This window comes from Papaver somniferum, chromosome 1, assembly GCF_003573695.1.
Source record: "Papaver somniferum cultivar HN1 chromosome 1, ASM357369v1, whole genome shotgun sequence".
NCBI lineage: Eukaryota > Viridiplantae > Streptophyta > Magnoliopsida > Ranunculales > Papaveraceae > Papaver > Papaver somniferum.
Window position 1 is genome coordinate 58,748,582 of NC_039358.1, and position 72,089 is coordinate 58,820,670.

Below are 72,089 nucleotides of genomic sequence, written 5' to 3' on the forward strand. Positions count from 1 at the left end.
CTAATTTCTTCGATGAAGATAAGATCTTACATACCTCAACTGTTTTCTCCGCTAATTTAAGCTTGGCAGCTAGACGATCTGCTCTTTTTTGAAGCTTGTTGACATATCTCATCTTGTGTTTGTACTTGAAACACTTTGAAAGTTCATGACCCTTGAGAGAACAATATGAGCATGTCAAGGCATAAGATGATTCATGCGCCTGTGAAGTGTAAGCTGCTAGGCATAAAGTAGATCCTGAAACATTAAACATAGAGTTTCCAAAATAAGGGTCAATTGATTCTTCCATCTTGATTGGGTTCTCTTATAAAAGATTATCAAGATTGATGTATGTATTGCTACAATTATCAAAATCAATATTTTCACATAGAAAAGCAACACTTGATTTTTGTCTTCATCATAATCATAATTGTCAGACATCTCATCAAGTGTCGCAACAAGACCTTTGTTCCCAGTGTATTTTCCACGATTTGGGAATCCATTTTCAAAATGACCAAAAACCTTACACTTAAAGCACTAAGGCATATCCTCGTCATCAGTTTCATCAGCGTCCCTGTTTTTAGGTTGAATACAATTATGAGGTTTGACTGATGCCTTTGGCTTATCTCTGGAGATCCGTTTACTTCTCTTCAACAGAAGATCCCTAAACTATCTTGTGATCATCGAGACTGATTTTTCAAGATATTCATCTGATGAATCTGTCTCAGAGTGATCATCTTCGGAGATATACACATTTTTACTTTTATCAAGTAATTTTGTGTCTTTTAGTGCTTTGAACGCCACATCCTTGGATTTGGACGAGTGTTCATGATCAAAGATCTTTAGCTTACCAACCAAGGTATTTCTGGAGAGGGTATCAAGGTTATTTCCCTCAATAATGGCATGCTTCTTAGAATCGTATCTAGATGGCAACGATTTGAGAATTATCATCACAATGTCCTTTTCAGGAATAGTCTTACCCAATGCAAAAGATGCATTAACAATTTCAAACACTTTGTGATTAAACTCATCAAATGAATCTTCATCTGCCATACGAAGGTTTTTCCAATTGGAATTTAGGTTGTGAAGCCTGGCTTCCTTTTCACTGGTATTTCCTTCGAATACGGTTTCTAATATATCCCACGCATCTTTAGAACTAGTGCAATTTGACACATGGTGCTGAAGGTTTGGGGTAATGGCATGTATGATGGCATTCAAACCGTCGAAGTTTTGCTTCGCAGCAAGTATCTCAGCAACATCGTATTCGCCAATATTCTTTGGAACAGTAGCGTTACCTATTGCCACAATGGGAGTATCATAGCCATTAATTACATATACCCATGATTAAAAATCATGTGCTTGAAGAAAAGCTCGCATATCAATTTTCCACCATAAGTAGTTTGAGCCATCGAAGACTGGTGGTACGTTAATAGAGATAGCACCTCTGTCCATAGAGTCAGATCGCTACAAACACAGACTTTTGAGGTCTTAAACGTGTTTGCCTACTCTGATACCAATTGAAAAAGCGGGGTCTAACAACCTCACCCAATATTTCGATTAGCAATATGCATGGCCTAACTCCAATATACTTTATAGAGAATCAACTACACAGTCAGACTCAATCTAGATAAAAGTATATCAAAGAGTTGATATTTCAATCTCTCGATTTGATCTTTACTCAAGCAAATGGAAATCTGCGAGTCTTTATCAAATACTAGAGAGATAAACTTGGATGGTACCAAAGACTAATATCCAAGTGTCAATCAATTTAAATCAACAACCAAAGGTTGGATATTCTAATTGATTGATCCTAACGCATAACCTGTGATATCTCAATTATATAACAAAATATAATGCAGAATAGAAATAACACAGACACCGAAAATTTTGTTAACGAGGAAACCGCAAATGCAGAAAACCCCCGAGACCTAGTCCAGATTGAACACCATACTGTATTAAGCCGCAACATACACTAGCCTACTACAAACTAACTTCGGTCTGGACTGCAGTTGAATCCTAATAAATATCACACTGATTCAAGGTACAGTTGCGCTCCTTACGTCTCTGATCCCAGCATGATACTACGCACTTGATACCCTTAGCTTATCTCACCCACAACCAAGAGTTGCTACGACCCAAAGTCGAAGACTTTAATAAACAAATCATTTGTGATAGATAAATCTGTCTCCCACAGATAAACCTAAGAGTTTTGTTCAATCTTTTGATAAAATCAAGGTGAACAGAAACCAATTGATAACCCAAACTTATATTCCCGAAAAACAACCTAGAATTATCAATCACCTCACAATAATCTAAATCGTATGGTAGCGAAACTAGATATTGCGGAATCACAAACGATGAGACGAAGATGTTTGTGATTTCTTTTTATCTTGCCCTATCGGATATATAATCTCAATTCAATTGAAATCGTACGATAGAAAATGGCAAGATCAGATCGCTCAACCACAAGAGAAGTAGTTTCGTCTCATTCACAATCCCAATGAAGTCTTTCAGTCGTTAACCTACAGGGTCTCGAGAAGAAACCTAAGGTTAAAGGAGAATAGACTCTAGCAAAACCAACTAGTATCACACAGGAGGTGTGAGGATTAGTTTTTCCAGTTGCTAGATGTCTCCTTTATATAGTTTTCAAATCAGGGTTTGCAATCCAAGTTACCTTGGTAACAAAGCATTCAATATTCACCGTTAGATGAAAAACCTGATTTAACCAAACTAATATCTTTCAACCGTTAGGTCGAAATTTAGCTTGTCGTACACAAATTAAATGTATTTCATTTAGGTTTGAGTAACCGTACCTAAACGAGTACACTTAGTTGGTGACAAATAGTTAACCAGTGGTTAGCCATATGAGTACTTCAATGGACATAACAAACGGTCAAACTAGATGGGTGAAGGTTCAAATTTGAGCATTTCATTTCAAGTTCAATCGATCAACTCAACTTGAGATGAGCAACTGTATCTTTGCCGATCGGCCAAGTATAGGCCGAGAGTTGGTGCAAGTTGAGATGATGACCGTTTCAAGTTGAGACGGTCGGCCTATCCAAAACCGATAATGACTAGTGCATCCAATGATTCTGATTTCATTCTCTATAAATTCAAATATTTTCAACTCTAAAATCACACCTTTTGCACCCAAAGTTTCTCATAATTTCACTTTCAATCTCAAAATTTCAATTTCAAACTTTCAATCTCTAAATCAGAAGAAAAAAGATTCAAAAACAAATGGGAGGTTCATCACAAACACAAAATTCTGCAACGGAAATAGGTTCATCACCAAAAGTTCGCGGTCAAAATTTTAGTCGGGATGAAGATAAATCTATTTGCAGAGGTTATGTAGCTTCACGATTGATCCTGTCAATGGTGTTCAACAACACCGTAATATGATTTGGGTAAAATTTTAAAACAATTTTGTGAGAAGACTGGGAATCTAGAAAACTGGGTTGTCAGGTCGTTTTAATACAATCGACAAATACATGAACAATCGGGTAGCTTTGTTGATGCAAATCATATCGTTGCAAATTGAGCGGTAATACCGAAGTCGATGTGATAAGTCGCATTTCACTTTGTTTAATATATTTTTAAAACGTGTTATATCTGTTGTCATAACTAATTATAAATGTTCAAACTGCATCAAAAAAAAACTCGAGCGGAATGACAACAAGAAATGCGAGTTTCACGAAGCCTGTTTCCACATCCCCAGAAAAATGAGCCAATATTACCCTGATTCGTTGAGTGGATATCAAGTACCAAAGGAATCATCTTACGTGACTGCAAATGTTTCTCAACAACCTGGGTCTCCTTATTCTTCACCAGAAACAAATTCTAACCCCAACCTATCACTGACAGATCCCAACATGGTAATTCTGATCATAGTAATAATGGAAATGGAGAGAGATATGATGGACCGGGTGTCAAAATAGAAAATAAGAACGGAAAGGAAGCTCAAGATGTCGCACAATCATCAACTTTAGAATTCCCCATTCAATAATTTTTTGAAAAACAAGAAAAAAATGATATTGTTTAAATAGTAGAGCTTAAGAAAATGACTGCAACAATGAAGAAAGGCCAAAAGGCGGTTGAAAAGAATTTATCTAATATGCACATGAGAGGAATCCCGGGAATGTATATGTCAAGAATGAATGCAGCACAACTACGAGTCTGGAAAGATGAATTTGATGAAATTCAAGCAGAGAAGGCACGACTATGCCCGCAGCAATACACATTGATTTTGATAAAGATAACACCTTATATGAGGATAACAATAATTCCATTCTACTAGTTTAGTCATCAATGTTGAGTTCTAGATGCAATAGTTATAATCCTTAGTTTTAAATTCAGTATAATCCTTAGTTTGTTTATTTATTGTTTTTCTTCCATTGTGATACTTAGTTTGAATTTCAATGTTTGTTTAATTTAAATTAAATTACACAAATCAAATTACATTAATATAACTAATTAAAATGATAACTAAAAAAAAAAACTAAATATGTATTGTTAGATATAAGCCTCTCCTTTGAATTCTCTCTTCTACTGCGGGTACTCCACCATCAGGTTGAACATCTATCCCCAAATCTTATTTGGATAACTTGTCTATGTGGTATCCCATCGACTTTCCTTGATTATCGTATATTATGAAAAATGATGCAAGTGAACATGACATTGTTCATTTTTATTGGTTTAAACAAACGATATGATTCACAATTTATATAGAACTTTCTTTTCAAAATACCAAATGCTTGTTCGACATCCTCCCTACATCCCATATGCTTCTGGTTAAAATATTTTCTACCACGGTTCTCCCCATGTTCGGATATCTTAGTAAGTTGACCACGCTGGATAAATTCTATTCTTCAGAAAATAACACATGTTATAGCTATTGTCGTTGGCGGTGAAATTTGAAGTTGAAGTAGTTATATACTTCAGTTCTTCAAAGGTGATTTAAAATATTGATTTCGTTGTCATGCCAACAATCATAAGAAGCCGTCGTTTCCAGAATAAAATTTGGTTTTGAGTAGTGGACCTTTGACTGACCTTTTCCAGTATAAATACATCCATACCACACCCAATGCATGCAATCAAGGCTACCCAACTTGTAATACTTGTCAATTCTATTTTTCCTTCCGTATATAAAATTATACTAGAAAAAAACAAATAAATAGGGAACTGGTCACTTTAATTTTTAATAGGTACCCCGTATCAACTAAAGGTGTTTTTCTTGGTTAACCCTAAACTATATATTTCTTTTACGGTAGTAGGGTTTCGGTAGTGCAGCGATTTGAATAGAGACGAGATAGAAGAAAATCATTAGAGAGAAAAGGAAGAGGAAGACCAGTGAATAGGTGGTAAAGATTTAATTAGTTTTGGTCATTTCTTTCATGATGATTTTGGCTTGTGCTTACGTTTGTATATTTCTTTCTCTATTTGTAGTTGTATTCATCTTTTAGGGCTTAATAAGTGAGGAAACTTCTGCTTAAAGGATCGATCAGGTTGCGTACGAAAATTGAGGCAAGTTTATTCGGTTTCGTAGTCTTGGATAAATGTAGAAATGGATATAAAATAAGTCATGAATGGTTATACATGAATCCATTAATAATCTATGATCTGATCTGTGATTTTTCCGCTTATCTGTTTGAAATTCTACCTAGTCATTGAAATTTTTTATTTGTTTGTCTGATGGGGCGAGTATATGTTTTTCTAGACTGGTGATAATGGTGCGCATGGTAGGAAAAGTACACTCACCCTCTATATTGATCGTTTGGAGTTTTGCTCTTTGATTAAGTGATTTTTGTTAAATGGGTGTTTGTCTGGTTCTATTCATTGTCTAGATATCTAAGTCATACTACCAGTACATGTTAGTTAATTTAGATATTTATTTAAGTGACCCAAACTTAGTTATGAGGCAGCTTACAATTGGATAGGTGAACTGATGAATTATGGGGTGGACGAGTGTTATGTTCTTCAACCTCTTCAACAACAATGTTATGTTCTTCAACCTCTTCAACAACAAAAAGCCTGTTGTTTCCACTACTGCCTTTCTTAGTTTTGGAATTCATTCAATCAAGAAGAAAAGATCAATAAGAAACAAGTTCTTAATAAGATTAATAATATCAATTCATAATTCATCCTTACAGGAAGATTACAATTTATAACACAAACATAATAACTTCCTAAACTAATCTGTAACTGAAACTAGGAAGTTACAACCAAGTTGTGATATCCTAACTGATGTCTGACTCAGACAATTATTCAAATACATAAATGTACATATATAGATATTGTGCAAACTCTAGCACATAGCAACGAGCTAGTAGATTATCATGTATATATATATATATATATATGAATAATCAAGAGGATATATATAGTAGCCCAAGGATTATGTTATGAAGCACGTACTGCAAGTGTATAAGCTGGTGCCTAAGGGGAAGTTTGAAATGGATTGTTAAAGGAGCTTTGTATATGCGTATAAGACGAGCATCGTGAGTACTACAAAAGTCATTTTTCTTTTGCTGGGGTCTAACCAAATGGTGAAGAAACTCATGATCCATTTTTATGGTGTGTTACTGGTTGTTAGATAGAATTCTTTTTTTATTATTAGCTAAGTTCCCCGCAGATTTACCGTGCTTACGGGAATCAACCCACTGACATGAGATGGTTACACTATCTAGATCTTGGTGACTGTATGATGTAGTTGGATAGTTCTTGATGTTAAGATGATAAAAGTCATTTTAATCAAGGTTGGTACTTGGTATGCCTAGAGGCTTTATGTAAGTCCTAAACCCTGTGATTTATGGTCTCATTTCTGAAAAGGAAATTGAGATAGGGGATGCGCCCCCAGGTACATTGGTATACACATACATGTACCTTCTCAGGCGTTTTGTTGCAGATATGTTCTCAATTCAGTTTAGCGTTATTGCGGATATGTCCTGATATAACACCATGGAAGAGGTTTGGCAAGTAAGGTGACTTGATTTACATGTATAGTAATCGTTGAATAGGAAACTCTAGATTTGTAAATATGTGGTGCTTGTTCCATCTGTAACTATTATCTTATTGGTTTTCTTCCGTCGCTTGCTTGTGAGTTATTTATATATATATTTTTATATTTTCCGTGGCTCGGCGATCGAGTGAGCTTGCTTTGGAGTTTAACTCCCGTTGATAAATTTTTTCAGGTGTTGTTAAAGATTCGTGGAGGAGTTTGATCGATTTCAGTATTAGTGGATATTCGGAAGATATCTAATTGAGGGTGGACATCTACACTTCTTCTTTTATTTTAATTTTTCCGTTATGTAGTTGTGAGATAGTGGGGATACTTACTTTGGGTATACTTTATTATAAATTTTCTTTGTTAGTTCGTATGTAAAGGTGGATTATATTATTGAAGTCTAGTACACCGTTTCAATTCTTCAGACATCTTCGTTATGTTGGTTAAGAAATAAAATTCCCTTCTGCATATATAATTGTAACGGAATTGTGTACCTAGTTTTCTGTGGTTATGTACCTTGTTGTAGAAAATTAACGACATACTTTCTTTCTATTTAATCATCGGCCGGGGTTATGTGGAAAGTAGGGTTGTTAACAGCATTTCCGGTTAGCCCCTATCATAGGCATCCACTGGCAAACATGGACCAAAATGGACCAAAATGGTTGACTACAGTTTCACAAAACATACTGAGATTTTCGTATGCTATTGTTTTTTCATACAAATGTACCTATCATAGGCATCCACTGGCAAACCATAATCTAAAATCTTTAGGGATGCCATGATCTTTTGGTTAAGTCTATGTTTTAGTACGTTTTCATTCGTCAAATTGATAATTTGAATTTTAAAGCGACATTGAAAATCTTGACTGGAGTACACATTATCCGTCAATAAAATAATCACACATCATCCATTGGTGTCCATCCTCTCAAAATCTCCATGTATATCTTCTTATCAATACTTTTCTTGGCTCTGGAGCTCGCGGTATTTGTTGGTCATCGTTGTCTCGTCGACTGAATCTTCATCCATTTGATCCAATTGCAGCATAAACTCTTGTTGTTGTTGAAGAAAGAATAGCGCAACTGTGCGTGTTTCCACATTTTCCGAATTAGGATCCATGAGAAAACGAAAATCTTAATTACAAAGATCGGAAACAAGTAATATCTTGAAGAGGTTATTGTGAAAATGAAAAATAGATAGAAATGATGTGTGTTAATTGATGGATGAGGGGAAATTTATAAAAATTGAAGGGAGATCATTATCCTTAGCCGTTGTCGACCAACTCATGGACGACCTACTCTAGTTCAACCGATGAACAACTCAAGTTGAACTTATCATAGGCTCAACTTGGGACGTCCGGGCAAACCATAGCCGATCATCTCCGAGAAACCTTTTCTCCACGGTGAGAAAATGACTTTGCCCATTCACTTGGACCATCAAATAGCCATTTTGGTATGCCTCCACTAGAGCTGGCAAACCAGCCAAAACCCGCGGATAAATCCGACCCGGCCCGTGAGAACCCGTACCCGGCTTGGCTGGTTGTATTAACAAGCCGGGTTAGGGTTGGAGAAACGCCGGCTTGTGTGAGAACGGATAAACCCGGCCCGTCCCGTAAATCCGCGGATATAACCCGTATACCCGTAGTCCATTTAAGCCGCGTGTCCCTATCAGTTTCTAATCTATACGTTACGTGTCTGAGTCTGAGCCCGAGCAATAGCATACATAAAACATAAAAGAAAAAGAGAAGAAACCCTAGCAGTAGCAGCGTTATCTTCTCTGAATCTCTGCTTGATTTCTTTCTTCTTCTCCGTCCGCAGCGGCAATCACCTGACCGAACTGAATCAACTGATATGGTTGATTATAATTTATAAATAAAGCGAAATACCTTTTTCGTTTCCCTTCTCTTATTCTGCATCTGCAACATCTTCAAAGGAAAATCATCATCTCTTACAGACAACTTATAATAATCTACAGGTATCTTCTTCATCTCTTTATCTTTTGGTCTTCATCTTTATTATGTAAACTGATCATTAGAAGAACAATTTTAGAGATTCTGATTTTTTTTAATTTCATCAATTTAATTTTTCGAACGATTTTGCTTTCAATGTTTATATGTATGAATTGAAGATCATTCAACAGAAACATGTTTAAATTACATGGATACTACATTGTCTTCATAGATCTGATGATTTTGGTTTTGACCTTTAGCTTCAACCTGAAATTACTGTCAACTGACTCAACTCCTCTATTTTGTTTAATTTCTTAGGATGTTATTCATATATTTTGATTCATGGTATCCAAAATTATGTTGTTTGTATATTGGTTGTAGAAGAAAATAGGCGGGGGAAACATGGATCCCAACCATAACAACTAATTGTGATTTCTAATCCTAGATTGCTTTCTTCCTTGAATTTTCTGGATTCAAGGTACCATATAATAATATAGGCTAGGTTTATTGCTTCATTGTATTTTTGTGATAATTCTCTTAATCTATGATAGTTCCTGCCAATATGTTCTGTCCTAGTAAGAGGCCCATCTTCATTAAGTGAAATGTTAAGGGGATGTCATGTTATGATTAGAAATTAGAAAGTAAAGTCGAGTCATTGCTCTACGCTCCCATGAACCACTTCTCTGGATAAGATGCTTAGTATAATTTTGATGTGTGACTGGTGTTTTACTAGAATGCATAATTAAGCAACTAAATGGTAAACCATCGTTTAATGAAAGATTGTTGTGCTTATAAATAGTTCTTGTGTATTAGTTTCTGTGATGTAGACATGTTAGTCACAACTGTTTTGCTTCGGACACTATAACTATCCAGACTAGCCCGTGTGTTTGCTTCTGTGCTTGTTAAGCTCAGTCTCTTGGATTGTTTTTGAATTATGTTTTGCCCATCTTGCAGTTCCATGATCTGTTTATGCTGCTGATTACCAAACTTTCACTGCTCAATCAATGACCAAAGTTGATGATTGAGTCATTTTGCAAGGTAAATATTTATGTAAGTAAATTAGTATAGGCTGTGACTGGTGTTTTACTAGAATGCATAATTAAGCAACTAAATGGTAAACCATCGTTTAATGAAAGATTGTTGTGCTTATAAATAGTTCCTGTGTATTAGTTTCTGTGATGTAGACATGTTAGTCACAACTGTTTTGCTTCGGACACTATAACTATCCAGACTAGCCCGTGTGTTTGCTTCTGTGCTTGTTAAGCTCAGTCTCTTGGATTGTTTTTGAATTATGTTTTGCCCATCTTGCAGTTCCAGGATCTGTTTATGCTGCTGATTACCAAACTTTCACTGCTCAATCAATGACCAAAGTTGATGATTGAGTCATTTTGCAAGGTAAATATTTATGTAAGTAAATTAGTATAGCCTTCAGTTCATTATTAAGATTATGTGAATGCTTATGAGGTTAAGAATTATGTCGATATAATGGTGATAGCTTTAGTGTGGCTGTTGGGTTGTTGTATAGTGACTGAGAAGATGTTGATGAATAATTTACTTGTTCTGTGTGTTGTGGATAAGTTAAACTACATTTGGTGATGATGTTGTTGTGGTGAGGTCATAGTTGTGATGGAGCTGAACTGATAGTGCAGGAGTTAGAGGTCCTATAGTGATCCATATTGTTTGTGCTGTGCAATTGAAGCCTTACAGTGATCCATATTATTTGAGCACACCTGAAAAACACTTATCTATATGTCGTAGTATCCAAGTCAATTGCTGATGTTAGTCCATGGACCATGATAGTAACTAGTAAGTAATGTACTGATTTTTGTGTTTTTGTGGCTCCATCCAGATTCCAGGATGTCAAGTGTACAAGAACAAACTCATTATAACGATGTTATGAGTAGTGACGGTGAGGATGATGATGTTGAGATGGTAGATCCTTTGGATGGCTCTACAACTGTTGATTGTGCACCTGCACCAGTTTCAGGTGAAAAGGAACATAAACTTAGATCTGATGTTTGGGAATATTTTGATCTCATTAAATATAAAGATGGATCAAAGAAGGGAGTGTGCAAGGCTTGTAAAGTGGGATATAAATATGATAGCCAGAAAGGTGGAACCTCATCTATGAAAAGGCATAAGTGCCGTGAGCGTCATTCTCAGGACATAGGGCAAATGATTTTATCTGCAAAGAATGGCCAGTTGTCTTCCCGCTTACGCAAAATTGATCAGATGAAGTTTCGGGATCTTATTTCAGAATGACTCATTGCAAGAAATGTCCCATTGGCTTTGGTGGAGTGGAAAGAATTTAGGGACATATGTGCTTATCTAAATGAGGATGCTAAACCAATATCAAGGAATACTGGGAAAGCCGATATCGTCAAAAAACATAATGCACAAAAAGAAGTTATTCGAAACATATTGAAACTTGCTCCAGGTACGATTCAAAATTTCAAAAGTTTCATTTGCTTTCTCTTCTGAAATTTTCTGTTTAACCAATAGCGTGTTGCTGCATATAACATCTTCTCCACACTTGTGTGGTTCTTTACATTCATCAATATCTGTGTAAAATAGATGCAACTACTCATCAGGTGTTTATCACTCGTGCACAAGGAAAAAGTAGACATTTTGTATTGGATCATATCACATCGTAATTAATTATGATAAGATTTGATGATATGTATGTGTAATCCTTACAGGTAAGATGTGTCTAACATCAGACATGTGGACCTCTGTTACGACTACAGGGTATATAAGCTTAACTGTCCACTTTGTTAATCAAAATTGGGAACTAAAGAAGTATCTACTGAATTTTTGTGAACTTCCACCACCTCATACAGGTGAAGCACTTACTTGAGTGTTCAGGTCTTTTAACTGTCCACTTTGTTAATCAAAATTGGGAATTAAAGGAGTTTAACTTTTGTGTTCCACTACCTCATACAGGTGAAAACCTTTCTGCCAAGCTATTTGCAATGATAGAAGATTGGGGAATTGAAGAAAAAGTATCCAACATCACCTTGGATAATGCTGCAAATAACGGAGCTTGTGCTAGAATTATGCAGAGTAGACTTGTTGCAAAGAAGATCCTGTTTAACAAGGGAAAGTACTTTCATGTGCGTTGTTGTGCTCACATCTTAGCTCTTATTGTAAAAGATGGACTTGTGAAGATTGATCCAGTTGTGCTTAAGTTAAGAAAGTCAGTGAAGTCGCTTAAAAAGTCCCAAGTAAGAAAACAAAAATTCTTGGACATTGTTCATACTTTAGGAATGTCTGCAGTAAGAAGGGGTGTTCGTCAAGATGTTAAGACAAGGTGGGTTTCCACTTTTATTTTGTTATACAGTTAAAGAATGGTATTATTGTTTATAATATACTCATTGAATGTTTGTTACTTTTTTTTATACAGATGGAATTCAACTTATCTTATGTTAGACAGTTGTCTTGTGTATAGAAGTGTTTTCGCTCACTTGAAGGAGGTGGATTCAGACTATACAGACTGCCCAACTGACGAAGAATGGGATCAAATTGAAGTGGTCACAAAGTTTCTCAAGACGTTTTATGATCTCACAACTTTGTTTTCTGGTAGTAAGTATCCTACCTCCAATCTATATTTTGAAGGAGTTTGTCAAGTTCAGGTGTTATTAAAAAAAGAAAGCACAAATGAAATTGAATTCATTAGGGACATGGTGAAAGAGATGCAAGAAAAGTTTAACAGTTATTGGGAGAACTTAAGTCCTATATTAGCTATGTCACTTGTGTTAGATCCTAGATTGAAACTGAAGTATCTAAACTTTGCTTATTCCAAGTTGTATCCTGATGTAAGACAATTAGAAAGTAAAGTTGCTGATGTGCGTGAAGATATGAAAAAACTTTATAATGAGTATTACACCTTGTCAAGAGCTTCTGGTAGTGGAACTCAGAATTTTGGTATTCAAACTGGTGCAAATTCTGCCCATCAAGGAAGTGAGTGGATCCAGGTAATTTTGGTATTCAAACTGGTGCAAACTTTATGAAGTTATATTATATGTCCTCCTCATTATAGAAGATAACTGGTCCTTGCACTCACTTATTACTTGTTTCATGCAGGAATATGTTGCAGCACAGGAAAGTGGTGGTGATCTGCAATCTGACTTGTCAGAGTTGGATCAATATCTTAGCGAGAAATATGGATTTGTTAATCAACCGCTCGATATCCTAATGTATTGGAAAGCCCAGGAACAACGATTTCCAGTACTTTCAAGAATGGCAGGGGATATTTTGTCAATTCCTATTTCAACCGTCGCTTCGGAATCTGCATTCAGCATTGGTGGAAGAGTAATTGATCGGTTTCGCAGTTCTTTATTACCTGAAAATGCTGAGGCGTTGATAACAACTCGTGATTGGAAACATGGAGTTGGTAAGTATGCCTAAGTGGCACGCGTAATTCAGTAATACTTCATTTAGTTGAATGTGTAAATTTCATATATAACTTTGATTGTTTTTAATATCCATGTAGGAAAAGAAGATATGGATGAAGACAATGGGATTATTGGAGAAGATGTATTAGGATTTGAACTTGGTGCAGTGGAGGATAGGAGTCGGAGTCGGACAGATGAGAATGGGGAAGTAAGTTCTTATGCGTCTAATTAGTATGCGTACTTCTTCAATATAAAGCGGGGTAATTATGCAAATTCCATGTTTTTTACTTGAATATTTTCTTTTGTTTGATTTATTTTTGCTTGAAATTACAGATTCATATTGAATAGTTGGAGCTACTCAAAGATAGACATGGAAAATGAGATTTTTTTTGGACAGACAGTTATCGCAGTCTCCAAATTTTGTATAAAAAAGATGTTGGAGATGTTTTTTTGGACAGTTATCACTTTTTTTTGATTAACCACAATATACATTTTGTGCAGGAAGTGGTTATTAATATCTTTATTGTTGCACTTGGTGATACAAAGTACAAAGTTACAAACAATGGTATTACTACGGTTTCGAAGGTTTTTTTTTTCTTTTTTGAAGATATCATGAACTGACTGAATCACTGATGAGTACTAAACTACAATGATTAGCATATTGTGTATCTGTGACTTTGTGTTCCTCTCATGATGCAAAACTAGTGTCAAATTGCAATTTTCTTGATTCTTTCATTAAGTTTTTTAATTTCTGTAATCTGTTTCTGTTGATTGAATTGAATGGAAAATGTCAACTGAATTTGATGCCCAGGAAACCAGCTAACCCGTGAACCCGCGGGTTTAACCCGTTACGGGTGCGGGTTGATGAAATGACCACCCGTGAAGAATATCAACCCGCGGGTTTTGACCCGTGTTAACCCGAACCCGTGTAACCCGTAACAAGCCAGCCCCGGCCCGCCCGTTTGCCAGCTCTAGCCTCCACTGTACTTGCTCAAATAGGCAAACATATGCGCACTTCATTTGGCCATCCTATAGTACATGTCTACACCCATGATTGCTGAAGACTGTTACCAATTTGCTAGAGGAGGATACCAATGTATATAGGACAAAACAATCTCAACCGCTGGATTCTGGATTGGTATCCGCCTCTAGGAAAAGCTGTATCAGCCTTTAGCAATAGTGTCTACACCGGCCAAATTTCCTAAATTTAATTTTAAGCATTCATTTGGACTTGCGTTAGGGCTTATGGTTTGGGGGGCGGCCTTTACAAAACCAATGTTTGCAAAAGCAGATTTTTATATTGGGTTTTTATTCTAGTCTCGTGTGAGAGAAAAATGGCTTGAAAGCCTTGAATCGATCATTTCCGCCCGTGAAATCTCCAAAACCCCTAGATTTGTCTGAGTAGTTCTGGTTTCAAAGTTGAAAAGAACTTCATAATCAGGTAATTTTCTTTCATTAGGGTTTTAATTTTTCTGTGGGTAGCTACATTTAGGTCTGTTTGATTCGTTTTCGATTCAGATGTAAAATAACTTCACGCTGCGATTTTTTTTTTTTTGGTATAATTTGAGCATATACAAGTTTGAGATCGTATTATGATTCAGCTGGAACCTGAACAATTAAACATATTAGTTTTCTTGTTGTAGTGTGTACACAATATTTTCATTTTCCATTGATGTTGGGCTGCTGTTCTATAATTATACAGATTTCATAGAACTTTTTCAGACCCGCTTTACATATCAGCCGTATTATGTTTAAATATGATAGAGGAACAGGAGAGTAGAGTATGGGAAGTTTTAACACTAATCAAGACTGTGAGATTGACATAATTGACAAAAAATAGGGATACATATGCAAGTATGATAGAGAAATTATTATGTCAAGGTGATCTCATCGTCATGTAGAATGCCTTACATACTTAGGGTTTCTCCTTAGTTTGTTGATATGAGTGATAAAATTGTACCTGTTGCTACGGATGCTCATGTGAGTATGTTCTATGGTATTACTGCTGGCGGTCTTAAATGTTTAGGCTGGATTTTCTTCTTGATGAACCCTTCTCCATGTTGGAATATGCTAGTTCAAACAACAGACAACCCATCTTTATTATTGTGCTTGTGGAGATATTACAAGGATGTCACTTTCTTTTTGCTGCTGAAAGTATCATGCATGTATATTAGTCCTTGATATCCTAATTAGGACTAAGTCTTTTTGTTCATGCCGTGCAGATCCCTTGGTTTGTTCCAACCAAATTTTGTATCCACTTACCAGTATAGTGTTTATTCACGTCATTGGTCATAAGAGTTTTTACTTTCTTTGCTTGTATGGCACATGTATTAGCTTTTCCATCTCAATCTGTTTGCATTTACTTGAAGGGGGTGTGACCTTTACAAGTGGATAAGGAGTGAGAGGTTTATCTCGATATTTATATTTTAGGTCGTCGCTGTGGCGCTCATGTCGTTTAATTCCTCAGGTGCTCCAAAATTGTTACTTCCATTGCTCTTAGATAGAGAAGATACAACCACACAATAAGCATTTCTTCTAGCTTGGCTGACAGTTTTACCTCCCAATTCTAGAAGTAAATTTTTTTGTGTTTGTTTATAAATCTATAACCCAGCCAATGGGGTGTTTACTGACTCTCGGATATCTACATTTTCTCTAGTCCAGTGATTCTCTTCTCATATTAAGTACTTAGCAACGACTTGTAGCTACGCTTTAGAGACTGTTAGTCTTGTCATCGATATAAGAACTATGAAATTGTAGTCTGCAATGGAGAATATGGATAATTAACAGAATCAAGAATGTAGCTGTAAGAATATCTGCAAATGAGCTAGCTATGTACTACTTGATTCATTGAGTTATTTTGAGAATGATATTAGATGCTTTTGTTGAACAAATTTGATCTGTTCGTTTAGAGGTACAAATGTCGAATAATAGTTATGGACTGTGACCTAATTCTATTTTTCTAGATGCTTTTATTGAATAATTAACGTCTTGAAATTGGGCCTGCTATCTTATGCTCTCTCAGTCTCTTCTATTTCATTCACCTTTCCATATGATATCTGACCCTGGAAACAAACTGTCTGTCTCCTGGCCTATTCCATCGTTTGTAGCCTCCTTCTTCCCTCAATTGCGACACCTTAACACTAATTTTCATTCTCCTTCACGTCCTAACCATACACCATAGCTAAGGCATTTCGCTCGACGGGTTAGGAGGTTATAACTTGGATCTTTTTTATTTCTTGTACTCGCAACTGGTAGCTTTGCCGTGCATGAGCTTGTCTAGGTCAGTGCGTCTTACCCGTGGATTAGTTCTTTACATAGGTGTCTATTGAAGAGTTTTGAAATTGTGGTGGGGATGGAGATTTTTTTTGTTCTGTCTTTGGTATTTATAATTGGTGTCATAGTGATGACCTCTTCTTTGATTTCAGTGTTTTCTTGGTGTATCAATGTAGTAGTTATCCATCCAGCAAATCCAATTTTTTGAGTTTGTGCTTGAAGAAATTTTGATGTTGTATGTAGAACATACAGGCTTGGAGAAGGCACTGTGGAACACCTCTTCTTCAATCTACTTTTGTTCTTTCATTGGACGCCTTCCTCCATTACAACTACTGACGACTTACCCCTTTCGGAGAACATCATCGTCCAATTGGAAAGCGTTTTAACCAACTGCTACTTCATTATCAAGTCGGTGAGATTTATGATTTTAATTGCATCTCTACCTTAGCACTTTGCATACTAAGTGTTCATGATGTGTTTTTATTGGCTGCTTTACTTAGGGAAAAGAACAGTCTAAGCACATATGGGGCGTAAAGGGAATCCTATTGCAGTAAGACTTGATGTGAATCTTAAGTCAGATTCAAGTTGGTTCAGTGATTATTATTATGGGAAATTAGTGTATCAAGATGTCAGTCTGAGATCTTATCTCGGTTCGATACGTCCACCTACGAAAAAGACCTTTGGCTTTCGTCTCGGAAAGTGTGTTATTCAACATTTCCCCAAAGTAACGGTTGTTCATAACTTCCTTCCACATCGACCAAAGACACTAGATCGCAAGTCCACCTCAAAGGGTCAGTGGTGGGCATTTGGGAAGGTCAAATCAATCGAGCACAGTGATACAGAAGGAAACGAAGTAAGGGATGCAGGGAAAAGAGTCAAGTCAGTCGCGGCCAACAACCAGAAAAAAAAGCTGGGTCAGTCAAATCCATTGAGAGAACTTCGTGTCAGCGGGGCCCTAGGACCAAAGGCCGGAAATGACGTAGCCTTCCTGAGGGATGACTCCTTCAAAAAAACGGAGTGCTTCAAGTTTTTTTTCCCAGATAAGTCCAGCTCCTACGGTAATCTACTGCAGAGGGTCCCTGCTGTACGCCCTTCCTTGAATTATTTGGTGATGCATGATTTACTAAATGCAAAGAACAAAATGCATTTTGATCCCGTCATGGCTCTGAATCATTTTGTGGCACGAGGACTGGCTGAACCAGCTACAGTAGAGGGATCAGAAGGAGGGAGATTAGATCAGAGAATACGTTCTCGCATCGCTTTTTTGGTAGAAAACTCGAGCAGCAAGTCCTTGAGCGAGGACAAGTTGACCCACTTCATTCACCAAGCTAATGATCTTCGTTTCGCAGGAACAAGAAAAAACAGTATCTCACTCTTCCCTTTCTTTGGTGCTACCTTTTTTTTCCTAAGGGATGGCGTGTATAAGAAGCATTTGATTGAGGATACTCGGGAACAATTCCTAGGTCAATTAAGAACCAAATGTTGGAACCTCTTGGGTAAAGAGGTGAAATTGATAGACAAAGTCTTAGAACAGGGTGAAGTCGGAGAATTGCTCAAGGGAGTCGAGATGATGACAGAGATCATCCTGAGAAACAGAAGAATTCCGTATGGGTACAACTCTTATTTGAATGAAGTGGAAAAAATGCGATCTTTTGTGTCTGATAGAACTGGGGCTCATACGTTGATTGAGTCGGTGAAGATCAAATCCGTTTATCAGAGTGCTTCTCTGATTGCCCAAGACATAGCTTTTCAAATGATGAACAGAAAAAGAACGTTCCGCTCCATTTTTGGTCAAATAGTAAAGGAAATTCCATTGGTCATGCCAAAAGGGGTAGATGGGATTCGTGTTTGTGTTTCAGGTCGATTAAGAGGTGCGGAAATAGCTAGAAGTGAATGTGGGAAGTATGGAAAGACATCTTGTAATGTATTTAACCAGAAAATTGACTATGCTTTGTCAGAAGTTTCTACTCGTTACGGAATTTTAGGTGTCAAAGTGTGGATCTCATATAGCCAAAGGAAGTAAGAAAAGGGGTCACTCCAAAATGCTGAATAATAAGTGAGAATCAAGAAGGTATGTTTGAAAATCAATAGATGCTTGTTGTTTGTACACTTCTAGTTTCATCTATTTCTTTTAAGCTGTGGTTCGTTCTCTGGCATTGGTTCGTTCAGACTTGGGAATCTTTTCAGTCGAATTATTTTTGTTGCTTAATTATGTTTGAATCCAAATAACAATTAACTAAATTAACCGTCAATTATTTTGTTTGTTAACCCTCAATTATTTTGTTTGTTAACCCAGGATCAGTGGCAGCTAACTGGAACTAAAGCTTTTGGAATGAGGAGCACAGTTAATCAGAATTCACAAGGTCATCAATTTAGTTTTTTTTTTCTTTTTTTTTTTTTGTTGCAGATTGGACTCTCTGGGCATGTCCCTGCTTTGGTGCATAGTGTTAGCTTAGGATACAATGAGAAGATTGCACAGCTCTATAGCCTAGTTTAGCTCCTTTTAAAGTCCGCCCCTGCCTAAAATTGAACTTTATTATCGTCCAACTCATTTAAAACAATAAGAAGGGCACATTGGTCCAGCGAGGGACGAAATAATAATCTATTTTTGACTTCTTCTTTGGGTTTTAGTGAAGTTTGGGTGGTCGCGGTGCTCCTTGTTCCCAGAAATTTTTCCCATTAAAGTTTTGTTCTCTTCTTTATTCTCTGCCATGTGTTTTGTTCTCTTGGTATTTCAGAAAATAGACTTCCCTCGAGATATTTGTAGGGATTTTAATTGTAACTTGTTTGAATAACGGCCAGTGTTGTGGTAGTTACTTGCTGTACTTCTTCTTCTTAAATTTTGATAATATCCTTGGGATTTTGAATTTAATTTTAGTTCCTTAGAGCAACTGCAATGGACGAGTAAACCCAAATTTTTAGTCGAGTGGGCTGGCGTAGTGGGACGGACCATCGATCAAAATTTGATCAAAGAGTAAAATCCAGACCAAATTTGGTCTGCGATCAAGACCAAATCAAAATATAGTCGGGCGTTGATATAATCTCCGCTACACATCGGACGTTGATATAATCTCCGCCATTCATCGGACGTTGATATAATGTCCGCTACACAAGGGGCGTTGATATAATGTACGTCTGAAACGGGGCGTTGATATAATGTACGCCCGATGGGGCGTTGGTAAAGACAACGCGCGAAATGGGGCGTTCATATACTTAACGCCCCACTTTCACAATTTATGAAACTTCCATGGGGCGGGCTTTATACCTCCGCCCCATTTTTTTTTTTGGTTTCTGAATCGTATACTATACCAACGCCCCACTCGCGCGTTATCTTTACCAACGCCCCACTCGGGCGTTATCTTTACCAATGCCTGATCCCAGGCGTAATGTTTATCAACGCGCGACCAAATATAATCTTTTCCCACTACGCCACATGACGGACTAAATCCAAATATGGTCTTTTTTTTTTACTTTTTGGTCTTTGGTTATACTCGCACCACAATGGACGCTCTTAGGCTTTATATGCTGTTCAGTAGGAAAAAAAACATGATTGCCACTGTTATCACGTATTAGTTGACATAAAGATGTGCTCAAACTAAGCAAGTATGTATTACTTGAAGTTTAATTAGTTAGATTCGATATCACTCCATTATGAAACTTAATCACCACACTTGATCTACAACCATTATACTCATCACAAGATTACACTCCAATTATTCTTTTAAGTTCGTGATAACGAAGAAATACAACTCGCAGCTTAATCCCGCACACGATTCATCACGTTTTTGTCGATTTGAAACAATTACAAGAGGGGGAATCGTTGAAAAATAATACCAGAGGAAGATTTCTTTACGTGCATTGATTAACAAGAAAAATAACATCGCGCTCGAGCTAGTTGCACTTAAGATCGTTGACCTGAATGTATGGTGGTGTGCGCAAATATAAATATGCGAAATTAACAAGTATGAACTTGTATCTCGTGATCTGCATTTTTTATTTTTGCTCTTCTTTTTAGCAAATTTCTTAATACTATTATCATATGCATATTCGTCGTCCCTTTTCATCGAAATAATCAAATTAATAAGTACAAATACACATGGATTATTCAACAATGAGAACTCCTTCCGCTTCTTCTCCTTCCTCGGCTTTCGCTGCCAGTACTTCCAATAATGCAATAATAATTCTGCTACTATATTTTAGCTTTCTGGTTACATTATGTTCTGGTTCCGTTCTATACCCGTCCGATATGTCAATAGCCGTTCTCATAAAAGTTGATCCCTCTGGAAATGGAGATTATGTGACTATACAAGAAGCCATCAATTCTGTCCCGTCTGACAATTCGGAATTCGTTTTCATATCGCTTAAACCGGGAAGTTACAGGTACTGTTTGCTGTAGTATATTCTCTGACAGTCCATTACAGTATGTCCTGGCTTCTTTAGTTGCTTGTTGGAAGTGAATCCTATAACAATTCAACTACTGTGCTTAAACAACAGGGAAAAGATCGTTGTACCGGCTGATAAGCCCTTCATCACGCTTAGTGGCATGGACGCGGATACTACAATCATAACATGGGATGATGGAGGAGATATTTATCAGTCTCCAACTTTCACAGTTTTCGCTTCTAATTTTGTGGGAAGATATCTCACAATTCAGGTATGGTGTTGATCTCTCATGTTTGTTAAATATCAGATGGAGGAGTTTTGAATTTCCTCAAAACAACTGAAAATTGAGACCATGGTGGTAAATACAGAACACATTCGGACCGAGCAAGAAAGCGGTTGCACTGAGAGTATCCGGAGATAAAGCGGCATTCTATGGGTGTAGAATTCTTTCTTATCAAGACAGTCTCCTAGACGCCCACGGAATGCATTATTATAGGGATTGTTACATAGAAGGAGGAACTGATTTCATTTGCGGAAACGCAGCTTCTATTTTTGAAGTAAGTAGTTCAAATTCCACCTAACCAGAGAATTCAACGACTTTTCACAATTCATGGTTCTCATTTAATGAATTTGTTAACCCAGAAATGTCATATACATTCACTCTCAAAAGGAACAGGTGCCATAACGGCACAAGGAAGGGCGTTACCAGAAGAGAACACCGGATATGTATTTTTAGGGTGCAGTATAACAGGGGTAGGAACAGCACTGTTAGGTAGACCATGGGGTGCTTACTCTAGGGTCATCTTTGCCTTAACTTACATGCCTGATCATGTCATTTTACCTGTTGGCTGGAATGACTGGGGTGATCCAACCAAACAAAGGTACATACTGGTCTATTTAAGATGCATTTGCATATTGATGTTGTGCTCTTGCTAATTGTGATTTCGTGTTTGTGAGTTTTCAGTACTGTGTATTATGGGCAATACAATTGCTATGGAGGAGGAGCAAATGTGTCAGGAAGAGCGGAATGGTCACATGTGTTATCAGATGAAGAAGCTGCACCTTTCCTGACTAAAACAATGATCGGCGGAAGAGATTGGCTTAGACCTGTCCCAACCAGGTTCCATAAAATGCATAATTCATCTCCTACTACTACCACAACAACAGCTCCACCGCCAGCAGCACCGCCACCACAACCAACAACGAAAGAACCTTCTTCACTGGCATAGAATTGAAATTATCCTGTGAATTTCTTATCCTTGTCAAATACTAGATTCTTTGACAGATTGTGCAATTTAACAATACACAGTTTATATGTTTCACTCGTACATATTCAGAATTCCAAAATATATTGCATCAGCAATTTCTTACTTGTACATATGCGAACAAAAAATCTAAAAATAGCTCAATCAAAATGGCTATAAAGGGCATCACTATTGAGTATATCTTGGCAAATAATCGATGCGAACCCCGTCAACGGTAGTGTTGACTCCGGAACCATTTCTAGGGACCAATGTGACCAAAATGCTATCATCTTCGTCTGCTTCAAGATCTTTTAGTAACTCTGAGATTCCCAGATTAAAATTAGTCTTCCTCTTCCTTTTAATCATTGTATCACCTTCATTCATAATCTTCCGGACACCGTGTTGTAAGCTAACGTAAGTCCCTGCAAATTCTCTAGACTCTGGACCAAGATTGATATCACTAGTCCTTTCACTGCCACTGAACACCACATTAACGTAAACATCAAACTTCACATACATATCCTTCTTCACGTCTATGCCGTAAACCACCAAAACCTCTTCCTCTGCTTCAATCTCTTGCTTGGTTCTACTCTTTCTCGGCCTGTAAACCCTGACTCTGACATTAGTGTGTAAAGTTCGACCCGTAGGCTCGAAGCATGAGCTCTTTTCAGTCACCAACTGCAATACATTGCTCAACTTCTGATCGGCTCTTGTACTAAAATTCTTCATGTTCATCTTCAGTCTGTTACGTGCAATCTTTGGTGACATTGAAGGCTTCGGTTTCGCATTCAACCAAGGTAAGTCGACATCCTGATATCTGTAACCCATGTCAGTTATGTTCAAAATTTGGTGAATGCTTACACGAACGAGCTGCGACTTCTCGTTGTGGAAATAGAAGTAGGCGTTTAACCAGTCAGGATCCACGATATCTTTTTTGTAATTCGCCATTTTTCTCCAGACTTCCCAGAGTCTATCAATGTTAGCATGATGTGCATAAAATGTAGGATCCCTAGCTGCTGAATAGAAAACACCCATGTTTTCATTATAACGGTTGGCGTGCTTTCCTACCCAAGAATGCATTGTGTTGTGCGGCGCAGCTTCAATTGTCCCCCGGCCAAGACATTCACCGGCTTCACCGACTTTGAAAGGGCAGCCCATGAATAGTTCACTTGTTGTAGCACCAGAAACCATTTGGTTATACATGAAAGCAAGGTTACTTGATACTAATTCTTCCCTGCTGAGATTACTTTCAGTCATCTGGTAATTGAGGTCACCTATGGAGTTCGGAGAGATGTGCAAAGGATTGCGCTCTGTGTCGACCAATGCTCCTTCCCAGTACATACTAGGCATTGACATTCCCTCTGGCGCGTCCCACTGCCAGAAAGGCAACGCGAAGTCTTCGTCTCCAATGAGACTCCCAATGATTTTCTCATGGAAGTATATCATCATTCTATGCCAAGGAAAGAAGTACCATGTCTTGTGAATATCAACTTCGATGGAGTTGGAGTATTTCTGGTTGTAAGAGCCTGTGCAGTATAGACAATGCATATTAGCTTGGCGCATCCAGTTTCTCGGGTCAGTGTAAGGTAGAGATTTCATGATCTTCACGGCTTTCTTTAACTTAGCTATGTATTCGTCGTCGACTAGATGAGCAGGTCTGCGAACACGGAGAGTTGACGGAGGTGGTAACACGAAGTCGATTACGTGTTCTTCTGATTCAGGTCTAGGTGGACAGCAATTCACCATCATTTCACCTGGTACTGCATAAGAATCATGACAAGAAGATAAATTCGGACTAATTACTCTGCGGTCGAAATCAAATTCCTCATGGTTCTGTCCACTATTTATCCTGGAATCATATGGCAAATCTCTTCCTCCCAAAAATCCATCAAAAATAATGTTCTTGACCCAGCCAAACGCTTTAGAAATGTATCCGAATTCATTTCCCAGTTCAGCTGTCTCCTTGAAATTCCTGAACAGAAAATTTGTACAGTAACTTAGAGATTTTCAAGATAATTAGTGAAAATTACTGAAGGAGATAACAAATGATGAAACCAAATTTGACATATTTTGGTCTGGTCTGGCTGGGCATTAATGTCCCTGCCTAAACAGTAATTTCTTGAAATATATGCCATACTGTAAATTAAATTGATCAGCTAAAAATCATGATTGATCTAGTACAGAACCCGTGATAGAGAAAGATGACAGCTAGTGGATGGATACTTATGGCGCTACAAAGATAACAGGCACGCAAATTAATCACTGACAAAGATACATCTCTAGCTTAGCTAGTGGATGGAGAAGGCAACATGGATGATAAACAGCAAAAATCTTGGCCTTTGATTTACTTTTTAGTATGGGAGCCACTCAAATTAAATCCTAAGATTTTGGTGGGGTCCACACCTAGCTAATAGCAACAGTCGGTACTCTGATTGCAAGTTGCAACACAGGATTAACTACTATCTAGCTAGTATCTATTACTGTAGTTGCTACCGGTTTCTTTCATTTTCCGGTCAAGAATCCAAACTACGGCAACACCTAACAAATATGACTAATAAAAATGCAGATTACACATGCATTTAGTTATATACGACTTATGAAGAACAAATATTAACCATGGACAGATAAGATTAGTTATCAGAAATAAAGAGAGCGGACATACATACCCAAAAACCCGATTGTTGAGTTGTTCTTGGTGGTGGTGATGCTGGAGGTATTTTATATCTTGGTTTTGATCGTTCACATGGAAAATCATCAGAGTAAGAGAAACCGCAGCAACAAAACTTAGCATCATCAGTAGGAGAACACCTTTAGTACTGCCCATCCATTTCACCGTATTTCCTTCCATGGTCATTCCTGCAGCTGCTGGTTCGATCTGATTGACCGAACCTGATATAATCTTAACAAATGATTGGTAGTTAAAAGAAAACACCGAGTACGTTGTTTATTAAAAGACTGGATCTTAGATGGAGCGGCAGAGAAGAAGAGATTAAAAGGAACTTTGTAATGAGAACTAATGGTGTATCTGAGCTACTTTTATATAGTACCTACGAGAGACATGTATACCATACGTTCGTTTTACATACACTTTTTGGTTCGTGAGTACGTGGCATACAGTTCTACCTACGTACACTTCTTTTGGTCTGTGAGGACGTGGTAGGTAGTACTCCAGTCACATGCTGATATGCACTTGAAATTGACCATTTAGACTGGTGAGTATCTACCAAATAACATTGAGATACTCCTACACTAAATTTAGAAAGAAAACAATACCAAGTGCTAATAGTTAGTTACTAATTATAACGATGTAGGCATCAAATTAAGTAACAAATAGTTAACATAAAGCTTATTACTACTAGTGTCGTACCAAAGAAGAAAAAGTAATTAGCTTAAAGACGGCCAAAATTCCAGACCCACATATATATATATATATATATGGTCATTAGTTTCCAATGAAACACATCCTGGCTGCACTTTTGTTGTGTGCATACGTAGTTGTCTACAACACCACAACCTTTACCTAACCGCACTCAAGGAATCGGAGCGACCACATATGTATGTATTAATGTATAAGAACCAATTCTTTATTTTTACGAGGATCGATCTTATCGTTTAATCCTGCATTTAATTCGTTCTTTCTGTTTTGTTTTTCCTTTGGGGATTCACATAAATATTTTATTCAAAGGAGGGTTGATTAGATTGAAGATTGCACATAATGAACGGCATTTGCAAGAAGTAGAGAAATATAAATTAATAAATAAATAAAAAACAGTAAATAAACAGAGAAGATAAATTCAGACATCAAAATAGTGAAAATCTCACTGGAAAAATTATCTCCTGATATTTGACATATATTTCAAAAACAGGCAGGGAGGAGAAATAAGCAATAGAGATATAGATACATCCAATTCCGCTTAAGGCAAGAGTTATGAGAATGGGAATTCTCATTCATAGCCACAAGAATGAGCCGCACGTGCTATAATCTATCAATCAATTTTGGCCGTGGATTTTACTTCTATTTGTGTAGAAACTCTTAACCTAAAAGGGTAAACCCAATTTGGATCGTGCTGTCGTGCGGCAAAGCTTTATAAGCTAGCACACGCTAGCCCTGCTAATAACTGTTTATTTTAGACCGTTGATGATAAAGTGAGAACTATCAAATGAATTTATTTGTAAATAACCCCTCTACTCAATTTTACAGATCAAAAACATCCGTTATAAATTTAATATTTCATTTATAAGGGTCTTTCTCTTTCACCAGTTTTCAAACTTCGATCCATGCTAAAATCTAATGAAAAGTTCGACTCCGACTTAGCTATTGTTAATGATCATCGACAAAACTCATTTGTATCATCATCTTCCTCATAATTTTCATGGACAAACTCATCGGTATCATCGTCCAAAATTAATCGATATCCATCGCAATAACATCAACATCACCACCACCTCAAATCAATCAATCACCACCAATCAGAAAACTCAAATTTTGTAATCAACAACAAATGTGTTGCTTCCTGTCTTTATAATCAGTTAAACAACAAATTTAAACTAATGCTCAATCATGGTACCTAATTTTCATCATCCACAGTTGTTAGAATAAAAATCTTCTAACTTTGAATATAACAAAAACCCTATATTTGAATTTCGAAAATTCAGATTGCACACTAAAAAAAATCAAAATCTAATTCAAACCCAAATATTCATTTTAATCAATTAACAAAAGCCCCAACTTATAAAACTTGTATCATCACACCTAATCTTCGATCTGTAATTTTTAACTTCCACCGCCAGATTGCATTCACTCTGACTTTGATTTTTCAAATACTTCCATCTCATAGTTCAATAGTTGAGTGATTTTTTGATCTTTGGATATAGATTATCAATCCAACTACAAAATCAATGGTTAATAACATCAAAAATAAATCAATCTAGAGAGTTCAAACTATCATTTTCTGCACAAACTGGTCTATTACGCAATAAACTTGATCCTTGTTAAACAACGGTAAAAGAGTTTTTGTGTTTGTCAAAAATATTGAAAGCTGAAAACAAATAAAGTTGTTTTGGTTTTGCCAAACAAAAATGAAGGACGAGTTAACAATTAAAATTGTTTGTCAACTGTATGTTTATCATCAATGGCTAAGAATGATTGTGTATTATCATCCAACGGAGTTGATCCCGCTAGCTTATATAGCTTTCCCGCGAGGCAGTGCCGGATAGCATTAGCCACCCAATTTTATGTACTCTTTTTTCTTCTCTCTGTTGCACGCCTCCACCACCTTCTCCCCCTCTTCTCTTTTTTCATCTCTTCCTCTGCTTTGGTTGTGATCTTTCTTTCTCCTTAAATCCATAAGATAACAATTCCTCTCCTTCCCATCTTTATCTTTGTTGAGGCGTCACTATGTGGAAATAGAACCATAGTTATTTTTTTTTTCTTTTTGTGCATTGTTTGATGAATCTAAGAATTTTTACTTTGATTGATTAATCATAGATTTAATTAGTTGAAAAATTCGACGATCTGATTTGATCAACAAATATGAATGGCAGATTTAATTAGAAGAACAAATATGAATGTCATATTCAGTCATGGAAAATTAATCTTAAAGATACTCAAATTACGATAATACCCCGAATACATTTAGCTAATGTGTGTAAAATAAAAATGAAGCGAGGGTAAAATTGGAAATCACTTTTTCAGCTTCACCCGCTACACTAAGGCTAGTTGGTTTTATATAATACTACGCATCCCGGCACGCGCTTTGCACGCGCTTCTCCTTTGCCCGCTTGCTTATTTGTTTTTCTTCCACTTTTACCTTTTAACCTCACTAAATTCAGATAGTATTTTTTAATAGAGTTATAACATTAAGGGCAACATTGGAATATAAAAAGTTCCAGCTTCTCACGTGCTTTCCTACTGCTCTCTCATGGGACCATCGCACACCCGCTCTCTCTACTTTTCTCTCTTGATTTGATTTTTTTATTTTTATTTTTTTACCCTCACTTAATTTAGATGGTATTTTTGACAAAGCGATACCAAGGGCAAACTCGGATTTTTAAAAAGTGCAGCTTCAAGTACTGTTCATGAACAGTACTAAGGGGAGTTGCCTTTATAACGATAGATTAATCTATCAAAAAATCATTTATAAGCATTACTACTTTTGCAAATCAAATATTTTCGTTAAAACCGCAGCAGCATAGAATTGCGTGTTTACCAGGGAATGGTGTGGACTCACTCGAGTACCTTATTTCTCTTGTTTTTTTCCTTTGAAAGATGGATATTCACTATCCAAGTCCTTACAGACTGTCGGGCACAAGTACGTTTATAGTTGTCCGCTGATTGGACTTTCATCTCCTTTGAAGACCGTTCAATTTCTATCCAACCTGCTAGAGTCGACGTCGACGTACATAGTTTCATAAATCAGAACCAACAAGTTTTTGTACCCAAGTTTGACGATCGCACTCCAACTCCATGATTATTAATGGTTTTTGAAATGGACATATGACCCAACTCCGTGTCAAATTCTTTTCCATGGTACCTAGATTTTGTGCTCGTGCTATGTATCCGAAAATCGCTTTGCTTTGCCTTGCCCAAGCATGTAGTCCCGATGCATGCTTAGAATTTTTAAATTTTTTATTTGGTTTAGCGAATTTGAAGTTTTTGGTTTGATTTAACGAAATTTTTAAATTTTTCATTTGGTTTAGCGAATTTTAAGTTTTTGGTTTGGTTTAACGAAGCCTCGCCCGTCCTGATACATGTTAAGAATTTTTTATTTGGTGTGAATCGGCTTTGTCTCGCCCTGTCACTTAGGATTTGGTGTTGTACATTTTTGATTTGGTATGACTTGGCTTCGGCTCGCCCTCGCTCCGATGCACGAAATCATATGATTTTTGATTTTGTGTTCAAATAATTTTAAGAATACATCAAATTTTCTCCCATAAAGGATGATTTTAGTTTCAAATTTACATACAATCTTTCAAGCAAAAAGATGAGCTCTTAATAAAACAAAGACGCTAAAGTGACGGACATGGTGAGACCTTCAGCAAAGTCTTTAATAGCAAGACCACCTTCATTTGACGAAAGGAGTCGACTTCGGTTCTTCCCTTTTTTTCCCACCCCATTTTCCTTGTCAGCTTCCTCACCCCCAGTGGCAGGTTTGGCCGTGGTTATAATACTGGCAAAGTAAGGCTGCTCCTCTACCCAGTTGGAACAACAATATCATTTATGGGACTTGTTGTTGATGCATGGGAACTTCCCAGCGGTTCGAAGTCGTCCAAGGAAAATTGGAGTAGCACTGGCCTGCCAATTGTATAAATATGCTATATTTTTTTTCTTCTCTTTTCCAGGTCCTAATCAATTTCGGATTGGTTAAATCTTAAAAAGTTTATTCCCCGCAAGAAATAGAAGATTTTCTACTGGAGATGTATTGATTGATACCTGGGGTCCTCGGTTACTTCATGGAGGTTTACAATTTCTTCTCTCTTTCCCCATTGAAGCAGTAACTTCGAGAGCAACAAGCCATAAGCATCCACAATAAGCACTAATGCCATGAACTGTCCTAGCATCGCAAGTTTTCCATCACTCTCAATAAGATCATCACCGTCCTTGTCAAACTGTTCCATGTAAACGTACTTGAACTTAGCTATGGAGTCTTTTAGTTATGACAACTGCTGGTATAAGAGTATCCTTCATAGCAATGTGACAATTACTATAAAACATACATCTTGACATAAATATGTCCAGAAACTGAAAACCAAAGCAGTAGCTGAATATAACACCCCACCATACCGTGCTGCTTCTGAGACGATAAATTTTTCTTTTCAATAATCATCAAATTAAGAAAACCAACGGATTCCACCCAAGAAGTTTAAAAGTTTGCTAATTCATTACTAATTCAATCTTCTATTCAAGTGTAAGATCATAAACATAATATATTTTGCCAGCATAAACTTGAGGAATGCATCTTTTACGTCAGAGTTTTAAAGCATTAATGCATATTTTCATACATGGTAATATCATAGGGTGCTCGAAGATACCAAAAATCGAATGATTCTAGCAGCCTACAAAATACAAACATGGCTGGCTACTTGCACCTACAAAATGCATCGCAGTCTACAACGTTAGATTATCTGCAAATGATTTGCTGAAAGACCCTTTATAAAGTAAGACTTAAACTGCATACAAAAAGGAGAGGAAAGAGGGACAATTAGAGTGTTGCAAATAATTTTTTTTTATGCTATTATAAAAATGAAAAATCATATAAGCATATGAGATCACGTTCAATCCAACAACAAAAAATATGGTGTGTTGGTTCTGATTAAATACATCACTTTCAATCCAGTGAATATGCACTAAACACAACATTCCTACATTATAACTTTCCAAATGTCTAGAATGTTAAAACATGCCTCACAAAGACTCAGATCCCTAAGTCAAGATCACAATTTCTCAATGTAGAAAACTTGAACAACACCATAGATAACATAAATAACATAGCACATAAGGTACATATAACATAAAGTAGAAGAAACTGGACAATTATCAAAACGGAGTTCTAATGGTCAAGAGTTACCTCTTTATAAAGCGCTGAACTGATCCCAGCAGAGTGCTGATCAAGGCGAGGGATAACATAACCTCCATTGGGAAGAACCAAACTTGTTTTTTTTGCTAACTACAAAAATATTACTATACCTGCACTATTCCTATCACATGCCTTGACGTCATATTCCATCTTTTTTCACAATTGCAAATTAGAACCCACACTGGCCACACTACATAACCAAAATGTGCTGGTCATGGAGCCCCTGATACATAAACAAAGTATTTTTGTTAAAAGTGTTCAATAGGATTAAAACTATTGATTTGTAAACAAAGAAGAGTGTATGCATTACCTTATAGGTTATCCGAACCATTCCCTTTTTTCGCAGTATAGGTGACATCAAAAACGCAGATTTTGACAGGCACAATAGTTTCTTCCCAGTCTACCCACTTCACTGTAATCTGTATATCTAAGATAGGCGCCTCTTTTGATACTTTTGAAGCCTCCTCTTACCCTGCATTGGATCTCGTCGTAGCAACACTTCAAGCCTCCGGTGTAACCCAGCCTAAACGGTGTACCATACTCATCCAAATTGATCTTCCATGCCTCGTGTATAATAGCGTGTAGCCGTGAACGTTAATAACCATCTCTCTTCATACCAATCTGGGATTTCTGCAGAATTTCCAACCTCTGTGCCGTAAGGATCTGGCATTTGCGTGGTGGTTCATGTTTTTCAAACCCAAATCCAAAGTACTGGCCAAGGTTCTTGCAATACCTAGCACAACACAATTATATGAATTTTTATAGCAAAGTACAAATTTTATAAAACTGAAACCTGACCTGAAATACCAAGAACACAAAAGCAAATTAACTTCTGTGATATTACTTCTTACTTGCCTTGACATCTCTGCACCACTGAAACAGCTCCTAACCCAAACTCTTACAGCACCTGTGTGTTGTTCCTTCCCTGACACTTTGTGGGACTCATCAGCATCCGTGGAAACTTGGAGCAATCAACCGGTACAGCTGAACTTTAAGTTGTGCATGCAGAACTACTCACTCAGGCATTTTGACAAACACCTGGTATGTATTATCACTAATCTGAACAACAGATCTTATTATCTTAATGCGAACAACAGACCCTAATCTGAACAGAAATAAAATTAAGATTAGGGTTTGGAATCAAATTGGATTTAGGGTTTAAAACCAAAGAATATGAAAATACCTTTGAAGAAATCAATCTCTCTTTTATGCATTCATCCATTGGAAAGGTTGGGTTACTGTGGGCACTGATTATGGATTGATCGTGTTGATTCGGAGGTGATGAATAATTTTCTTCTCCAGCTCTTTTAGTTTTTCACTCGGAGGCAGAGAAGAATGATCGGTTTGTGCGAAATCAATCTCTCTTTTTTCCCGTAGGAAAACGTAGATGACAATTTTAGTTTTCACGAAAGGATTGTCGACCTAGTTAACGTCTAGTTAAGTATTCGGTGTAAACCAAGTGTAAGTTATTAGTTAAGTGTATATCCACATATAAGTGTTGTATATCCACGTTTTTGCTAATGGTGTTAATAACAGGTAGTTAAATATAGGATGTAAACGGAGTGTAATTCGAATTTTAACACTCCGACCAATAGAGTTCCACCACTTGTCCTCTTCAAAATTGCTCTAGTTCAAAGCTTTTATCTCATTTAATTTGATAGGAGTGTAACACTTAATATATGACTTAGTGTTTTAAAGAAGGGGAGATTTCCATAACGGTCGAGGCCCCAAATTTCACTGTCCAAATTCAATAGCAGTAGGGAAAAATAATTTGATCTAATCAAATTCAGTACAATGTTTAAAGTAAGATCGTGCTTATCGGTATCCAAAAATTGACAAGAACATAAAAATTATTTGAGAAATTAATTTGGCTAAAGCGTGTTGCTCATCTCATGTACTCCATCCGAACCCCATCAATGGTGATATGCAAACCAGTCCCGCCTCTTGGCAACAACGACACCCAAATGACCTCATCATCATCTCCTTCCAAATCTTCCAACAACTCCGAGATGCCTAACTTGATACTCGTCTTCTTTTCTACTGCTATATCTCCTTGGTTCATCACCACCTTTACCTCCTGGACTCTGGACCAATTGTTGTCTCATCAACGGCATTTACGTAGACGTCGAATTTGGCGTACATATCCTCCTTGACGTCAATCCCGTAAACAACTAGAACCTCTTCTTCTATTTTCTTCTCTTTTTTTGTTCCACTGGTTTTAGGCCTATAAACTTGAACTCTTACAATAGTGTCTAGTACTCGACCCTTCGGCCCGAAATCAGATATTAGACTGTGAGAGGGTTTGAGTGATAGTAGTCCTCCTCTATGACCATCATTGTCCCCCATTTTCAGCATATGCCGTGCAACTTTTTGTGGGATGGAAGGTTTAGGCCGTGCGTTGATCCAAGGATTTTCGACACAGTCATAGGTGTACCCAAGTTTCGTAATGTTGAGAACATCACGGAAGTTACAAGTTGTGATTTCTCATTATAGAAGAAGAAGTGGGTGTCTAACCAATCGGGGTCATCAACATCAACGGGCGAATTTTCTTTTGCTCTAAGTTCCTTCCAGACATCCCAAAGACGGTCAATATTAGAGTGGTGCGCATAGAATATGGGATCTCTTGCAGCTCCATAAAATGCTCCCATGTCTTCTCCTTCTTCGTACAACCCGCTGCAAATCCAACTGTGCAACGTATTGTGAGGTGCAGTCTCTAAAGTTCCAGGACCGTTGCATAAACCATTCACGCCAGCTCTATACCGGCAACCCATGAAGAGTTCCATTTTTTTTTGCACCAGACACCATTTGGTGGTACATGAAAGCAACATTGGCTTTGATCTGCTCCTCGGGGCCTAACCCGCTATCAACTTCATTGTAGTCGTTGTCGGTCACACGCTGGGAAAAATGAGAAGTATCACGTTCTTTGTCGAAGACCGGGCCGTTCATATACGTATCTGGCATAACCATTCCCTCCTGTGAGTCCCAGTTCCAAAATGGCAACGCAAAAGTGTCATCTCCTATTAGACTTCCCAGGATCCTTTCGTGGAAATATAACATCATCCGATGCCATGGAAAGAACATCCATGATTTATGGATTTTGAGGATTAAATTGGAGTTTTTCTGATTGTAAGCTCCGGTACAATAAAGGCAATGAATATCAGCTTGCCGCATGAAACTACGAGGGTCATCATAAGGAAGTGATTTCATGATGGCCAAGGCTTTTTGCTACTTGGCAGTATATTCATCGTCAACGAGGTGAGCTGGACGGCGAACACGAATTGTTTCTGACGGATCCGGGAATTCAAAATCAATGATGGGTTCTTCAGAGTTTTGTTTAGGAGGGCAACAATAAACTGGTTTATTAGCATCTGAGAAGGATCGGTGACAACTTGTCAGGTTGGGACTCAGAACAGCACGGCTTGGCTTGTTTTCCGAGGGGACACTACTGCCGCTGTTAGCACTAGAAGCCCAAATTTCATCTACCATGTTAAGGATTATTTTCTTTAGCTTCCTGAAATTACATTAATACAATAGTTAGTTAAACACACGCGGCCAACTGTTACGCGATCTTCCATGCATGAAAAATAGAAGATCAATTAGGATGAAGGCAGACTTACCATATTAGGGAATGTTCTACTATTTCATTTGTGCTGATGCCCCTTGTCATCAAACTTGAAAAAGACATTAAAATAAGGAAATTTTGATAAAGTAATCCCGTTTTTTTATATCCATAAAATAAATTTCCCCGTTTTTTTTCAAATTTATTAAAATGCCCTTAAAATTAGTTTTTCCATCTGGATCCACAAAAGTGGTCAACTCTCGTTTACTAGGTCTAAAAAAATGACGGAAATTACTTAATTACCCTACCATGTATAACACAAAATCCCTAATGCCAGCCGTGTCTCCCTTCATTCATTCTTCTTCATTCTACTCGTTCTTCTTCACTGTCTCTTTTTATTTCGTCATCTTCTTCGAATCTCATACAACAACAACTCGTTTTCCAGAGTTAGGATTTGATTTTGGTTTGTAGATAAAGATGATAAATTGATGGTGTGACTGTTGGTTTGAATTTATCGTTGCACATCAACATGATAAATTTTAGTTTTGTTTTTGTTAACATAGATGTTTGATGATTAATGGATCAAATTGGTACGATTGCTTTGAATTTTTGTCAATTTGAGATGATGGGTTTGTTTTATTTCATCTTATATGTGATTCTATGAACCCGAATTGATAAAATAAGGATTGTGAATGTTAATATGGGGATTAGGGTTCTTAGAAATTAGGGGTTCTATAATTGAAGTTTCGATAAAATATCAATATGTTTCGATAATTCATGTCTAATGATTCTTCGATTTAATTGAAGTTTGACTCCCAAATTTCTAAAGACAGGTTCTTCATTAGATTTAGGGTTCTAAGGATTTGGGGAAGAACATGAGTGAGGTCAATAGGGTAAGTGACAGAGTTTTTGTTGGGATTTTTAGTTATATTTTGAATTAGGATTTCAGTTTTGGGTTTGTAAATACTGTATTTGTTGGGTTTCTGGATGTGGCGTTTTGATCCATCATTTCTTCCATGAGCGTGAAACTGATGAATATGAAGTTGAATCCGAGTCATTAGCCGAGTCAAAGCGCCAGCACTCATAAGATCAGACCAACTCTAATGAGGGGTTCATCGGACCTTTTGCATATGCCACATAAGCATTAACGTTCTGTAACAGCAGTTTACCGTTTTTTGTATAAAACGGTCAAGACAAGGGCACTTTAACAAATTTCTAAAAAACGGGGGCATTTTTTTAGTGTAAAATAAAATATAAGGGTACTTTATCAAAAATACCTTAAAACAATGAACAACATCAAGAAAATCACGACCGTGTAGGCCGTTCGCTTCGTTTGAGTCATGATTTACGTAACTATCAATCTCTATACCCGCAGTAAATGCATTCACACTGATCACGGCACAAATGATTGATATAACAGATTGTGATTGATTAATTAATCCATCCCTCCACGTCATCTCTTTATATATATATAGAGGACTCTGGTAGTTGATGATAGTTTCCTGCTTTAAATTACTTGGTCCATACATGCACGTAGGTACGAAAAATCCAGAATTGAATGTTTCCATGGATGAATAGGTAACTTGACTTATTTTTACTCTCAAATGTTCCAGGAGTACTGTAGGTGTAGGTAATCCACAGGGCTAGGTGGCAAGATCTTAAGCTATAATACACCAAAGAGGAAAGAGCGGCGAAGCACATGATAGAACCAAATAGCGCAAAGAGCGAGATGTCACGTGGGTCGGACGTGATGGCCCTATAGTTGCCGGATGGGACGTGACCCTTATCCTCTGATAAGTCGGACGGACGATCAGAAATCACTCGGTCAGACAAAGGGAGCTGGTCAAACAATGAGACGATAAGAAAGAAGGGTGACATCGTGTCAACCAGACGATCAGGACTCGACCTCGGGTGAAGAACTATCAAAGACCAAGACTCTATCGGCCATACCAGAAAGATGGGCGAGCGCCAACACAGACCCGATAGGGAACATCTAAACTGATGTAATGTGACCAACATTGCAATTCTGTTGTATGTCGACCTTGGCCTATAAATACAAGGGATGGTCGAGAGAGAGTGACAGGAAAAAAGAGAAGATAGGAACAAGTCATCATACTTGAATTGTGAGAGCTTCACCACTTGAGAGGGAGAGAACAACTTGTAATCAAAGAAGAGCAATAATAACATTCATCCTTTCACCCCGTGGACGTAGTTAATCATACCGAACCACGTATATCCTTGTGTCTACATTTGTTGTGTATCTTCACTTTGTGTTAAATCATCTTCTACTTCGTCGGATGTGGTGTGTGGTTTTATGCCGCTACATTCTGGCGCTGACTAAGGGGACGTCTAAGTTCTCCGGATACCTTGGTTGTGTGTGCCAACAGAGACGATCCAAAAGCTCCTAAGAACACCTTATGTGTTAGTTGATGCTATGGAATGAACTCTGTTTGGTGAGGTCTGTTTATGTTTGTTTAGTTTTGAAGTTTGTTGATATGGTTGAGTTTTCATTGTTGAAGTCGTGCCGTTAGCAAGTATTTTCAGTTGGGTTGATAGGGAATCCTTCAAGAGCTCCCAAATAACGATGTAGCGTGTGGTCGAGGCCAGGGAAGGATCCTGATAACATATCGACTAGCCATGCTCGGAGGCGAGTCTGTTTTCATGTTTCAATCTTCGTTTTCGTATTAGTTTTCGCACTTATCTCCGTATTTCAATCTTAGTTTTCGTCATACGAGTTCAACAACGGAATACCTCTAAAACTCCCAAATAACATCTTCGATGTGTGGTTGAAGTTGCTTGAGGTTCCATGTTGGCTTGTGAAATTTCCAAAACAATAGCACGGCGAGATTATCAGTCGCCGGCGAAAGAACCCAAGGAATTCAGAGAAGACATCCCTGTGTAGTTCCAAGGAAGTTCATAAGTTTTTTTCCAAATTTCAATGTGGTGTGATGACCTCATAAAAGGTACGAATTTGGATCTTTTACTAGCAAAGAACTAGGAGTTAACGACTTGGAGTCTAGGGAATGTAGAAAAAATTGTAGTTAATGCAGAGTCGTGGTACTGAAAGCGACGTCGTGCAACCTTGAAAGCAACGTAGCATGATACCCGTCTAAAAGAAACACTTAGAGTCAAAACAGGGAAGACTGGCGAGGTCAGCATGATAGAGTAGAGGGAATCGTACTTTTGAAACTTAGTTTTGGTGTCAGTCACCTTTTTCCTTTAAAATCGTACGTACTAGAGAAACTTTTCAAAAACAGGTCAAAGTAAGGTGTTTTCTGTTTCTGCTGACGTAGGTAGGAACGACTCTCAGACTTACAACATACTGTGTCCAATGGATAGCACGTCAGGGATGGGGAGAACTCTGAGGAACCGCACGATCACCAGCAGTAGCATGCAAGGAGGAGTAACGGGGCCGAGGCAGGGGAGTGACGGGCATCCATCACCAGAGGAATCACGAGCTGCTGCAAGGGGTATGCCAACTGTGGACGAGGAGATCGATCTGGGACGAGACGATGACCCATCGCCTCTGGAGCGAATCGCCTCGCCCCCAAGAAGGGATGATCAAATAGATGGACTTACCGCGTCAGACACGGAAGATGATGAGGAAGCATTAATCCTGCATGCTCAGAGACGAAACATCAGACGACAAGTTGAGTATCAAGAAGCCCTCGGCCGAGAGCAAGAACGACTAAGGAGAGTACAACTAGGACGAGAAACAACTATCAGAATCGATCCGGCGACATCGACTGTGAACGACTAAGCCCCCACAGTACCAGACTAAGCCCCCACAGTACCACCTCCACCACCTGTGATGACGGCACCACCCCCTGCCCATTTAGGTCATCCAAATGGTCACTCTAGCGATGAGAGTACAGATCCAACACTACTCGCAATTCTAGAAAGCCAAAGAAGGCAAGAGGCGGCTTTAAGGGATCTTCAGCGGAGGAACCTAGCTCTAGAGTTCGAGAACTATCAGCTGCGGAACTTAAGGTCGAGGTCGAGAGGATCTTCTATCCGAGGGACATCAGGACACCAAGTACGAATCGGACAGGTACCACCTGCAGTAGGACCAAGCAATTCCGGTCGATCAGGACCACCCCCAACACCACCTATCGGAAGATACGGTCCACCCGAGGATTCATCGACAGACGACGAAAGGCACGAGAGGAAGAATCAACAGAGAAACACAAGGTCCGACAATGCGACTGAAACCAAGCTAAGAGAGTTAGAGGAAAAGATAAGGAAGTTTTCAGGAACCAGCGAAGAAGATAAGCTCTCCGAGTTCATAAGCGAGGCCGAGAGGACCCCTTTCACCCAAGAGCTAGAACTAAGGGCCTTCCCACCTAAGTGCACGCTCCCCACCTTCCCATCAAGGTTCGACGACACGGGAGACGCAGTTGATCATTTGAAGATGTACACAATGTCCCTAATACAATGGAAAAACCATGAGGTGGTAATGTGCAAGTTCTTCCCTGCAAGCTTGGAAGGAGAGGCAAGGAAATGGTTCTACAAACTCGCACCAGGAACAGTCGACAGTTATGAGACTCTAGTCGAAGCCTTCCTTGAAACATACATGCACAACAGCAGACCTCGTCCCAGGGTCTACAGGTTATTCACCTTGGCCCGACGGTTCAGAGAACCTCTCAGATCATTGACCGATAGATGAAGAAATTTGTGTACAGAAATTGGGAAAGTACCAGTCGACCAGCAGATATTCGGGTTCGAAAATGCACTTGGGAGGTCGGATCCCATCTGGATAGCCATGTTCACTGAAAAACCACAAATATTGAAAGAAATGAGGAAAATGCAAGAACATTTCATCGCCCTAGAAGAAATTCAGGAAGAGTCAAGGGATAGGGGAGTGCAAGAGGCTAGTGCGGCGCCCGAGTCGACATCAGACGATGTTCAAAGGCGGCCCGAAAAGAGACCGAGCCCACCTACGCGAGGAAGTGGGAAGAAGGAATTGGTGGCTAAAGGAAAGAGGCCGAGGCACGAGGCGAGAACATACACCCCTTTGAATGCTCCACTAGAAGAAATCTTCAAAGAGGTCGAAAAAAGGAGTGACATCATATACCCAGCTTCAAGAGGGATACAGTTCGAGGAGACCAAGGATCACCCAGAATATTGCCATTATCATCAATATCGAGGCCACTCTACAAATAACTGTCGAGAAGTGAAAGACATCGTGCAACACCTTATTAGAGATGGCTATCTGAGACAGTTCGTCCGACACCCAGCCCAGACGACCGCAGCGCCCGATGCACCCGTTCATCAGGTCTGGATCGACAGATCCACGCAGTTTGTCAACACAATTTTCCATTCCGCCACTCAAGCATACAATCTGAATCCTGGAATTATGTCAAGGATCCACAAGAGAGATCATAATGGGAAGGAAATTTTCAGTGTAGCAAAAGCTTTGCCGATGGAACCCTGGATGATGCGACCCATCTTTTTCTCGGCTCAGGATGTCCCGATGAACGGCCAATCTCACAGTGATCCCTTGGTTATCACCCTGCTGATTGAGGAATGGGGGGGGGGGGGGGGGGGGGGGGGGTAAGAAGGATACTAGTAGATAGTGGGAGCTCAGTCGAAGTACTCTTCTACGATACGTTCAAAAGGATGGAGTTTTCAGATGATATACTCGTCCCATCGACATATCATATCTACGGTTTTAATGGGACCGTAACCATCCCGAAGGGCGAAGTAACTCTAAGGGTATCATATGGAGGTGGTTACCTAGATACTTTAACCACATTATGCATGGTTGATGTCGCCTCGCCCTATGAAGCTATAATCAGAAGACCATGGATCTCGGGAATCAAAGGAGTGGCATCGGCCTATCATCAAAGGCTACGATTCCCAACGTACAAGGGGGTAGCTGAGGTCGTAGGAGATCCACAGGCATCCCGATAGTGTATGCAAGTCGATGCCCAGATAAATGAGGAGCGGCGAGCACGACAAAGGGGAGAGAAAAAAAAAGGCTAAAGAAGCCAAAGTCGCAGAAGAACTGGAAAGAGTTATTTCGCAGGCGGTCATGACTTACAAAGCACAAGGAAACGAGCCTTCATAGAAATTAAAGGAGACGGCGCCGGTGAAGGAATCAAAACCAAACTTCTCGGCCGTGGAACCTACTCGGGAGATTAATTTTGGAATTGTAGAAGAACCAAGGGTGGTAAGGATCGGGTCCTTACTATCGGACGAACAAGTAAATCAGCTCGTGGCGGTGCTAAAGGAAAACATGGACACATTTGCATGGAACATGCACGATATGGAGGGTATAGATCCGAAGGTATGATGTCACCATTTAAGGATCGACCTAAGCTTCAAGCCAGTCCGACAAAAGATGAGGCGAATCGCACCAGAATTACACACGGCCGTCAAGAAGGAATTAAAGAAGTTACAAGAATCGGGGATAATCAGGAAATCGCACTACCCACAGTGGATATCCAACATGGTCGTGGTACCAAAGAAAAAAGGAGGATTCAGAATCTGCATTGACTTCAGCGACCTGAACAAAGCCTGTCCGAAGGACAACTTCCCTCTCCCAAGCATCGATCAACTGGTGGAATCTATAATGGGGCACGAGGAGATAACATTGATGGATGGATACGCGGGGTATAATCAGATCCCGTTGTCCCCCGAGGATCAAGAGCACACCTCCTTCTTCACACCGAAGGGCCTATACTGCTACACCAAGATGTCGTTTGGTCTGAAGAATGCGGGCGCCACATACCAAAGTTTGATCGGCGACAAGTTTGAAGAACAGATACACAACACCATCGAGGTCTATATAGACGATATGCTAGTAAAAAGTCGCCTAGCCAAGAATCACATTCGGGACCTGCAAGAAGTTTTCCGGACGGTGAGAGAATATAAAATGAAAGTTAACCCGACCAAGTGCGATATTTGGGTCACACCGGGCAAATTTTGGGGATATATCATCACTCCAAAAGGGATAGAGGCAAATCCCGAGAAAGTCAGAGCTATACTCGAGATGCCGTCACCTGCTACAATAAAAGACGTCCAAAAGCTGAACGGAAGTATAGCATCATTGGGGAGATTTGTGTCTCGGTCGTCGGACAAATGCAAGAACTTCTTTAGCACTCTCAAAAAGGGAGATAAATTCAAATGTACGGACGCTTGTGAGGAGGCGTTCCAGAATATTAAGCTACATCTCGCAAGCCTACCAGTATTACGAAGACCCGAGCCATCGGAGGTCCTCACGCTATATCTCGGCGCAACTTCATATGCTATCAGTGCAGTCTTAGTTCAAAATGAAGGGAGCGAGGAAAAGCCTGTTTACTTCATCAACAAAACATTAAGTCCGGCCGAGAAAAATTATACAAGGATGGAACAAATGATTATAGCTCTAGCTTTCGCCACCCTGAAGCTAAGGACGTATTTCCAAGCCCATCGGATCCGCGTGCTCACAAAATCACCTATTGAGGCGGTACTAGACAATGCAGGCCGATCTGGAAGGATCTCCAAATGGCGGGCGCAAATTAAACAGTTCAATGTTTTCTACGAAATGAGGACAACAGTGAAGGCACAAGTAGTGGCATATTTCTTGGAAGATTTTCCACTAAGCGACAAAGATGAGGTCGAGGACATACCCGGAATGGAAGAAGATCGAGAAGACCCGTCCGACTTACTCGAAGCAAGTAGCCCATCATGTTGGGAAGTATTCGTCGATGGAGCGTCGAACAAATATGGATCGGGACTTGGGATAGTCTTTACCACACCAAAGGGACTAAAAATGGTCCATTTGTTTAGATTGGAATTTAAGGCGACAAACAACGTCACCGAGTACGAAGCTGCGATTCACGCCCTGAGATTAATCGTCGAGATGGGCCTACAAGATGTAAGACTAACTAGCGACTCGCAGTTGGTGATCCGACAAATCACAGGAAAATACGCCATCCACGACCCGATTATTCAGAAGTACTGGGAGCTCTCCCAATTCTATATCGACCAGATCCCCAGCATCAAATTTCGCCACATATACAGAAAAGATAATCGACAATCGGACGCATTGACATATATTGCATCCCAGCTCACAGACCCAAGTGTGGAGGGTATTCGTGTCATGAGACTCCTCGCCCCATCTATACAAGAGACACCCGAGGTGCACGTCGACGTGGCTATCAACACGGCCGAAAGATATCCGGACGGAGATTGGAGAAAGACGATTCATTCGTACTTGGAGACAGACGATTTACCCAAGGGGAGACCCTAGATCAACAAAGTGAAAAGCAAATCGGCCGCTTACGAGCTAAGAGACGAAATCCTATACAGGAAATAATACCTGGGACCACTCTTAAGATGCTTAAGTAAGGAAAAAGGCTAGACAATCTTGAATGAACTACACTATGGAGCAGCCGGAAATCACAGCTGGGGACGAAGTCTGTCAGCGAGAGTGAAAACGATGGGATACTTCTGGCCGTATATGAACGATGATGCAAAACAAATGGCACAAGCTTGCGAAGAATGCCAGCGGTTTGGTAAGAAGATACATGCACCTTCAGTAACTCTAAACTCGGTAGTAAGACCCTAACCCTTCGCAAAGTGGGGGATCAATATCGTGGGACCATTACATGTGGGATCCGGGCAGAGAAAATACTTAATAGTAGAGACAGATTACTTCACTAAATGGGTGGAGGCAGCACCACTGAGACATATCCGTGACAAGGACGTCTTCAGGTTCATTTGGGAGCACATCATATGTCGTTTCGAAGTACCGGCGGCCATCGTCTCGGATAATGGAAAACAGCTCCAGGGAGAAAACATCGACCTACTATTTAACACCTACAACATCAGAAAAAACAAGGCTACCCCCATATACCCTCAAGGTAATGGGCAGGCCGAGATCACAAACAAAACTGTCTCCGACAATATGAAGAAAAAATTAGATGGAGAATACGGTAATTGGTGCGAAGAACTCTACAATGTTTTATGGGCCTATCGAACCACTCGAAGGGAAGCAACATGGCTATCACCTTTCATGCTGACCTATGGAACCTAAGCGATACTACCAACTGAAGCAATGATACCCACCACAAGAACTGAAGCCTGGAGGCGAAACATATCGGCAGATCTAATATTGGCCAAGCTCGATGACTTGGAGGAAACAAGGGAGAGGGCATTGCAAAAAATGGAGAATTAGCAAAAGAGATTACAACGAGAATACAACAAACGAGTTCGACCAAGAGAGTTTCAACCGGAGCAATTAGTGTTGAAATATCTAGCCGATTGGGAACGTGACAAAAAGGGCGGTAAACTAGCGGCAAGGTAGGGAGGACCATACACAATCGTGTCTAAAGATGGCGAGGGAGCTTATCGATTACTCAAACCAGACGGCAAAACCGAGTTAAAACCGTGGAATGCTCAACATTTGAAACTCTATTACCCATGAGGGGTTCGAGGGAAACAGGTAAACATACTTGTCATTCATTTCTTTAAAACCGCGAGGGGTAGGAAATATGACATGAGAGACCAATGGTCATTCGTACTCGGGGCAAATCCAGTGAGGAAATGCCAAGGTGACTTACACTCGAATGGTCATTCGTACTCGGGGCAAAGCCAGTGATGAAGTGCCGAGGTGACTTACACTCGAATGGTCATTCATACTCGGGGAAAAGCCAGTGTGGAAGTGACGAGGTGACTTACAGTCGACTGGCTATTCAATACTCGGGGCAGTGGCAGTGTGCAAGTGTCGAGGTAGCCTAAGGGTACTGGTGGTTGGAAGCCATATACCAAAGGTTGTTAAGATAAGATTTCTTCTTAGCTAGGTAACCTACTTACATCTGAAAGGTTACCCCCATCGCATGTGGCTGATAGGCACATTTTTATGTCTTATATAATCTCAATTGTATATACTATTAGTGCTTGATTTTATATTTATTATGGCTTTTTATGTCCCTGTAGGTATTTTTGGAGAAATAAGCTTTTGCGGCGAAATTGGCTAAAAAAATGGATTTTGCGCTCGTGGGAGAAAATCACTATACAGACTCTCAATTTGGATAAGGGGTACTCAATTACTAAGGGGAAGCCACTTGCTATTTACACCCTGAGACACCCAAGTGCTAAAGGCACCCAACAGTTGGTTAGGGGGACTCCACCTTCTTCACGTTTTAAAGAGAAAGATGGCGGGAAATCAAGCTGGTTTGCTGCGGTGAATACTGGACGAGTTCTGTTGGATTCTCTTCATGGATACGAGTTGGATTGGGACTGTTGAGATAAAACAGGGTTGAGAGGTGTTTACAAATCGTAAGAAAAAGGAAGTTAACCTATTTTTCTCAACTAAACAGCGTACATAGAATATCATGGGTATGATATATATTAGGCAGTTACGTGAAGCTAGGGATATATTGACGGCTAAGATTCAACCTTCCGAGTTCGGATATGTTTCGGATACTTTCAGCAATTACAAAGACGCGTAGAGAAGTGAAGAAAAGGAAAGTTACGTCACTTTGAGCTAAAACAGGGAAGGAATAATACTCGGCTGTTGTTTTTCGGGAATTACGTGGAGTAGATGATGAAGAATATCTCCATGAAGATTCAGATATGTTAATTAGAAGAGTTTGAAAGGAAACAGAGGCATGCAAAAGGAAACATGGAGAATAAAATCTCCGGTGACTTGCAGAGAAGAAAAGGGAGTTATTACAAATATATTCTCGGGATTTACATGTCCTGTTGTGTATATAAGGTGCTTGGGTATCACAGTAGAGCGTGTCGAGAGTTTGGGGTCGATTGGGAGACCACAGGGAGGTTGCAGAGGCGAAGAGAAGAACTGCAGGAAAGTTTCCTAATGCTGTTGAAGAAGAAGGAGAAGACGAAGAACAGACGTCCCAGGACCGTCGTTCTTCAGCAGTGTCAACAGCAGCAGCTAGGTATCGTTGTTTTACAGCAGTACACTTCTATCGTTGATTTCTGGACGCCTTTTGTGGGTCGTAGATTCACTGTTTTATACTTTTTCACTCTTTTAATCAAATTTTGAGCATCAATTATGTATTTTGAGAACATGATTAATATGACGAGTTAAACCCCAAGCACTGGGACGACGGAGGAGGCCGTGTTTCATCCATGTGGTAATTTAAATTAATTCTTTATTTACTTTTTGCACCAATTTTAATTGAATTAAGATTTTAATTAATTATTTGTGATTTTATTTGATGGAGCATGCTTAGTCTTAGGGATTCTTGATGCGCCATGATCATAAAATACAAGTAATATTTTATAGAATCTACTTTGGTAAAGAATAGAGTTAATATTTATTTTGTTTTGAACTACAATCGCCTAGAATTAAATTCTGAACCACTTGAAAATGAAAAATGGCCGAATCTTTAGTCTCAGTTTCTCACACCAGTGTTAATATTTTTATTGTATATATTTATCTTTTTAATTAAGTTGAAAAAATTATCCTTCACAAGTCCGAGAGTTTGAACCTCAATACTACAACCCACGAAAAATCTTTAATCATTTTGGCGCCGCGGACGCGGATTTTTGTTTAGGTAGAATTTTTTTTAGATTTATTTTTCTTTGTTCTTTTTTACGTTCTTTGGGTATTTGTCCATGTGCTACAGGTTTTGAGGCTTGGATCGAAAAGAAACAAAAAGAAGAAGTTGTCAAGAATTTTGGCGATTTCATAAAGACTAGGAGCTAGAGCGTAAAGCAAAAAGAACGGAAAGAAGACGAAGGACTTTTTTTTATTATTATTTTTTAGATATTTTATTATTATTATTATTTTATTTTATTTTAAAACTGTAATTAAGGTTTTTTTATTTTTGTAATCTTTTATTTTTGGACATTTTTTTCCGGATATTGAACATTGGACATTGTTTTTAAACCCTACGGAAGGGTCATATTAAAAAATAAATAAATTAAATACAAACTGTTTGCAGGGAAGGACGACGATTACAATATCGTCTCGGCCCCTCGGGTTCGCACATAACATAGGAGTCGTGGCCCGAGTCGACTACAACGGTTCATCGCTCGTCTGGTACGAGAGGTAAGTTCAACCGAAACACCCGCGAATCTCTTGCAAGCGGGTTACTGTATTCCTTAAGGTGATTCATTGATTGAGGACGAATTTGGACTGTTTTTAAATTCCTAGTAAAGGGCAAGGCCTGGCCAATACAAGATAAGGGTTCGGATTTCATCACCGCTCCCTTCTTGCCCGCCTTAGGTAAACGAAACCTAACGCGAACCCAAGCTTAAAATTTGATTAGAACGAGACCGATAGGGTAACGAGCTTGGTAGGAAAATCTTTCGAAAAATATTGGTTACTCTTTTAGCATACTTCGAAGTTCATGATGGTTTCTGTGAGTTGAATGCGTGATTGCGCCGCCTTGTGATAGCGATGAGGCCTTGGGTATCAAAGCTCCACTGAGCTTCCCTCTCCTCAATTCAACTTACTTTGACTCGGATTGATTCCAGAGGGGTTTGCTTAAATTGTAACGAATTCCCTTTCGAAGGATTAGAAGATGGTCTAGAAAGTATCTAAGTGGAGCCATCATGCTTTTTGTTTGCTAGATTCTATAGGTTTGATTTGGTCGAGTCAGCCTTGTTTGTGATTGTATAAATTTCCCTTGTAATTAAGAATGTCGAACTAGTATGACAGAAGTCAATACAATGAGTATCGATCTGAATTTGAATATGGACATCATCATTTTTATGACCATGGTGGGAATAGTAGTTGGGAACGCCAACCTTTTCAAGGTTATGGTTCATACCATGGTGAGCCCAATTACTATCCACACGCGAATTGGTCTTACGAGAAAGAAAATCAGGAACACTGTAGTACTGGTTACTCGTTTTTGGAAACTAGTCCATCTCTAGAAGAGACCCAACAACGATTGAAAGGACGTATAAACGTTTAGTTGCAATGAATAGTTCAAAAGAAGAGTGTACACAATATTCTGAGATGATAAACGAGAGTAGTGAACGTATAAGTGTTATGCTCAGTGAAATTCAGGCACGTCTAGAGGCAGAAAATGAACAGTTAGCTAATGCTGCTCGAAATGATCTAAATTTCCAAAATAGTGTTTCTAATTCTACCCTTGATATCAATAGTGAATATTTTCCTTATTTAGAGGACGAGGTTAGAATAAAAGACACTACTTATTTAGATAAGGTTCAATCATCTTTGTACTATTATGATGATGAGGATAGTAGTAATGAAGAATCTGAAATATGTAGGCATAGTGATCAGGAATCTATTAATCCAATTGAGCTTTATAATGATTATATTATTTCTAGTTCAAATCCAAATAATTTTTATGATCATTCACCTATTCAAAAGGACGAGGATTTGATTAGGGATACCACCGTTTTAGACGATGTAGTTTTTCCTTTTGATTACGAAGCCGATATTGGTTTAGAGGAACGGGTTTATTCCGAAAATGTTGTTTTAGAGTCTAGCGACTTAGAAACAATAGTATTAGATGAAGAAGATATACCCGTAGAGATGAGTAAAGATGCACTACCTGATAATAAATTAGAAGAATCAATTGACCATTTTCAAGAATCTAATGATCCAGAAATTAGGGAGATTGTAACTAGTCTATCTAGAGACACTGAAAACTCTAAGTTTGGGGGTGATTATCACCTTCCTAGTGCCTTACCTTTAACTCTCAGAAAGTCCCTTCACTTAGGACTTGATATCTCTGCCTCGACAATTTTACAAGATTACCTTCATACTCGTTTTCCCGAACCTAATGATGTCCAGGAAGAAGTTCAGTCGTTAGAAACCCATCCTATGGTCGATGTGGTTTGCCCAGGCTATGATACCCAGATTGACTTTGTTTTCCCACCAAATAGTTTTCTTCCAAATGTGGGAACGTTTATATTCCAAATGTGTCGAATATTAAGTTGTGAGACTAAACCTAAATGCTTTAGGAAATTAGAATCGACACATTTGCTTATGAGTGACCACTACTCTCATTGTGGTCAATTTTGTAAGTCAATCTTATTGACTTAGAGGATCCTCAGTTATTTAGGTTATTATTGTGCGCTTCTAAGATCATATTTGAGTTTTTCCAGACTCTAGGACCTAATGATTCGGATCCCACCTATGAAGAAACGCAACCAATGAAAATATTTTATTTAGACCCTTTCTTAGAACCTGAACCTGAACCACAATTAGATATAAATTTCTTAATCAGGAAACTAAGTAAGGGCATGTTAGTCTTGTTCACTTTCTTGGTTCATTGCAGTTTCCTTTGGTCAGCTCTTTTTGGTTTTGAAGACCCACAGTTATTTTGACTGTTACTTTATGGTTCGAGTTGACTAATCCTTTCCTAAGTCTGGCTGAAGACTTTAAACTTAGCACTTCTTGGGAGGTATCCCATGCTCATGCAACACGGTAATATCTTTCCTTAACTCTTTCGCTTCAAATGGTAACAGTTTCTCCTTGTTCATGCTTTTAGTTTCATCTTTAGAACATTGAGGACAATGTTAGATTTAAGTTTGGGGGTATGGGAGAAACTTTTTAGTTGCAATAAATAAACTCCAGAGCTTATAAATTTATGCCTATTTAGGATTGCACTAACTAATCTAAGTGGATGGAAGCATTTTGATCGTAGGAGTTGAGGAACCAATCTGAATATATGGAAACATCTAAAAAGTCTATTCATAAAAGCACAGAGCTCAGGTGTTAGAAATAACATGATAGTTTCACCATATTTCGTTGAGTCCTTTTCACTTCTATTTTTATTTTTTCATTTTAAACTATGTTTCTCTAAGTGATTAGGTGGGGTACACGATTCAAGTTGTTACCACTGCTAGGGTGAATTAGAGTGATTGAGTTACTATATAAAAAAAAAAAAAAGTTGAGACCGGACTAATTAGACCAATCGGAATAAATATTAACACTTGGATAGCAATATGTGTGTGTTCTCCCTGTCTCCGTCGCCTAAACAAGCGTGGAATGCAGGACCCGTGGGAACTATCGTGTAATATGCTGACAAGAAGCATGCGGTTGGATCCAAAAGATCTATTCATGCCGCTAAAAAAAAAGAGAAAAATTCGAGAAAAAAGGTTATTATTCTATGTAGTCAACCACTGGTTCCCTTGTATATGCCAGTTTGTTGATCTAGATTTAGGTTATCGGCCGTTGGTTCCCTTGTGTATGCCAGCAGTGTCGATATTAGTCAGACCGGTATCTCAGTCAATTAGGATAGGTTCATTTTAGCAGTGGCCTTCAGACAGATATGTGAAACATCGATCATTTGGTCAACATCAACACCATCTATGTTTTTCTATATCCATATCTTAATCTTTCCATGTGATTAGTTTGACTCCGAATATGATGTCCATAGTGCAACTATCTGAGTAGAGCTCTGTCACTTTATATGAATTTTAGTATGCTTGAGTGCAAACTCGTGTACAACAATTGGAATTTCGCATCAGGGTACTTCCTCCTGTAGTCAATAAGTATGCCAACCAAGGAGATTCTTTAGTTCCTTCCAAGGTTCTGCGTAGATAGATAGGGTCTGGAGTATTAAGGTTTTGTGGGTATATCTCTAGTAAGCCCTCCGGAGACAACACTCCGCCACTAGGGACACCTAGGGGTTTAAAGGCTTATTGCATACGCTAAATGCAATCGACGATGCATGCGACAGTGAGTTAGGATTTTATTTTCTATTTGATTTGCTCGAGGACTAGCAAATAATAAGTTTGGGGGTATTTGATAGGCACATTTTTGTGTCTTATATAATCTCAATTGTATATATTATTACTGCTCGATTTTATATTTAGTATGGCTTTTTATGTCCCTGTAGGTATTTTTGGAGAAATAAGCTTTTGCGGCGAAATTGGCTAAAAAAATGGTTTTTGCGCTCGTGGGAGAAAATCACTATACGGACTCTCAATTTGGATAAGGGGTACTCAATTACTAAGGGGCAGCCACTTGCTATTTACACCCTGAGACATCCAAGTGCTAAAGGCACCCAGCAGTTGGTTAGGGGGACTCCACCTTCTTCACGTTTTAAAGAGAAAGATGGCGGGAAATCAAGCTGGTTTGCTGCGGTGAATACTGGTCGAGTTCTGTTGGATTCTCTTCATGGATACGAGTTGGATTGGACCTGTTGAGATAAAACAGGGTTGATAGGTGTTTACAAATCGTAAGAAAAAGGAAGTTAACATATTTTCCTCAACTAAACAGCGTACATAGAATATCATGGGTATGATCTATATTAGGCAGTTACGTGAAGCTAGGGATATATTGACGGCTAAGATTCAGCCTTCCGAGTTCGGATATGTTTCGGATACTTTCAGCAATTACAAAGATGCGTAGAGAAGTGAAGAAAAGCAAAGTTACGTCACTTTGAGCTAAAACAGGGAAGGAATAATACTCGGCTGTTGTTTTTCGAGAATTACGTGGAGTAGATGATGAAGAATATCTCCATGAAGATTCAGATATGTTAATTAGAAGAGTTTGAACGGAAACAGAGGCGTGCAAAAGGAAACATGGAGAATAAAATATCCGGTGACTTGCAGAGAAGAAAAGGGAGTTATTACAAAGATATTCTCGGGATTTACGTGTCCTGTTGTGTATATAAGGTGCTTGGGTATCACAGTAGAGCGTGTCGAGAGTTTGGGGTCGATTGGGAGACCACAGGGAGGCTGCAGAGGCGAAGAGAAGAACCACAGGAAAGTTTCCTAATGCTGTTGAAGAAGAAGACGAAGAACAGACGTCCCAGGACCGTCGTTCTTTGATAGACGCATTTATGTGTCTATTTTGTTCTCAATGTTCTGTATTGTTAGACTCGATTAAGTACTTATTGTGTTATTTTGTGTTTTTGTAGATGTTTTTAGAGAAATAAGCCTTTGCGGCGAAATGAGCTCGAAAAGTAGTGTTTTACACCCCAGGACAATGTACCGGAGGCACCTCAGAAATGCACCGGAAGCGTCCCATAAATGTACCGGAGGAACCCAGAAAAATTACTATTTCCACCCCAAAATTACTATTTCCACCCCAATTGCTAAAGGGACACCCGTACAGGATTAGGGGGAGGACACTTTTCTTCTCATAATTCAAATTTCATTTTTGGCGGGAAAATATATTCTCTCCCTGGCAGATTTTCAAATTGATTTTCGATGGATTTGTGGAGAGACTAAATGGCTGGAATTAATTGGGTCATATCTATTGAGTATAACAAGATTATTCTGAGCGTTGGAATGAGTTAAATTTGGCTAGAATCCGCTAACTTTCAATCGAGAGTTAAACAGGGAAGATACGCTCGAGTTCTCTGTGAGAGGAATTTTTGGGAAGTTTTGTGGACTAAATGGGGAAGATATCTGATCTTCTTAAGTGTTTATGCAACTATGGAAGTATTACATCTCATATGCGCAGGCAGAGGGGATGGAGAAGATCATATCTCGGCTGACATTGAAGAAAATGGAAAAAAATATTTTCCGAGTAATGGAGAATTATATGGAGTGAGTGAGCGTGATTCGATGGGTCTGTTGGCTATAAATAGGTTGCTAGGGTTGAGCAGAGGGGGTGTCGAGAGTTTAGGGAAGTTTTGGAGGCTACAGAATGAAGAACTCACGAGTTGCCGAGCTGCCATTTTTCTGCTGCTGCTGCTGATGAAGAACACCAAGAACACGAAGAACGGACCTTCACCAGCAGTCGTTTATCGTGGGTCGTAGGTGTGGGTCTTAGAGCTACAGTAACAATAGCACTTCTTCTGTGTCGTTCATTTTGGACGCTTTCTGTGGGTCGCACATTCACTGTTTCATTATTTCATCTCCATTTTCATCCTTGTAAACACCCTTTGAGCAATAAATAAATATTTTGAGCGTGTTTTTATCATGATGAGCTAAACCCAACACTGAGACGACGGAGGAGGTCGAATTTCATCCATGTGGTAATTTCATTAATTTTTTTATTTACTTTTTGCACAAATTTTAATTGAATTAAGATTTTAAATTAATTACTTGTGATTTCATTTGATGGAGTATGCTTAGTCCTAGGGATTTTTGATATGCCATGCTTAAGAAATACAAGTAATATTTTATAAAATCTATCTTGCCAATAAACTAGTGTTAATATTTGTTTTGTTTTTGAACTATAATTGCTAGAATTAATTTCTGAACCATTTGAAGAAAAAAACGGCCGAATCTTTAGTCCCAGTACTCTTGCCCATATTATTAATATTTTTTGTATATATTTTTATTTTTAAATCTTTACAAGTCCGAGCAACGAACTTTTACTACCACTTTCAACACTAAAACAAAATGGAGCCGCCGACGCGGACTTGTATATAGATTTTATTTTTTTTTAGTTTTTTTTTATTTATTATTTGTTCCTTACTTTGTCTTTTTTTTCTTTGATTTACAGGTTCGAAGTGGAGCACTAAGGACTTGGAGAGGAAAAAGCTTAAAGCGAAAAGAGAAGAAAAAAGGACAATTTTAGGATTTAATTTTTAATTTTTAATATTTTTAGAGTGTGTGAGGAAAACTGTAATTTTTTTTTTATTTTGGACTTTGGACTTTAAACAATTGGACTTTATTTTTTTTTTAACCCTACGGAAGGGTATTATTAAACAAAAAAAAAATAATTATATAAACTGTGTGCAGGGAAGGACGACGATTACTATATCGTCTCGGCCCCTCGGGTTCGTACATGACATAGGAGTCGTGGCCCGAGTCGACTTCAACGGTTCATCCTCCGTCTGGTACGGGAGGTAAGTCCATCTAAACACTCGCGAATCTCCTGTAAGCGAGTTACTGTATTCCTTAAGGTGATCATTGATTGAGGACGAATTTGGACTGTCTTTATTTTCCTAGTAAAGGGCAAGGCCTGGCCTAAACAAGATAAGGGTTCGGATTTCATCATCGCCCCCTTCTTTCCCGCTTTAGGAAAACAAAACCTAACGCGAACCCAAGCTTTAAAATCTGATTAGAAAAAGACCTATAGGGTATCGAGATTGTTAGGAAAATTTTTCGAAGGATATTGGTTATTCTTTTAGAATACTTCGAAGTTCATGACGGTTTCTGTGAGTTGAATGCGTGACTGCGCCGCCTTGTGATAGCGGTGAGGCCTTGGGTATCAAAGCTCCACTAAGCTTCCCTCGCCTCAATTCAACTTACTTTGACTCGGATTGATTCCAGAGGGGTTTGCTTAAATTGTAACGAATTCCCCTTCGAGAGATAGAAGCAAGTCTAGAAACAATCTAAGTGGAGCCATCATGCTTGTTGTTTGCTAGATTTTATAGGTTTGATTTGGTCGAGTCAGCCTTGTTTGTGATTGTGTAGAATTCCCTTGCAATTAAGAATGTCGAACTGGTATGATAGAAGCCAATACAATGATTATCGACCTGAATTTGAATATGGACATCATCCTTTTTATGACCATGTTGGGAATAGTGGTTGAGAACGCCATCCTTTGGAAGGATATGGGTCATACCCTGGTGAGCCCAATTACTATCCACACATGCATCAATCTTACGAGCAAGAAGATTATAGTACTAGTTCTTCGTCTCTAGAGGATACAATCAAACTATTGAAAAGTAGTCCTTTTTATGATCCCTCTGTTCCTATTCCTCCTTTAGAAGTGTCCCTCAGGGAGTTAACTGAGTCGACACGTAAGTTAGCTGAGATGAATAGTGTAATTATAGACGAAAGAACTACAATAATGAGTGAACTTTATATAGAGGAATCCCTCAAGCTGATGGCTCAGACGAACGAAAGACTTGCTCGAAATAATCTTAATTTCCAAAATAGTGTTTCTAATTTTACCCTTGATGTAAATAGTGAATATTTGCCTAATTTAGAGGACGAGGTTAGAATAAAAGACACTACTTATTTAGATAAGGTTCAATCATTTTCGTACTATGATGATGAGGATAGTAGTAATGAAGAATCCGAAATATGTAGGCATAGTGATCAGGAGTCTAGTAATCCAATTGAGATGTATAGTGATTATATTATTTCTAGTTCAAATCCAAATAATTTTTATGATTATTCACCTATTCAAAAGGACGAGGATTTGATTAGGGATACCACCGTTTTAGACGATGTAGTTTTTCCTTTTGATTACGAAGCCAATAGTGGTTTAGAGGAACGGGTTCATTTCGAAAATATTGTTTTAGAGTCTAGCGACTTAGAAACAATAGTCTTGGAAGAAGAAGATAGACCCGTAGAGATGAGTAAAGATGCACTACCTGATAATAACTTAGAAGAATCTCTTGAATATTTTAAGGACTCTGAAGATACGGAAATTCAAGAAATAATTAGAGGTCTATCTAGAGACACTGAAAACTCTAAGTTTGGGGGTGATTATCACTTCCCTAGTGCGTTACCTTTAACTCTCAGAAAGTCCCTACACTTAGGACTTGATATTTGTGCCTCGACCATTTTACAAGATTACCTTCATACTCGTTTTCCCGAGCCTAATGATGTCCATGAAGGAGTTCAGTCGTTAGAAACCCATCCTATGGTTGATGTGGTTTTCCCAGGCTATGATCCCCAGATTGACTTTGTTTTCCCACCAAATAGTTTTCTTCCAACTGTGGGAACGTTTATATTCCAAATGTGTCGAATATTAAGTTCTGGGACTAGACCTAAATGCTTTAGCAAATTAGAATCGACAAATTTTCTTAAGAATGACCACTACTCTCACTGTGGTCAATTATGTAAGTTAAACCTGATTGACTTAGAGGATCCTCAGTTATTTAGGTTATTATTATTTTGTGATTCTAAGTTCTTATTTGAGTTTTTCCAGACTCTAGGACCTAATAATTTGGATCCAACCTATGAGGAAATGCATCTGAGGAAAATATTTTATTTAGATCCTTTCATAGAACCTGAACCTGAACCGCAATTAGCGATAGTTTTCAGGAAACTAGGTAAGGGCATGCTATTCTTGTCCATTTTCTTGGTTCACCGCAGTTTCCTATGGTCAGCTCTATTTGGTTTTGAAGACCCACAGTTATTTCGACTGTTACTTTATGGTTCGAGTTGACCAATCCTTTTCTAAGTCTGGCTGAAGACTTTAAACTTAGCACTTCTTGGGAGGTATCCCATGCTCATGCAACACGGTAATATCTTTCCTTAACTCTTTCGCTTCAAATGGTAACAGTTTCTCCTTGTTCATGCTTTTAGTTTCATCTTTAGAACATTGAGGACAATGTTAGATTTAAGTTTGGAGGTATGGGAGAAACTTTTTAGTTGCAATAAATAAACTCCAGAGCCTAGAAATTTATGCGTATTGAGGTAGGCACTAACTAGTCTAAGTGGATGGAAACATGTTGGTTGTAGGAGTTGAGGAACCAATCTGATTAGATGGAAATATCTAGAAGAGTCTATTCATAAAAGCACAGAGCTCAGGTGTTAGAAATAACATGATAGTTTCACCATATCTCGTTGAGTCCTTTTCACTTATGTTTTTATTTTTTCTTTTTAAATATGTTTCTAAGTGATTTGGTGGGTCTCACGATTCAAGTTGTTACCAATGCTAGGGTGAATTAGAGTGATTGAGATACCATGAAAAAAAAAGTTAAAAAAAAAAAAAGAGTTGAAAAAAAAATAATTTTTTTGAGACCAGACCATTTGACCAAAAGGAATAAATTCAATAAAGTCGACCATTGGTACCCTTGTATATGCCAGTTGTGTTGACCTAGAGTTAGGTTATCGACCACTGGTACCCTTGTATATGCCAGTGTGTTGATATTAGTCAGAATAGTATCTCAATCCATTAGGATAGGTTCATTTTGGCGGAGGCCTTCAGACAGATATGGGAAACGCCGTTCACTTAGTAAACATCAAAACCATCTATGTTTTTCTATATCCATCTTCTTGATCTATCCATATGATTAGTTTGACTCCGAATATGATGTCCATAGTGCAACTATCTGAGTAGAGCTCTGTCACTTATATATGAATTTTAGTATGCTTGAGTGCAAACTCGTGTACATCAATTGGAATTTCGCATCAGGGTACTTCCTCTTGTAGTCAATAAGTATGCCAACCAAGGAGATTCTTTAGTGCCTTCCAAGGTTCGTTGTAGATAGTTAGGGTCTGGAGTAAAGGTTTTGTGGGTACACCTCTGGTAAACCCTCAGGAGACAACACTCCGCCACTAGGGCCACCTAGGGGTTCAAATGATTTTCCTTTCTAGAATAAATTTGCTCGAGGACTAGCAAATAATAAGTTTGTGGGTATTTGATAGACGCATTTATGTGTCTATTTTGTTCTCAATGTTTTGTATTGTTAGACTCAATTAAGTACTTATTGTGTTATTTTGTGTTTTTGTAGATGTTTTTAGAGAAATAAGCCTTTGCGGCGAAATGTGCTCGAAAAGTAGTGTTTTACACCCCAGGATAATGTACCGGAGGCACCTCAGAAATGCACCGGAAGCGTCCCAGAAATGTACCGGAGGAACCCAGAAAAATTACTATTTCCACCCCAATTGCTAAAGGGACACCTGTACAGGATTAGGGGGAGGACAATTTTCTTCTCATAATTCAAATTTAATTTTTGGCGGGAAAATATATTCTCTCCCTGGAATATTTTCAAATTGATTTTCGATGGATTTGTGGAGAGACTAAATGGCTGGAATTAATTGGGTCATATCTATTGAGTATAACAAGATTATTCTGAGCGTTGGAATGAGTTAAATTTGGCTAGAATCCGCTAAATTTCAATCGAGAGTTAAACAGGGAAGATACACTCGAGTTCTCTGTGAGAGGAATTTTTGGGAAGTTTTGTGGACTAAATGGGGAAGATATCTGATCTTCTTAAGTGTTTATGCAACTATGGAAGTATTACAGCTCATATGCGCAGGCAGAGGGGATGGAGAAGATCATATCTCGGCTGACAGTGAAGAAAATGGAAAAAAATATTTTCCGAGTAATGGAGAATTATATGGAGTGAATGAGCGAGATTCGATGGGTCTGTTGGCTATAAATAGGTTGCTGGGGTTGAGCAGAGGGGGTGTCGAGAGTTTGGGGAAATTTTGGAGGCTACAAAATGAAGAACTCACGAGTTGCAGAGCTGCCATTTTTCTGCTGCTGCTGCTGATGAAGAAGAACACCAAGAACACGAAGAACAGACCTGCACCAGCAGTCGTTTATCGTAGGTCGTAGGTGTGGGTCTTAGAGCTACAGTAACAATAGCACTTCTTCTGTGTCGTTCATTTTGGACGCTTTCTGTGGGTCGCACATTTACTGTTTTATTATTTCATCTCCATTTTCATCCTTGTAAACACCCTTTGAGCAATAAATAAATATTTTGAGCGTGTTTTTATCATGATGAGCTAAACCCAACACTGAGACGACGGAGGAGGTCGAATTTCATCCATGTGGTAATTTCATTAATTCTTTTATTTACTTTTTGCACAAATTTTAATTGAATTAAGATTTTAAATTAATTACTTGTGATTTCATTTGATGGAGTATGCTTAGTCCTAGGGATTTTTGATATGCCATGCTTAAGAAATACAAGTAATATTTTATAAAATCTATCTTGGCAATAAACTAGAGTTAATATTTGTTTTGTTTTTAACTATAATTGCTAGAATTAATTTCTGAACCATTTGAAGAAAAAAAAACGGCCGAATCTTTAGTCCCAGTACTCTTGCCCATATTGTTAATATTTTTTGTATGTATTTTTATTTTTAAATCTTTACAAGTCCGAGCAATGAACTTTTACTACCACTTTCAACACTATAACATTCTTCAACAGTGTCAACAGCAGCAGCTAAGTATCGTTGTTTTACAGCAGTACACTTCTATTATTGATTTCTGGACGCCTTTTGTGGGTCGTAGATTCACTGTTTTATACTTTTTCACTGTTTTAATCAAATTTTGAGCATCAATTAGAACATGATTAATATGACGAGTTAAACCCCAAGCACTGGGACGACGGAGGAGGCCGTGTTTCATCCATGTGGTAATTTAAATTAATTCTTTATTTACTTTTTGCACCAATTTTAATTGAATTAAGATTTTAATTAATTATTTGTGATTTTATTTGATGGAGCATGCTTAGTCTTAGGGATTCTTGATGCGCCATGCTCATAAAATACAAGTAATATTATATAGAATATACTTTGGCAAAGAATAGAGTTAATATTTATTTTGTTTTGAACTATAATCGCCTAGAATTAAATTCTGAACCACTTGAAAATGAAAAATGGCCGAATCTTTAGTCTCAGTTTCTCGCACCAGTGTTAATATTTTTATTGTATATATTTATCTTTTTTATTAAGTTGAAAAAATTATCCTTCACAAGTCCGAGAGTTTGAACCTCATTACTACAACCTACGAAAAATCTTTAATCAGTGGCCGTGACCACTTTCCTGAGTTGGTTGGTCGATAATCACTCGGGATTCTCGGGCCTAGAACTAGGACGACTAAAACCCTTCCACTGAATCTAAAAGATAGTGATGAGATACCTCGGCTGGGACATGGCATCGGGACCGATGACCCTCCTTGTTGAGTGTGTTCGACAGAAAAGGCACTAATACTAATGCATGTGACATCAAATGCAGATACGGAGCACAAACAACAAGATAGAAACCATAAAATTAAACAACGTCAACACAATGATAAAGGAGGAAATTGTCAAGGAAAAGAAAAAAGAAAAACAAGCTTGGCGACGCAGCACCCCATTCAAAGAAGTTGTTCAAAGAATCATGGGTCAAGTGTTCAAACGAATTACAACCCGCGACAAAGGGAAAATTAGTGGTGCAGCACTACAAAAGACATGATCAAATCCTGGGTGGAACAACAACGGCTCCCCCTTTATCTGAGCAACCTCGCGGCGCTTTTGCGCCATGTACTCGTTCACACCGGCCTTGATCGCCTCAGCAAGCTCGCTCTGATGAGCATTTCTCTCGTCCACAATCTGCTGAGAAAGATGCTCGGACCTCGCCTCGGCGGCATGGAGCTTAACCTTCACCTCACCTTCGGCCTTCTTCCACTGCTCCACCTCCTGCCCGAGATTTTGCACATCTCGCTTCAGATCCTTGACACGACCCTACTTGGATGCGACAAAACATTATAAACATATTAAATACGGAACATAACAGAATACGGAGTAATAACTAGGTCTTAAGGTCGCCCCAACATGCACTTCAAAGACCTGACAGAATTGGCAATACAGATTCTAACGACTCCACGGACTCGGCCAACTCGTCCTCGGCCTTAGAAATCTTCAAGGTTAACTCATTATAGTATTGTTCATTGAACTCATTCGAAGGGAAATATTTCTTGTGATCACTCCACTCGGCCCTCTGACGGTTATAGTACACTTGTAGCATCGATAACTTGGCTTGGGTCCACTCTAGGTCACTAGACAGCTTATCGAAACCCTTGGTCCTTTCAAGAATATCTCGGTTGGATTGCTCGGCCACAGCTTTTTCCCTCAAAATTCGTTGCCGATCTTCATGAAGATCTCGATTTTGAAGCCTAAGGGAACCATTTTGACTCTCCAGATTATCGGCTAGTAACGTTTTATCACCAGCAAGTCTTTGAAAGATTCCCAAGCAGGCCCGTAAGTTATCTATCTCTTCGGGGACATACTCAAACAGGCGATACCTGTCCAATTCCTCTTGAAGTTGCTGGATCTCGGCCTCCCGTCGGCCTATCTTCCCATCTTATTGGAAATTCGTTATCGAAGATTCTCCACAAGATTTTTCTCAATATCACACTTTCTCTTCATAAGCCTATACTCCGAAGAAGCGTCTAGATCTATACTAGATATTTCGGCTAGAAGAATAATAACTGACTCATGACATCGGTACGAAGAACTCAATCAACACAACTATTGCAAACAATATACCTTGCGCATCGGCGAGTTCGATCTCCAGATCGCGAGATCGTTCCTTCTCCTGCTGAAGAGCAACCTCCAATTTCCTTATCTCCTGTCGACGGAGAGCAGCCTCCAACCTAGACCGATTCAACGCCTACAAATTCCATCCCAAGACGAGATTAGTGGGGCCCGATAACATCCAAAGGAAAAGTGCAAACAAATCACTTACCAAATTATCAAAGACCGACGCGATATCACGATACAGGGGCACGACAGCAATCATCTGCTCATCAGTATAGGAGCCGAACTCCTCAGAGTGCAATGCGCCAAGTGAATCACAAATAGGGCCCGATATGGTAAAGGACGTCTGAACACCAAAGGGAGACTCAACATCCTTCTGGGCAACTTTTGGAGTGATGTTTGGGTCGGACCCTGATCACCAGACTGCATGACAAGAGTCACAACAACAGTCTCCACATAAACCTCCGCTTCCTTCTGGCCACCAGCATCCTCATCAAACAGCTGATCGTCCCCGAATATATCGTCCTCATCATCTTAATCGGGGATATCGATCACAACATCCGAGCTTTTCAACACCACGCCATTTGCCGCCACCTTCCCCCTAGAAGGATTACGCCTTGGAACCAAACTTTCACTACCACGAGTATCGGACCCTCCAACATCTTCATCCCCGCGTCGAGGAAATTTCTGCACAAGGTTCAGCGTCAGAACATGTGAAGGCAAAAAACAAGGGCAAGTACATGTACTTAGAATAAAAGTTATATGTTTGTTACCTTCCCCTGATCCTCCTCGACCCTTGTCCCAGCACTCCTCTTCTTGGAAATAGAAGCCGATTTGGTAGACTCTCCCTGAGGCTTAACCTACGACAAGAAAGTAATCAGTACCCCAAGCCGATATAGCAGGAATCAAAGAAATTGGAAATAAAGCAACATACCTTATCATCGTTAATCACCCAGAAAGGATAAGGCTCTGCAGGAAATTGAGGAGGAGGAAAGATACCATGCAAAATTTGGCCGCGAAAAAGAAGTGGAACTCGGTCCCAGTATGGGTCATTGGTGTGGCGAGCACGCTTGTTGGAACCTTTACCAAAGGGATCAACATCTAGCATCAATCTATCAACACTCTCGGGCATAGATTTCTGACAGTGAGGGCTAGCAGAAAAACCAGCAAGGTCGCCATTGATAGTTGTGCCGCTCCGGTAGTTCATGATAAAATTGGCAGAAGTGTAATCGGGAGCGTCTCCAGGCTTATAGGTCGACCAATCGGCCGTAGATCCGCGACACTCGCCTCGATCTCTCCACTCATTCATTAGACGGAAAGTGTTGCCATTCCACTGAGTCAAGGCCCGATACGGACGAAGCTGCGACAATACCTCATAGTAGAAAGGGCTGACAGGGTTGTATAGAGGAAAGCGAAGTCCAAGTTCCAACTGCCCACGAGTGACGATGACCGCCTCGGACGACTGCTCATGCTTATCGACATCGGTCTTCTTCAACACACCCGTTTGGCCCGAGACTATGGTCATTTCATAGCTTTGAAGACCGAATTCTTCCTTCAACTGTTCAATAAACTCATCGTCAGACAAGTCTTTGGAGGCTCTTTTATCAGCCCTACATGAAAAAGAGGGAGAATCATCAGGAAAAAGGGAATTTATAGCACGATAATCGTGATGAGAAGGACTCTCAAGCCAAAATAAGGAATCAAGAGAAACAACATCGCCCTTGGAGAAGGTATCACTCATGCACCTTTTTTTAGTCACTGACAGAGAAGAAGTAGCCATGGCAGAAAGCGAACGGAGAGATATGAATTTTGATGGAGAGAGAAGTAAAAAGAAGAACCAACCACGACTGTCGCAAACCTCACCAACAGAAACAGCGAAGATGAAGACTGAGAAGATAAAAGGGTGACTGGAGTTAATGGCGTCGGCAAGGAAGGAAGGTGAAGAAGAAGAAAGAACAACGCTTGGTTTCTCTGAAAATGGCGAATATAGGAAAGAGAACATAAAGGGAGATATTTATAGGATGAAGTGTCTTGACCGACATCAGCGGTTACAAGTCATAATGGGATGTTTAGTGGGGAACTGCATGGAGGAATTCTCGGCATGCTCAAGGACGTGGGAAGATGGAACGATTTTCTTTCCCTCGTGCCAAGCACACGAGCGAAAGAAGGGGCATAAATGTAGGTGTAGATAATCCACAGGGCTAGATGGCAAGATCTTAAGCTATGATACGTACACCGAAGAGGAAAGAGCGGCGAAGCACATGGTAGAACCAAATAGCGCAAAGAGCGAGGTGTCACGTTGGTCGGACGTGATGGCCCTATAGTTGCCGGATGGGACGTGACCCTTATCCTCTGACAAGTCGCACGGATGATCAGAAAGCACTCGGTCAGACAAAGGGAGTTGGTCAAACAATGGGACGATAATAAAGAAGGGCGACATCGTGTCAACCAGACGATCAGGACTCGGCCTCGGGTGAAGAACTATCAAAGACCAAGACTCTATCGGCCATACCAGAAAGATGGGCGAGCGCCACCACATGCCCGATAGGGAACATCTAAACTGATGTAATGTGACCAGCATTGTAATTCTGTTGTATGTCGACCTTGGCCTATAAATACAAGGGTTGGTCGAGAGAGAGTGACGGGAAAAAAGAGGAGAGAGGAACAAGTCATCATACTTGAGTTGTGAGAGCTTCACCACTTGAGAGAGAGAGAATAACTTGTAATCAAAGAAGAGTAATAATAACATTCATCCTTTCACCTCGTGAACGTAGGTAATCATACTGAGCCACATATATCCTTGTGTCTACATTTGTTGTGTATCTTCACTTTGTGTTAAATCATCTTCTACTTCGTTGGATGTGGTGTGTGGTTTTATGCCACTACAAGTACAAACATACAATTGCAATAAGCAACAACGATTGTCTTCTCTAGTTGGGTGGCGACGGATTGACTTAAATGAAAGTCAAAAAGTGTTCTCCAGATAATCTTCTAGTTCATTTTTATCAGTGAATGCATGAATCTATATTTAATTGAAGGTTATTATTGGGGCGTCACACTCCTTTAGAGGGGCTTCACTTGGATTCTTAGTATCTAAAAAAGTGGTTATGGGATATCCTTCACTTAGGTACAAAATGTCTAGAATACCCTTTAACTAAAATAAAAACATAAAAACTTAATCTTTTCTAATCTAATCCTAAAAAAAAAAACTGATCCTCTTCCTTCCTTCATCTTTCTTCTCTTCCTCTCCTCCACTGTTAGTGCTACGTCTAGGTTCGCCAACCGTAATATTGGTTTATGAAGAACTAACGTCCAAGTTGGATAAATTCCAACCGTATAAATAGTTTGCATGTTGGTTTACGTTCGAGTTCCCTTAGTTCCAACAGTAGAATTGAACTTACGTATAGGTATATCTTATAGGCTAACCTAGACGTAATTGTTATTGTATTTTTTGAGAGTTTCGCTCATATTGGATTACGTTTAGGTTTTGTGAATTGATTTTCCAGACGTAATTGTGTACGTCTAGGTTCGTGGCTTATTTTTTCTAGACATAATTATCTACGTCTGGGTTTTTGAAGAAAATCTAACCCAAACGTTTTAGATTACGGTTGGAAATCCAAAAATCTAACCTAGACGAAAAACGGGTAATAAATACCCATGGAAAACATATTTACGGTTGGGTTGGGGAACCCAGACGTAATTCAATTTTTGTCTTATTGGAAACCAGGTAAAATTGAATTACGGATGGAAACGAAGCCCAACCCAGACGCAATTTGCCATGAAAGTAAAAATCTGAAATTTTTTATGTACTTAAGCTAGTTTTGAGCGAAATTGAACCCATGGGAGATAGTTTAGAGGTGTACGTGTTGATTTTCAACCATTGGTTCTTCACTTTGTTGATTTATTTCTTCAATTGGTGGAGATTCATCATCACTTCGTGTTAAACCCTCCCTACCATCTAACAAAATTCATCTTCTTAATTTAATTATTATCTAATTAAATTAAAATTAACTATATAAGGGTTGTTTGGTCATTACAAAATTATTTGAGATAAGGGGTTTTTAAAATTACTTGTGGGTGACCCATTTTTATCTTATTAGGTGACGTCCCTCTAATGAAATGTGACGCCGCGATAATAGCCTTCATTTAATTACGTAATCTCAAATTCCATTAATTCTAACATTTTCTTGGTGCAAAAAGTTGACCATTATTGTAAGAAAAAAGATATTCTTTACCTACTTAAGGAAAGTCTCGTTAGTAGGTTAAGGATGCATCATTTTGCAGGATTAATCAGGCCATTATTCGTTTGACTTTCGTTGACTCAAGAATGAATTCCCCATTCATGCCATATGTAGTAGCTAGGAACAAATTCATTTAGCGGGGCAAAAATGGAGGAGAACCGCTCATCTAAGGTACTCAATCCGAATCCCATCAACGGAGATATTCACAGCAGAGTCACCTTGGGGCACCAAGGACACCCAAATACTCTCATCGCCATCTGCCTCTAAGTCTTCTAACAGCTCCGAAATCCCCGATTGCTCTTCATGTGATCCACAGCTACATCGTCCTCGTTCATCATCACCTTAAGACCTTTGCGCATGTGAACAAAAGTTCCTGCAAATTCCCTTGTTGTTGGACTGATAATATTCTCATCAACCGCGTTTATGTACACGTCAAATTTAGCATAAACATCAGTCTTGACATCAATCCCATACACAACTAGAACTTCTTCTTCGTATTCTATCTCATTCTTCGTTCTATTGGTTCTAGGCCTATGAACCTGAACTCCAATGACAGTATCCAGAATTCGACCAGTGCGGCCAAAGTCGGATGTTGTCAATAGTAACCCACCATTATCATGATTTCTCATTTTCAACATCTGTTTTGCCATATGTGGAGGAACAGCCGGCTTAGGTCGTGCATTAATATGACTCCAAGGATTTATAACCTCTTCAAAGGTGCACCTTAGCTTCGTAATGTCAAGATGTGACTTTTCGCTGTGGAAGGAGAATTCGGTGTCTAACCAATCAGGGTCCTCAACCTCAGGACTAGTGTTTTTAGAGTTAAGTTTCCTCCATACCTCCCAAAGGCGGTCGATGTTAGTGTGATGTGAATAGAAAATGGGATCGCGAGCAGCTGTGTATAATGCTCCCATGTCCTCCCTTTCATGTCGTAAGTTGCTACCCGTCCAATAATGTAATGTGTTGTGAGGTGCAGTCTCTAAAGTCCCCCCGGCCTTGCAATGCCCAAATCTGCCGGCTTTTAAAGGGCAACCCATGAAGAGCTCTGGCTTTTTCGCCGCGGAAATCATTTGAGTGTACATGAAACCAACATTGTATGCTTTCTGCTCCTCATGTCCTAACCCTCTTTCCTTCTCGTCATAGTTAAGATCGACCACTTGAAGAGGAAGGTGAGAGATGTCACGTTCTGTATCAGCTAATGACCCATTGAGGAACATGTCAGGAACGTGCATTCCCACCGGTGAGTCCCAATTCCAAAATGGCAGAGCAAATGTGTCGTCTCCAATAAGGTCTCCAAGTATTCTTTCATGGAAGTATATCATCATGCGGTGCCACGGAAAGAACATCCACGACATGTGAACATTCATAAGGGTATTTGAGTGTTGTTGATTATAAGCTCTTGTGCAAAATGTGCAATGAATATTAGCTTGGCGCATGAAGTTACGTGGATCGTCCTAAGGAAGTGATTTCATGATGTCTATAGCTTTGTTGTACTTGGCAACAAAATCTATGTCTTGGCTCATGACATGTGCAGGTCGTCGAACACGAATTGGTTGAGTTGACGGATCAGGGAACTGAAAATCAATGATGGGCTCTTCAGACAGGCGTTTAGGAGGGCAGCACTTGACGCGTTGTGTTTCTCCGTATACGATGGATGACAAGATGTTAGGTTGGGACTCAACACAACATGACTAGGCTTTAGAGAACGGCGGGGTTGATTCGGATCGTTCTTTTCTTTCACGAACAGGAGTGAAGAAGAAAATAAGAAGACCACCGTGAATACCAAAAGAGCAGTGCACACCCATTTTTTGGGTTCCTTCATGATTTTTACCAGTTTACTTGATGATAAAAAAAAAAGAGGCAAACACCTCTCTGTTGAATGTTTGAATGTATGAAGAAGACGGACAATAAGTAAAAGAAAGTGATAAAGTGTTTTCCAGATAATTTTCTGGTTCTTTTTCACCATTTTTGTATTGAATACATGAATCTGTATTTAATTTCGTAATTAAGAGGAAATCATAGCTCAAAAAGAATCTTAAATTAAATTCTAGCATTTTTGCCTTAAAAGTTGCAAAGTATCCAGTTGTTGCGGCATCATCTTTGCAGAACATCATTCATTTCACAAAGAGAATCTGACACTTGAACAAAATGTGAAGTTTCCTCTCATGTGGCCAATTCAGCCAGAAAAAGAAAGAAGGTCTATCCTCAAATACCTCTCCGAAGAATGACACATTTCTTTGCTAGGGTGTCAGCCGAGATATTGATCTCTCTATACCCATGCCTGAACTTGATGAACTGTAATTGAGCAAGCACCACCTAAGAAAAGGATTTACAACAGACTGAGAATCAGACAGCACCAAACCATGACATGTCTATTAGCCACTGCTCATTCAAAAGCCTTGATGACTGCTATCACTTCAGCAACGAAGTTAGGCGCAATGCCTAGACCACACCACTTTCACCAAAAAATGAAATCGCCAGATAAATTTCTGACCAGAAAAGCAAATGGATTCCCCCTTGGAGATCCAATACAGCAAACCAATATCACATCAGAATCTGGTAGAAGAAAATGGCATTCCACATGCTTATAGTTTAAATTCTGCTGTAATCAATGTTGAAAAAAATTCAATATGTCCGATTCTGAACAGCTATTCCAACAACATTTGAATTACTTCATATGAGTTTACAGTTGCATATGTGTAGTATCTATCTATTGCATCTGGTTTATTAGTAACTATGCAGGTACTAATTTGATGTGTTTGATGAGACGAGACACAAAACTAGCAAGACAAAAATAGATGGAGCAAATTAATTTAGCCGGACAAAAATGAAAAAGAACCGATCATCTAAGGTACTCAATCCGAATCCCATCAATGGAGATACTCATACCGGTGTTACCTTTTGGCACCAAGGATACCCAAATACTATCATCTTCATCTGCCTCTAAGTCTTCTAACAGCTCAGATATCCCTAACTTAATATGGCTCTTCTTGTCAACAGCTATATCGTCCTTGTTCATGACCACATTAACACCTCTGCGCATATTAACAAAAGTTCCTGCAAATTCACTTGTTGTAGGACTGATTATATTCTCATCAACTGCGTTTATGTACACGTCAAACTTAGCATAAACATCATTCTTGACATCAATCCCATACACAACTAGAATTTCTTCTTCGTATTCAATCTCTATTTTCGTTCTATGGGTTCTAGGCCTTTGAACTTGAACTCTTATGATGGTGTCCAGAATTCGACCCATGGAGCCAAAGTCAGATGTTGTCAGGAGTAAACCACCACTATGATTATTGCTGTTTCTCATTCTCAACATCTGCCGTGCCATATGAGGAGGAACAGAAGGCTTTGGTCGTGCATTAATCCAAGGATTTTCAACCCAATCAAAGGTGTACCTTAGTTTAGTAACATCAAGAACATCTCTGGTTTTGACCCTAACAAGTTGTGACTTTTCATTGTGGAAGAAGAAATGAGTGTCTAACCAATCAGAGTCTTCAGGAACATTGTTTGAGGATCTAAGCTCCCTCCAGACCTCCCAAAGGCGGTCGATGTTAGAATGATGTGAATAGAAGATTGGATCACGAGCAGCAGAGTAAAATGCTCCCATATTCTCCCTTTCAGGATTTAAGTTGCTGCCCGTCCAATAATGTAATGTGTTGTGAGGTGCATCCTCTACTGTCCCTGGGGCGTTGCAATACCCATCTCCACCGGCTTTATACGGAAAACCCATGAAGAGCTCTGGCTTTTTTGCAGCGGAAATCATTTGAGTGTACATGAAACCAACATTGTATGCTTTCTGCTCCTCGTGTCCTAACCCTCTTTCCTGCTCGTCAAAGTTAACATCGACCACTTGAGGAGGAAGGTGAGAGCTGTCACGTTCTGTATCAACAAATGACCCATTGAGGAACATGTCAGGGACGTGCATTCCCTCTGGTGAGTCCCAATTCCAAAATGGCAGTGCAAAAGTATCGTCTCCTATAAGGCTTCCAAGAATTCTTTCATGAAAGTATATCATCATACGGTGCCATGGAAAGAACATCCAAGATCTATGGATTTTCATAAGGGAATTTGAATGTTGTTGGTTATAAGCTCCTGTGCAAAATATGCAATGAATATCAGCTTGGCGCCTGAAACTACGAGGATCATCATAAGGAAGTGATTTCATGATGGCTATAGCTTTGTTGTACTTGGCAACAAAATCTTTGTCTTTGTCCATGACATGTGCAGGTCTTCGTACACGAATTGGTTGAGTTGACGGGTCAGGGAACTGAAAATCTATGATGGGCTCTTCAGACTCATGTTTAGGAGGACAACAGTAGACAGGTTTATTGTCGTCCGAGAATGATGGATGACAAGTTGTTAGGTTGGGACTCAACACAACATGACTACGCTTCTTATCCTCGGTATTTACTACAACGTGGCTATTCCCATGAAACCAGCTTTCATCTATTACGCCTAAGATCATGCTTTTCATATCCCTGTAATAAATACATCCAGACAAACACAAAAATACATTGGTCATCTAATTAACATAGGTTCAATGATGAATGAAAAATTGAGTTCATTACTTCACAGATCAAAATTTTAGGCATTTCATGAAGAGGGATTGTTGTTAAACTAATTGACTATGTTCATCCTCTTTATTTTTCTCTTTTGATCAGCCTGGACTCTAGAGCTGGATTGATAGCTGCTCAAGAAACCCCTCATTAGCCTTGACAGGGGTCAAAAAGTGTTGACTAATGGGGATAAACCCAAACCCTCGAAGTTAATTACTAAAATCACACTGAACAGATGAAAGATTCTATGAACAACTCTCATTTTCACATTATGAAGAAGAAATTTCTAACTAAGTGCAACGAAATGCATCTCCATTACTAGATTTTAGACATGAAACGCCGGACAAAAACAGGGAGATCTCCAACGAAGTCATAAAATTCATGGCAGACATTTTCTAATTTCTTATTAAAATGCTTATAAAGAAATGGTTCTGGTTTTAGTTATTTAGTTTCTACTGAATATATGAAGCTAGAGGAGAATGACTTACCAAATTAGAGAATGCTGGGCTTGATCCGATTCCTTGTTTTCTTTCATGAATAAAGTTGAAGAAGATAATAAGAAGACCACCATGAAAACCAAAAGAGCAGTGCAGACACATTTTCCGGCTTCCTTCATGATTTACCTGTTTCCACTCTTGAATGTTTGAATTTGTATAAAAAAACAACAATGGTAGGTTGACCGTGAGAATCACAGCGTGAGAGAGGGAAAAAGTAGTGGGCCCCACCTTAAAACCCCCTTGCAAATCCCCACCCCACTCAGGTAGGCCTGCACAGAACCGAACCGTAACCGCAAACCGAACCGATAACAATACAAACCGAACCGTAACCGCACCGAATTGATAATCCAACGGTCGGTTTCGGTTTTAATTTTAATAACCGTCAGATCTTCGGTTCGGCCAACGATTCTACCAATAACCGCAACCTAACCGGACCGATTAACCGATTAATGTAGGTCGTTGATTTATTTCTATTCTAATCAATCCTACCCGTCTAAATTCAAGTAATCCTAGAGTATAAATAGTAGAAACCCTAAACTATTAAGTTGCAGCTTCTTCATTTCTTCTTCATTTCCTCTCCCTCTCCGAGACTTCTCTCCTGTCGCCTCCACCACCACCAGTAGCATATACCTCCTCCACCTCCATCAAGATTCAAGACTGAAGAGCACCACCACTTCTATGATCTATTAAGTAATAAGTGTTTTCTCTTTGATTGATTTTTTTTTCTAGGGTTTTTTTATTTTTAGGGTTTTTTTTAATTCTCGAAATAGTTTGATTTCTGTTTATCAGTCGATTTCTGTTGTCAATCGATTACTGTTTATCAATCGATTTAGGGTTATAATTATATTTTTTGTTTTTTTTGTTATTATGTTCTCAGACCTTGAAGAGCAGGACCAGCAGCTGGAGTTCTTCATTAAAGCTAGAGAGTATTGTCAGCTGAAACAGATAACTACTAACTAGTGCTTCAGTTTGACTTGTTCAGTTTGATTTGAGTTCAATCTTCAGTGTTGATTATGAAAAAGGTTTTGTTGATGTAAAACCCTTGAAGTGATTTATTGTCTGTGAGTCTGTGACTATGAGCAAAAGGGTTTTAAACTTTTAATGGGTGTTGATTGATATGAGGTATTGTCGTTATATGAATTACTCTTTGAGAATTTATTTACTCTTTTCAATCTCTGTTAAATGCTTCATATCACATATAAAAGTTGGAACTATTTGTGTAATACTTATGTTGTGAAGTGAGATTTTGGTAACTGAGTTGTTAGAGTTGCAAATTATACCTGACCAATTAGTAGTGGCTAGGGTTTGATGATGAAATCCATGATTGTAATGCCGATTGGTTACTAAATTGTTGCTTGAGCTTAAGTAGAATCCTTTGTTCTTCCTTATCTTCTTGAGTAGTGATATGTGTGCTTGTATTAAGAACTAAATGTTGGAAATGATGTTTGTTGCAGAGATATGTGTGCTTGTACGTATTAAGAACTTGCTAGCCATTTCCAAGTTTCCAACTCAACTAACTTGTTTACATTTCACAGGGGCTATAAATGGTTATGCGACTGTGTACCAGATGACAATGCCAGTATTGAAGATGGTAATGGGATCTCTTCTATGTGTAATTGACTTAAAATTTGATTGAATGTAGTAACTAATTGTGGCTGATACACTAAGCATGATGAGTCAGTTCTGTTATCTTCTTTTAGGTTAGAGAATCCGTAGCTGCTTTTCACATAGCTTGTCTGTAATTATAGCATGCATCTTAGTGTTAGCTGTAACTCTTAATCTCAGTCATCCACTTTTAGTACATATTTGTATCTAGTTTGGTTTTAACTTTCTCAGTTTACTGCATATTGCATTCTGTAGCTTAGCTCTGTGACACTTGCTGTAGTTTTAGTTAATAATCTGAATCTGTAGCTTTCTTTTTTTTCTTAGGTTTTTGGTATATCTCTTCCCTGTTAGTTAAATCTGCTTCACTCAATCTCATCTATAATTTGTTGTCAGTTTGTATCTGATCTTAGTAGAATCTGGAAGTCAAAACCAGTTTGAGTCTTTTGCATTATGTAGTTATAATCTGCATCTTATCCCCATAAGCATTAGTTGTAGCTTTCAGTTTCAGTCATCCCATTCCATTTGCTTACTTGCATTCTTTCAGTCTTATTGTTAAGAGAGGAAACTTTGCATCATTATCTTGTAGTGCAACTTAGTGTTACTTTGTAACTTAGTGTAACTTGGATGTTTATTTACTGAATGTGGTTTTGAAACATATTCATCTGACAGAAAGATAAAAGAAATTGGGAATTTGCTATTGCAATGCCATGTTAACATTCCACTAGTCATTTTCTTATCTTTTTATTGCTTTTCTTCTTGGCATTCTTGTTGCAGACATTTTGGGAAAGGATGAAGATTAAGGGGATGATTGACTTGAGAAATGGATGGACTGCAGTCTTTTACTGGTCTGCTATTTGAGAAATGAAGATTAAGGGGATGACTGCAGTCTTTTACTGGCAACTCTTCATCCTACTTGCTCTGTTTAGACTTTGGTTAATCTTTAGACTTTGGTTACCTTGTTTTTGAACTTCAACTCAGTTTTTAATCTTTAGACTTTGGTTATCTTGTTAAGACTTAAGTATGGAATGTATCTGTTTATTAAGAATT

General features: G+C 38.8%; 4 protein-coding genes, 1 long non-coding RNA gene and 2 pseudogenes across 10 annotated transcripts; 2 read left to right on the forward strand and 5 right to left on the reverse strand.

Moving 5' to 3' along the window:
• Positions 1-14,580: 14,580 nt before the first annotated feature.
• Positions 14,581-19,431, forward strand: LOC113288137 (ribosomal protein S3, mitochondrial-like). 5 transcript variants are annotated; one of them, XM_026537119.1, is made up of 4 exons: positions 14,581-14,759; positions 16,744-16,999; positions 17,092-18,662; positions 18,888-19,431. In XM_026537119.1, exon 3 carries the CDS (start codon positions 17,115-17,117, stop codon positions 18,612-18,614), a length of 1,500 nt encoding a protein of 499 aa, XP_026392904.1. In that variant the 5' UTR covers positions 14,581-14,759; positions 16,744-16,999; positions 17,092-17,114; the 3' UTR covers positions 18,615-18,662; positions 18,888-19,431. The 5 variants fall into 5 exon arrangements, with proteins under 5 accessions (XP_026392904.1, XP_026392888.1, XP_026392881.1 ...); XM_026537103.1 differs by having other exon boundaries at positions 16,835-17,003; XM_026537096.1 differs by having other exon boundaries at positions 16,835-16,999.
• Positions 19,432-20,687: 1,256 nt separating this feature from the next.
• LOC113317172 (putative pectinesterase 11) lies at positions 20,688-22,232 on the forward strand. The gene is made up of 5 exons (XM_026565324.1): positions 20,688-20,971; positions 21,086-21,245; positions 21,343-21,531; positions 21,617-21,855; positions 21,939-22,232. The coding sequence occupies exons 1-5, from the start codon at positions 20,688-20,690 to the stop codon at positions 22,201-22,203; spliced, it is 1,137 nt and encodes a 378-aa protein (XP_026421109.1). The 3' UTR covers positions 22,204-22,232.
• On the reverse strand, positions 22,203-25,226 carry LOC113288165 (polyphenol oxidase I, chloroplastic-like). The gene is made up of 2 exons (XM_026537126.1): positions 24,885-25,226; positions 22,203-24,190 (listed from the first exon to the last, which is right to left on the reverse strand). The coding sequence occupies exons 1-2, from the start codon at positions 25,070-25,072 to the stop codon at positions 22,408-22,410; spliced, it is 1,971 nt and encodes a 656-aa protein (XP_026392911.1). The 5' UTR covers positions 25,073-25,226; the 3' UTR covers positions 22,203-22,407.
• A 3,899-nt stretch (positions 25,227-29,125) lies between these two features.
• Positions 29,126-32,243, reverse strand: LOC113288176. 2 transcript variants are annotated; one of them, XR_003330510.1, is made up of 5 exons: positions 31,978-32,243; positions 31,646-31,899; positions 31,105-31,527; positions 30,786-31,017; positions 29,126-29,826 (listed from the first exon to the last, which is right to left on the reverse strand). It is a non-coding gene; the product is annotated as an uncharacterized LOC113288176 (long non-coding RNA). The 2 variants fall into 2 exon arrangements; XR_003330511.1 differs by having other exon boundaries at positions 29,126-30,387.
• A 436-nt stretch (positions 32,244-32,679) lies between these two features.
• On the reverse strand, positions 32,680-34,280 carry LOC113317242 (annotated as a pseudogene).
• Positions 34,281-64,534: 30,254 nt separating this feature from the next.
• LOC113317327 lies at positions 64,535-66,194 on the reverse strand (annotated as a pseudogene).
• Positions 66,195-67,214: 1,020 nt separating this feature from the next.
• Positions 67,215-68,858, reverse strand: LOC113317407 (aureusidin synthase-like). Its single transcript, XM_026565554.1, has one exon. The coding sequence runs from the start codon at positions 68,856-68,858 to the stop codon at positions 67,215-67,217; it is 1,644 nt and encodes a 547-aa protein (XP_026421339.1).
• Positions 68,859-72,089: the final 3,231 nt, after the last annotated feature.

Coding starts and splice junctions, on each gene's coding strand:
- LOC113317407 (XM_026565554.1), bottom strand. CDS start 68,858: ATGAAAAGCATGATCTTAGGCGTAATAGATGAAAGCTGGTTTCATGGG.
- LOC113317172 (XM_026565324.1), top strand. CDS start 20,688: ATGGATTATTCAACAATGAGAACTCCTTCCGCTTCTTCTCCTTCCTCG. Junction 20,972..21,085: donor CTTAAACCGGGAAGTTACAG/GTACTGTTTGCT, acceptor CTTAAACAACAG/GGAAAAGATCGTTGTACCGG. Junction 21,246..21,342: donor GAAGATATCTCACAATTCAG/GTATGGTGTTGA, acceptor TGGTAAATACAG/AACACATTCGGACCGAGCAA.
- LOC113288165 (XM_026537126.1), bottom strand. CDS start 25,072: ATGACCATGGAAGGAAATACGGTGAAATGGATGGGCAGTACTAAAGGT. Junction 24,191..24,884: donor CTCAACAATCGGGTTTTTGG/GTATGTATGTCC, acceptor TTTTCTGTTCAG/GAATTTCAAGGAGACAGCTG.
- LOC113288137 (XM_026537119.1), top strand. CDS start 17,115: ATGGGGCGTAAAGGGAATCCTATTGCAGTAAGACTTGATGTGAATCTT.